The following is a 72089-nucleotide window of genomic DNA, read 5'->3' as shown; positions in this document are numbered from 1 at the left end:
TGTCCAGTTTCCATGAGTTTGTAGGCTTTCTGGGGGTAGCATTGTTGTTGAATTCTAACTTTAATCCATGGTGATCTGATAAGACACAGGTGGTTACTAAAATTTTTTTCTAACTGTGGATGTTTGCTTTGTTACTGACTATGTGGTCGATTTTTGAGAAGGTTCCATGAGCTGCAGAGAAGAAGGTATATTCTTTTTTATTTGGGTGAAAAGTTCTATAGATGTCTGTTAAGTCCATTTGATTCATTACCTCCATTAATTCTCTTATTTCTCTGTTAGGTTTCTGTCTGATTGACCTGTCCATTGGTGAGAGAGGAGTGTTGAAGTCTCCTACTATTAATGTGTGCGGTTTGATGGCTGCCTTGAGTTTTAGCAATGTTTCTTTTATGTATGTGGGTGCTTATATTACGGGCATAGATGTTCAGGATTGAGACTTCATCCTGATGAACTGTTCCTGTTATGAGTATAAAATGTCCCTCTCCATCTCTTCTGATTGATTTAAGTTTGAAGTCTACTTTGTTAGAGATTAGTATGGCCACACCTGCTTGTTTCTTAGGTCCATTTGCTTGATAAGCATTTTCCCAGCCCTTTACTCTGAGTAGGTGCCTGTCTTTGTGGTTGAGGTGTGTTTCTTGTAAACAGCAGAATGTTGGATCCTGGTTTCATATCCAATCCCGTAGCCTGTGCCTTTTAATAGGTGAGTTAAGTCCATTGACATTAAATGATATTAATGACCAGTGGTTGTTAACGCCGGTCATTTTTTTAGTCGTAGAGTTTGTGTGTTTCCCTTCTTTGATTTGTGTTTGTGAAGGGTCTCTAGATGTCTGAGTTATTGTGGTCATTGTTGAACTCCTTGGTTAGTGATTTTCCTTCTATTACTTTCTGTAAGGCTGGATTTGTGGCTGTGTATTGTTTAAATTTGTTTTTATCATGGAAAATTTTATTTTCTCCATTTATAGTGAACGAAAGCTTGGCTGGGTATAGTAATCTGGGCTTGAATCCATGGTCTGTTAGTTTCTGCAGTACATCTATCCAGGACCTTCTGGCTTTCATGGTTTCTATGGAGAAGTCAGGTGTAAGTCTGATAGGTTTACCTTTATAAGTAATTTGGCCTTTTTCCTTTGCAGCTCTTAATATTCTTTCCTTATTCTGTATGCTTTGTGTTTTGATAATTATATGGCGAGGGGATGTTTTTTTTTGATCCAGCCTATTCGGTGTTCTGTATGCTTCTTGTACCTTCATAGGTTTATCTTTCTTTAGGTTGGGAAAGTTTTCTTCTATAATTTTATTAAATATATTTTCTGGACCATTGAGCCGCACTTCTCCTTCTTCTACTCCTATTATTCTTAGGTTTGGGCTTTTTATTGTGTCCCATATTTCCTGAATATTTTGTGATGAGAGTTTGTTGGACTTGCTGTTTTCTTTGATCAGTGCATTTATTTTCTCTATGGTATCTTCAGAATCTGAGATTCTTTCTTCTAACTCTTGTTTTCTGTTGGTTATGCTTGTTTCTGTAGACTCTGTTTACTTAAATTTTCCATGTCCAGCCGGCCCTCTGTTTGTGTTTTCTTCTTTGCCTCCAGATCAGTTTTCAAGTCTTGAACTGTTTCCATTATCTGTTTGATTGTTTTTCCTTGGTTTTCTGGGGTATCATTCACTGATTTATTCAATTCTTCAAACTTTCTGTTATATTTCTCATCCATTTCTATAAGGGCGTTTTTTACATGCTGTTTAAGGGCATCAATCACTTTCATGAAGTCAATCTTTTCTACTTCTTCTTGATTAAGGTGTTCATGTCCTCCCGTTGTGAGGTCGCTGGTTTCTGGTGGCTTCATGTTGCTTTTCAGCTTGTTGGGCGAATTCTTGCCTTGGCGTCTGCCCATCTCTTCTTCCAAATGCTCCCTTATGAATCTTCTTTTACCAGATCAGGTCTCCTTGCCTACCCAACGCTGGCTCTCCCCAACGTTGGCTCTCCTGGTGCCAAGAGATCAGGTCTCCGTGCTGGTTGGGCAGCTTGCAGCCAAAAAGCCTACCTTCAATGCTGTCTCTCCTGGCACCGAGAGATCAGGCCTCCGTGCTGGTGGGCAGGTCGCAAACAAAGCACCTACCCTGCTTGGTGCAGGCAGGCGATAGAAACAAAGGGAGTCCTGCCCGCTTGAGTGGCCCGAGGATTCGGACCCAGTGCCCAGACAGGCTGGGCTGGGTGATGTTATTTGCAGAAAGAGGACAGTGGGGCCGAAGTGGGGAGGGTTCTGGATGGGAGCTGGGTGGCTAGGAAGAAAGAGGAGGTATGCAGGGAGTGGAGGCCCTGCAGAGAGCCCAAGAAGGATAGGGGACCAAGGAACCTCTGATCTCCCCTTCCGAGGCTGGCGCCCCGGGGCCAGACACTCACCCCAATGCTGTCTCTCCTGGCGCCGAGAGATCAGACCTCCGTGCTGTGGGCAGGTCGCAGACAAAGCGCCTACCCTGCTTGGTGCAGGCAGGCAATAGAAACAAAGGGAGTCCCGCCCGCTTGAGTGCCCCGAGGATTCGGACCCAGTGCCCAGACAGGTCTCTAAGGTTTTATGAACTCCTCATGGTCTTGAATTCGTTGCTAAGACTCTGACTCCTTCCACTCTTCAACTGGACCTTGGAAACTCAGTCCAGTGCTCCGATGAGGGTCATTGCCTCTGTTCCCATCTGTTGTTGGTGATATTTAAGATAATCATCAGTCTGACTACAGGGTAAGGCTAGTTCAGACACCCTCTCCTCTACTGCATAGCGTCTCAGCTGGGTTCATCCCTGTGGGTTCTTGGGCATTTTTCTAGAACCAGGTTTATTGCTAGCCCCATAATGGCTCCCTCAGTCAAGATATCTCTTTCCTTGCTCTCATATCTGTCCTTCCTCCATCTCAACTATCCCATTCCCTCAAGTTCTCCTCAACCCTCTCCTCCTTTCTACTCTTGTCCCAGTGCTTCCAAATTTTTGTCTGTCTCCATTTCCAGGAGGTTCTATATGTTTTTCTTTGGGTTCACCTTATCACTTAGTTTCTCTAGGATCATTAACTGTGGGCTCGATGCCCTTTGTTTATGACTAGAATCCACTTATGAGTGAGTACATACCATATCATTTTTCCGGGTCTGGGTTACCTCACTCAGGGTAGTGTTTTCTATTTCCATCCATTTGCATGCAAAATTCGAGAAGTCATTGTTTTTTACCACTGAGTAGGACTCTAAATTGTATATGTGCCACACTTTCTTTATCCATTCTTCAGTTCAGTTCTAGGTTGTTTCCAGGTTCTGGCTATTAAAAATAATGCTGCTATCAACATAGTCGAACAAATGCTTTTGTAGTATGATTGACCATTTTTTGGGTATGTTCCAAGAGTGGAATTGCTGGATCCTGAGGTAGGTTGACTCCCAATTTTCTGAGAAACCACCACACTGATTTCCAAAGTGGTCACACAAGTTTGCATTCCCACCAGCAATGGATGAGTGTTCCCCTTACTCCACATCCTCTCCAGCATAGGCTATCATTGTTTTTGATTTTAGCCATTCTGACAGTAGTAAGATGGTATCTCAGAGTTTGTTTTGATTTGCATTTCCCTGATAGCTAAGGAAGTTGAACATGTCCTTAAGTATCTTTTGGCCATTTGAAATTCTGTTGAGAGTCTCTGTTTAGTTCAGTACACCATTTTTAATTGAGTTATTTAGAATTTTAATGTCTCACTATATATACACATAAAATTATATATATAATGATATATATATATATATATACCTATTCTTGACAAAGAAGCAAAAATTATACAATGGAAAAAAGAAAGCATTTTCAACAGTTCTTACTTCTTATTGGATAGTTCTTGTATCTTAAATGAACCTATTTCTATTATTTTGTGTATTTCCACAAGGCTGTGGCTTACCAGATAAACTTCTGGCATCTGTCTCCTGAAGTAATAAGGGCGGCGGCAGGGCTGCGTCCCCAACACCCCATCTGCCTGCCCGGCTAGCTTATGCCCCGAAATAATTACACGGGCACTGTATTCTTTTAATCACTGCTTGGCCCTTTAGCTCTAGCCCTTACTGGCTAATTCTGATATCCCGATCAACCCATCTCTAATAATCTGTGAGAACCAGTCTTACCGGGAAGATTCTAGCCTAGTCCATCCTAGGTCGAGCTTCATGGCGTGTGTCTGCCCGGGAGCCGGAAGTATGGCATCTCTCTCAGGCGTCTGCTCCAGAGAGCAGAGCTGTCGAGACTCTGAGCTTACTTCCTCTTCCTCCCAGTGTTCTGTTCTGTTTACTCCTCCCACCTATCTTTGAACCAATAAAATGGGCCAAGGCAGTTCCTTTATTAGCCAATGACCTTCCTCCATCAGTCTCCTTCAGCAGCTACATGGCATTTCTCTGATTCCACTTTCTTTCTTCCAGCATTTTGTTCTATTCTGCTCTGCCACAGGTCAAAACAGTTTCTTTATTAATCAATGATAATAAAACATAGTTGCAGCATCCAGAAGGTAATCCTACATCATATCTCTCACTGATTCTATGTATTGCTTTTTTGTTTCTATTTTATTGATTTCATCACTCAATTAGATTATTTCTTGGCATCTAGTCCTCCTGAATGAGTTTGCTTCTTTTTGTTCTAGATCTTTCAGATATACTGTTAAGTTGCTTATGTGAGATTTCTCCATGTTCTTTATGTGGACCCTTAATGCTATGAACTTCCCTTTTGGCATTGATTTTAAAGTGTCTTAGAGGTTTGATTATATTGTGTATTCATTTTTATTAAATTTTAGGAAGTCTGTAATTTCTTTATTTTTTTCTAGACCCAGGGGCAGTAGATTTGAGCCTTGTTCATTTCCATGAGTTTGTGGGTTTTCTGCAATTAGTGTTTTTCTTGAATTCTAACTTTATGTCATATTGATCTAATGAGACACAGGGAACCCCCCTATTTCTCTTTCTTTCTTTCTCTTCTTTTCTTTTTTTGCATCTGCTGAGGTTTGCTTTGTTACTGAGTATATGGTCAATTTTGTAAAGGTTCCATGAGGTGGTGAGAAAAAGGTATATTCTTTTGTGTTTTTGTATAGATGTCTATTAAGTCCATTTGAGTCATGATATCTGTTATTTCCTTTATTTCTGTTTAGTTTCTGTAACAATACTGTTCAGTCATGAGAGTGGAGTGTTGAAGTCTCCTACTAACTATGTATAGGGTTTAATGTGCAATCTAAATTTTAGTAATTTTTTTTTTTTTACAAATGTGTGTTCCCTTATATTTGGGCGTAAATGTTCAGAATTGAGACTTCATCTTAATGGATGTTTCCTGTGATGATTATTCTTCTTTATCTCTTTTGATTAATTTTAGTTTGAAGTCATTTTGTTAGATATTAGGATAATACACCCACTTGTTTCTTACATACATTTCATTGCAAATCTTTCTCGAATGCTTTACTCTGAGCTTTCATCTGTCTTTGTGGTTGAGGTGTTTTTCTTCTATACAGCCTAAGAATGGATCCTGTTTTCATATCCATTGTTTTAGCCTGTGTCTTTTTATTGGTGAATTGAGACTGTTGATTTTAAGAGATTTAAGAACTAGTGATTGTTAGCACCTGTTATTTTTGGTTTTGTTGTTTGCACTGGTATTGTCTGTATTTTCTTTCTTTGGGGTTTTTTTGGTGTGGGTGTGTTTTTGTAGGTATAAATAACTTCCTTTGGTTGTTGTTTTACTTCTTATACTTTCTATAAGGCTGAATTTGTGAATAGATACTTTTTATATCTGGTTTTTTCATGGAATGACTTGTTCTCTCCATTTATCATAATTGAAAGCCTTTCTGGACATAGTAGTCTGGTCTGGCATTTGTGTTCTCTTAGTTTCTGCGGAAAATCTACCCAGGACCATCTTGCTTTCAGTTTCCATTGAGAAGTCACGTGTAGTTCTGATTGGTCTATCTTTATATGTTACTTGGCTATTTTCCTTTGCAACTATTAATATTATTTTTCTGTATGTTTAGTGTTTTGATTATTATTACTGAGGGGACATTTTTTTTGGTTCAGACTAATTAGTGTTTAGTAAGCTTCTTGTGCCTTCATAGGGATATACTTCTTTAGGTTGGGAAAGTTTTATTTCCTATTTATTTTGTTGATATATTTTCTGTGCCTTTGAACTGGAGTTTTTCTCCTTCTATCCCTATTATTCTGAGGTTCGATCTTCATGGTGTCCCAGATTTCCTTTGTGTTAAATATTTTTTGGATTTAACATTCTCTTTTACCAACTAATCTATTCCCTCTATCGTATCTTCAACAACTGCGATTCTCTCTTCCATCTTCTGTATTCTGTTGGTTAGGCTTGCATCTGTAGTTTCTGTTTTTTTTTTTTTTGTTGTTGTTGTTGTTTTTCGAGACAGGGTTTCTCTGTGGTTTTGGAGCCTGTCCTGGAACCAGCTCTTGTAGACCAGGCTGGTCTCGAACTCACAAAGATCCGCCTGCCTCTGCCTCCCGAGTGCTGGGATTAAAGGCGTGCGCCACCACCGCCCGGCCACATCTGTAGTTTCTGATCATTTACCCAGATCTTCCATTTCCAGAATTCTCTCAGTTTGTGTTTTCTTTATTGCCTCTATTTCAATTTTCAAGTCTTAAACCACTGTCTTCACCAGTTTAATTGCTTTCTCTTGGCTTTCAATGCTTTCCCTTAAGGGAATTTGTTGATTACTTCCAATTTTTTGTTTGTATTTTTCCCCATTTCTTTAAGGGAATTTTTTATTTCCTCTTTCAGGTTCTCTATCAAATTTATAAAGTTATTTTTAAAATTATTTCCTTCTGCTTCATGTGTATTTTGATATTCAGGTCTTGCTGGTATAGAATCACTAGTTTCTGGAAGTACCATACTGCTCCTTGTCAGAAATATTTTCTAACAGGAGTTCTCTGTCAATGCAAAAAACCCAGTCATGCTGAATCAAAACAAGCTGAATTAAAAGATATCCAGGTTTAACAGGACTGCTGTGCTCTTGGGTTCCAAGGCAAACCTGGAAGCTACTAACATGACCACCGGAGGGGGGTGGGAAGGAGAGAAAAGACCATGAGTTGACTTTCTGGGGAGAAGTTTAAATAGACTGGGGAAGTTTAAATAGACTCCTGACCTCTGGGGAGGAGTCAAGGTTTGGCAGGCTACCTTGACCCTCCTTTGGGAAGGAGTCAAGGCTTGGCAGGCTACCTTGACTCTCCATGGGGAAAGGGTCAACTCATGGTCAAGGTGCAAGGGGCACAGGGCAGGGCCTCCAAAGATGAAGGCCAGAGACTGGGATTTACATGCTTTATGTTGTTAAATGTGTTCTTTCATTGCCGTCTGCTCATATTTTCCTCTAGTGAGTGCAGTGGGACCTGTGCTTCAGGAAGGGGGCGTGTCCTACTCGAATTGGTGAAGGTGGGTCTCCTGCCTTGATACTGTTCTAGATGCAGAATTCTGAGGAGACTGTACCAGCGGCATTTTGAAATATTGGATCACCTGGACCACTAGTTTTTTTATTGGTGTCTGGTTTCCTAGCTCTGAAAATACACAATCTTTCAAAGGTAATATGCATATCTGTATTAATACAAATATAGACTGTGTGTTGTACAAAAGTCAGTCAAAGATGATTTTTATGTGTTTGAGCAGGTGAAATATGTGTTATGTTTTTGTAGTTTTTTATGTATGAACATAAGTTATGTCTTTAATCAGTATTTCAAAGTCTCTTTCTCAATTAAACCTGACTTGTCTTAATCTGGAATAAATCCATAGCCTCTCCTTTCTTGTGGAAACAAAAGCATAACCTCTCCCCAAAAGTAACATATCCTTTGATTTAAATTTTGAAATCAAGATAATTTAAAATATCTAGGTTGATTTAATCTGGAGGTTTCCACAATGCAAGCTCTCTTAGCAGTCAAAAATTTAAAGACAAGACAATAAAATGCACAGTCCAGACTCTCTGTGTATTTCCCATCTTTATGTGGCTTACTTACTTCATGTTACTTTACTCCCCCCTTTAAGGACTTTTTTATTACGTTAAAACTATATTTTTAATCTAAGACTGTATGTACTCTTTCTCTTCTCTCTCCAAATTCTCTCAAGCCCCCCCCCACACACACACATTGTAACCCATTTAGAGGTTTTTCCATCTGAATCTGTTCTTACTGTGTATCGGTATCTTTCTGTCTGCATGAACAAAAAAGCCTGCTGTGTAACTTAGATCATGGCATGCTGGTACTAGTGTTGATGACTCCCTCTTTGTTCCCTGAAATTCTAGTCTCATGACAGAGGTATGTTTACTGCCAGCTCTAAAAATCATATTTACCATCCCTACACTGGGGTCCACTTCTCCGCTGAGGAACATGCTGCCCTCTGCTCATAAACATTTTAAGTGTTTGGCAGCAGGACCTCTCAAAAGAACTGCCCATTTTTGTGACTAATAACAAGCCCATACAGAGGCTTAATATTATTTATAAATGCTTAACCAACATCCCAGGCATATACCTTGCCACCTTTTACATTTTAAGTTAACCTGTGTTTATTATTTATGCTCTGCCATATGGTGGTGATGGCGGAAGGTTAAAAAATAAAGAAACTGCCTTGGCCCATTTAATTGGTTAGAACATAGGTGGGTGGAGTTAACAGAACAGAATGCTGGGAGGAAGAGGAAGTGAGCTCAGAGATGCCATGCTCCTCTCTCCTGGGCAGATGCGATAGCTCTGCTCTCTGAGGCAGATGGCGATGCAGCCAGCCACCAGGTCAGACATGCTGAATCTTTCCCGGTAAGACCGGTGCTTCACAGTTTATGAGAGATGGGTTGATCGGGATATCAGAATTAGCCAGTAAGGGCTAGAGCTAATGGGCCAAGCAGTGTTTAAAAGAATACAGTTTGTGTGTTGTTATTTCGGGGCATAAGCTAGCAGGCAGCCGGGGAGCTGGGGATGCAGCCCCGCCGCTCCTTTTACTACATGGTGGTACCTTTATTAACATGCTAATTCATCTCCTGCTCCCTTTGCATCTGGCTTCACCCTTCTTCATCCCAGTATTCTCAAGTTTGATTGGCCTGCCTAATTTTAACCTGTCTTGCTATAGACCAATCAGCTTCCTTATAAACCAATGAGAATAATACATATTCACATTGAACAGAAGGATTATTCCACAGTATTATACATGATGATTTCAGTAAAGATAATAAATAATAGTAATGAACTCTTTTTGTAACTTTAAAAAATCATGTAAACTTCAAGAAGTCATAACTTGAACCCATATGTCACAGATCAAAATATCAGGCAAGCACTGCTATCGTATCAATTAACAGCTTAACCTTCCTTATTCTTGAGGGGAAGTTCTAAGAGTAAGATTATTCTTCAAGTTCCTTAAATTTAACTTTTGTCTCTAGTCTATAGCTTATCCCAGCAGATTTTTACTTAGTTTACAGACAACAAAGAATCACATGCAGATTACAAACTGCTTCAAAATTGCCATGAGTACTTGTTGCAGAAAGTTGATGATTTGATTTGGATGACTAGTAGGGAAGGTAATGGTTAAAAAAATAGCTCCATTTCAAACTGAGTTTCAAATTAAGTTACTGTCTAAAAAAGAAAAACTTAGAAGTCAACAGGACCTTCTTCTCATTCTAACGATTGTTAGTCACAGGATGCCTGGAGTATAATCTAAGTCATTCCGTCAGCAAGTGAATCTTGACAGCAATCTAGAAGACTCATTTCAGAACCTCTTCCACTTATGGTGTAATTGTTATCTAAAAATATTAACCAGATAATAATTATGCTTCTGTATTTCAGTGAGCCACTGATTGTACAGAAAAACAAATAAAAACATAATTCATCACATAGCAGAAAAATGCCGTGTTGAGACAACTTGGGTTTGTGCCTGTAAAACTCTAGTCTCTTTCTTCTCCCTTTGAAGTTGTTCTTACTGTGAATCGGGAATACTGTGAGTCTAGGATTGTACAAAGACTCACCAGTTTGACTCACATTTAGATTTCAGTCAACTAAAGATTTTATTAAATACTGGCACTGAAAAGCCATGGCACCAGGACTGCATTCAAGAGTGCTCCCAAGATGAAGCAGCATCTAGTCATATCAGTCTAGGGTTTAGAATGTGTAACCCACAAAATCACCTGTATTTTAATCTATGCTTAGGCATGCTCTAATTTGATCAAATGTCTTGCAGTTGTCCTAGTCATTGAGCAGAGTAAACAAGTTTGATTACGAAGTCAGAAAATAGCAATTAGTGGTATGACCTATTGTCTTGCTAGAAAAGCACATTTTACATGACCCATCTATTTAAGAATAGTCTTTAACATCAGGGAAGAAAAGGAAGTGTGCTGTTAGGGTATAGCTTCTACAAGTTATGGGTTTACATGTTAGAGTCAGTTTTGGTTTTGGTGTCTCATAGTAAGCCTAAATATAATGTTATATAATGTTAAACATCACAGTATCAGATTGGAAAGGAGGCTCTTTGTTGCAACATTTACATGAAAAATAAGCAAACAAAAGAGTTGTTTTTTATATTTCAATTGAAAACAGTCGTAGGAAGCCTAAATATAACATTAACTATCACACTATCAGATTGGGAAGGAGGCTGTTTGTTGCAACATTGTATGGAAAAACAAAGAAAAAAACTTGCTTTACATCTTTGAACTGAAAAATGTTTTGTCTTGTGTTTTCTTTCCTTGGTAGTCTCAAACTGTAAAAACTATCATTTAAATTTCAAAGAAGTTGAACAGTTTTTCTAGGGTAACATGCTTTTTGTTTTCATTTTCAAAAAGATTATTTATGAAATTAAAAAAAGGCAGAGCCTTACATAAATCTGCGGAAGCTTCGAGGAAATAAAAAGGTTTTATTGCTGGCAGGAGTCAGAGAATCTATAAATTTTGGCCTCAACCAGAACAGAAAGACCTCTAGATTTCCATGCCGAGTTCAGTGAACGGTCTAAGCCTCCAGAAAAACAGAAAAACTAGCTCCGAGGAAATCCCTTCAGTGAGATTCAAGACAGAGAACCCACTCTCGCGCTGTCACGCTCTGTACTTTGTTCTCGCGTGCACATGCTGTCTTGTTCTCGCGCATGCGTACACAGCCGTGCCTTCTCCGTTGCCGTTTGACGGAGAGGGGCGTGGAGGAAAGAACTGAAGGACCGGTAAGTGAACCTAATTTGGCCCTTAAACATTTTGCAGTGTTTGCATGACGCTGAGGTTCAGTGTTAACAGTAATGTCAGCATCCGGAAGTCCGGATTCTTTTTGTTGCTGAGGTTAGGTGTTGATAGTAATCGCCCAGGGTCCGGGAGTTCGGTCTCTTTTTGTCAGCTACTCTGTTAGGCCCCTCTTTCTTCCCTCAGCCTGCCACACCAGGTCCAGTAGCTACCCACCATCATTACCAGCACCAACAACACATTGTCCTCATGAGTCCTGGGTATGGCCTTTGCGTTGCGGCCTAGTGTGAATTTAGAAGCCTGTTTTTGAAGGCCACGGTTTTACCTAACTCTCTTGCTAGTTTATAAGGCACAATTCCTTCTTAGGTTTGTTGATTATTTGGCCCAGAGAGGACGGCATTAGCTGGGCTTATGGGAAGAGCAGTGCTGTTGGGCCTATTTTTATAGCAGCAATAGTGGGCCTAAGGGAATAACAGTATTGTTCAGGTCTAAGAGAATAGCAGCCTGGAATAACAGCGCAGCAGTTTTAGGCAATATCTGTGCAGTTTGGCTTTAGGGAATAGAAATACCTGTATTATTTAGCCTTATGGAATACTGTCTGGAAACCAGCTCAGCTGGGTTTTAGGAAATAACAATGCTATTTGGCCTTAGGAAATCGTGTCTGGAATAGAGGTGCAGCAGGTTTTAGGGAACAGTGCCTGGAATAGCAGTACAGCAGGATTTAGGGAATCCTAAACGTGGACTAGCAACACAGATGGGTATTACACAATAGAGATGCTATTGGGATTTAGGGAATAGTGCCTAGAATAGTGGTGCAGCAGATTTTATGGAATAGTGCCTTGAAATATGACACAGCTGGGTTTTAGAGAATAGCAGTGTTCTTGGGCCTTAGAAGTGCCAGGAATATCAGGGCAGCAGGTTTTACGATATATTGCCTGGAAGAGCTACTCAGCTGGCTTTTAGGAAATAAACGTGATGTTGGGTCTTAGGGGATAATGCCTGGAATAGTGGCTCAGATGAATTTAAGGCAATCGTCGTGCTATTGGGCCTTAGGGAAATAGTGCCTGGAATTGCACCTCACTAAGTTTTAGGAAATACTGCCTGGATTACTGGCTCTGCTGGGTTTTAGGCAATAATGGTGCTGTTGGGCCTTAGGGAATAGTGCCTGGAAGTGGTTCTGCTGGGCTTTAGGAGAAAGTGCCTGGAATACTGGCTCTGCTGGGTTTTAGGCAATAAAGGTATTATTGGCCCTAAGGAAATAGTGCCTGGAATACAAGCTCTGCTGGGTTCTAGGGAATAGTGGCACTGTTGGGCCTTAGGGGTAGTGCCTAGAATAAAGGCTTATGTGGGTTTTAGAGAAATAGATGTGCTTTTCGGCGTTAGGTAATAGTGCCTGCAATAGTGGCTAACATTGATTTTAGGGAATAGTGCCACTGTTGGGCTCTAGGGAAGAGAGTTTCACCTGTGTTTTAAGGAATAGCAGTACTGTTGGAGCTAGGGAATAGTATCTGGGATAGTGCCTCATCTGTGTTTTAGAGAATAGCGGGGCTGTTGGGCCTTAGTAAAGAGCATCCTTGAATAGCTGTGCACCTGCATTTTAGGTAATAGTGCCTGGAATACAGACTCAGCTTGGTATTAGGGAATAGTGGCACTATTGGGCCTTTGAGAATAGCCACTCACCCAGGTTTAAAGGGAATGATGGGTGCTTCTTGTTTTTAGAGAATAACAGTGCTGTTGGGCCTCGGGGCATAGTGCTTAGAATAGAGGTACAGCTGAGTCTTAGGACATAGTGCCTGGAATAGAGACTCAGTTGAATTTTAGGGAATAGGAGTGCTGTTGGACCTTAGGGAGTAATTCTTGGAATAGAGACTCACCTATGTTTTTGGGAAGGTAATGCCCTTAGACTTTAGGGAATAGTGCCTGGAATAATGGCACCAAATGTCCTGTGAGTCCCTGAGCAGCGCCAGGCACTGGGCAATGGGTCCTGAGAGAACACCACAGTTACTGCATGAGTAGCAGCAAGAAGTGGGTCCCAAGACAACACCACAGGTCCTGAAGGTCCCTGAGCGGTGGGGAGGCCGGGCGCAGTGGGTCACGGGACAATAGCACAGTTCCTTTGTATCCATGAGCAGCCTGCAGGGGGCATTGAGCAAAGGCAGGCAGTGAATCTCGAGACAGCACCCCAGGTTCTGCGTGTCCCTGAGCAGTGGCAGACAGGGTGTCCCGACATGACACCACAGGCCCTGGTGGTACGTGAGCAGGCTACAGGTTCAGGGAGTCCCGAGAGGAAACCACTGGTACAGTAGGTCCCTGAGCAGTGGCAGGCAGGGGGAGTGGGACCTGAGACCACAGCACAGCACTTAGGATCCCTGAGCTTTGTCTGACAGGGTTTCTAGAGAAGACAGCACAGGTCCTAGGGGTCTCTGAGCAGCCTACAGGGAGCAGGGAATCCCGAGATGACACCACAGGGCCTGTGGTTCACTGAGCAGAGGCAGGCAGGGGGTAGTAGGTTACAAAAGGACAGCACAGGTCCTGCATGTTCCTGAGCAGCAGCAGGTGGGGGGCCAATGGGTCCCGAGAGGACAACACTGGTCTTGCTGGTCCCTTACAGGCCTGCAGACTACACGGGGTCCTGAGACAACAACACAGGTCTTGTGGGTCCCCGAGCAGGGGCCAGTGGATCCAGAGACGACATGACAAGTCCTGAGGGTCCCTGAACAGTGGCAGGAAGGCGACAGTGGGTTCCGTGAGGACACTACAGGTTTTGCAGGTTCCTTAGAAGTCTGCAAGGGCAGGGGGTCCAGAGACAACACCACAGGTCCTGTGGGTTCCAGAGCAATGGCAGGCAAGGGACAGTGTGTCCTGAGATGACATGACAGGTCCTGCAGGTTCCTGGGCAGCGTGAGGCAGGAGGTAGTGGGTCAGCAATACACCACAGGTCCTGCAGGACCCTACGCAACCTGCAGAGGGCAGTGTGTCCTCAGACGATTACACAGGTCCTCCAAGTACTGAGGGTCCCTGAGTCTTGAACCTCCTGCCTCCGGCCTGCAACTGCTCTGGCACCCACTGGATATATGCTGTTGTCTTGGGTCCCACTGCCCTGGCAGGCTGCTCAGAAACCAGCAGGAGCTTTGGTGTTGTCTTGGGACCCACTTCCCCTTGCCTGCTGTTGCTCAGGAACCTGCGGGACCTGTGGTGTCAACTCGGGACTCTCTGCCCTCTGTCTGCTGCTGCTGAGGGGCCTGTAGGACTTGTGGTGTCGTCTCGGGATTCTTTGCCCCCTGTAGGCTGATCAGGGACCTGCAGGACCTGTGCTGTCGTCTAGGGTTCTACTGCCTCCTGCAGGCTGCTCAGGGACCCACAGGACTTTTGCTGTGTTCTCATGCCCTACTAAGCCTGCAGGCTGCTCAGGAATCCACATGTCCTGTGGTGTTGTCTCGGTGCCTTCTGGCCCCTGCAGTCTGCTCAGGGAACCAAAGGACCTGTGGTGATGTTCCATGACCCTCTTCCCTCAGCCTGCCATCTACCCAGAGACCCGAATGACCTGTGCTATTGCATCGTGACACACTGTACCCTGTCTGCTGCTGCTCAGGGACCTGCAGACCTTTGGTGTCATCTTGGTACCCTCTGCCTGGCTCACCTCAGGGACCTGAAGGACCTGCAGTGTTGTATTGGGACCTACTGCCCCCTGCCTGCTGCTGCTCAAGCATCTGCAGGACACATGGTGTCATTTTGCGACCCATGACTTCCTGCCTGCAGATGCTGAGGAACCTTTACAACCTGTGGTGTTGTCTTGAGACTCACTTCCCACTGTCTGCTGTTCTGGAACCCTCAGGACCTGTGTTGTTACCTTGGGACCCACTGTCCACTTCCTGCCACTGGTCAGGGAGCCATAGAACCTATTGTTTCGTCTTGGGACCCTTTGCCACCTTCCTGTCACTGCTCAGGGACCCACAGGACCTGTGGTGTTGTCTCGGGATTCACTGCTCCTTTTCTGCCACTGCTCAGGGACCAGCTGTACCTGTGGTGTCACCTCTAGACCACGTGCCCCATGCCTGCCGCCACTCAGGGAACCACAGGACCTTTGGTGTCGTCACAAAATCAACTGCCTCCTGCCTGCCACTGCGCAGGACCCACAGGACTTGTGATGTTGTCTCGGGACCCCCTGTCTGCCGCTGCTCAAAGACCAGCAGGACCTGTAGTTTTTTTCCTGGGACCCATTGCCTGCCGCTGCTCAGGGACAAGCAGGACCTGTGCTGTCATCTCAGGACTCTCTACCTGCCTCTGCTTAGGGCTCTGCAGGACCTGTGCTGTTGTCTCGGGACCTCCTGTTGCCTGCTTAGGGATCTGTAGAACCTGTGGTGTCCTCTTGGGAACCAGGGCCCCCTGACTGCAACTGCTCTGGAACCCGCAGGACCTGGCTGTTGTCTCGTGGCCCTCTACCTGCTGCTGCTCAGGGTCCTGAAGGTCCTGTGTTGTCATCTCAGGACTCAGGGCCCCCTGACTGTCGCTGCTCAGGGACCTGTAGGACCTACTGTGTCGTCTCTGGACCCACTGCCACCTGCCTGCCAGTGATCAGGGACCAGCAGAACGTGTGGTGTCATCTAAAGACCACCTGCCTCCTGCCTGCTGCTGCTCAGAAACCAATAGGAGCTTTGGTGTTGTCTTGGGACCCATTGCCACCTTCCTCTCACTGCTCAGGGACCCGCAGGACCTGTGGTGTTGTCTCAAGACTTCCTACCTCCTGCCTGCCGCTGCTCAGGGATTCCCTCCCCTTTACAGGCTGCTTAGGGACCCGTAGAAACTGTGTTGTCTTCTCGCGACCCACTGGCCCCTGCCTGCCACTGCTAAAGGACCACAAGGACCTGCGGTGTTTTCTCAGGTCGCTCTGCACCTGCAGGCTGCTCAGGACCTCAGGACTGTGATGTTGTCTCAGAACCCACTGGCTCTACCTGTCGCTGGTCAGGGACCAGCAACACCTTTGGTGTTGTCCCATGACCCACTGTCGCCTGCCTGCCGATTGTCAGGGACCTGCAGGACCTGTGATGTTTTCTTTGGACCCATTTCTTGCTGCTACTCAAGGACATGCAGTAACTGTGGTGTTCTCTCAGGCCCCAATGCCGAGTGCCTGCCGCTCCTCAGGGAAATGCAGGACCTGTGTTGTCAGAACTCACTACCCACTGCCTGCAGCCACTCAGTGAACTATAGGACCATGGTATTGTGTTGGAACCCACTTGCCCCTGCCTGCCGCTGTTGAGGGATCCGCAGGACCTGTGGTTTTCTTCTGGATGCAGTGCCCTCTGTCAGTGAACTGCAGGACCTGTGGTGTTGTTCTGGGACCCACTGACCCTTGCCTAACGCTGCTCAGGGACTCAAACATCTTGTGGTGTCTTCTAGGTACCCACTGCCTTCTGCAGGCAGGGGGAAGTGGGTCCCGAGAAGAAACCACAGGTCCTTCTGGTCTCTGAGATGCTGCTGGCAGGGGGCAATGATCCCCTAAATGATACCACAGTACCTGTGGTTCCCTGAGCATTGGCAGGCAGGGGGCAGTGGGTCCCGAGATGACTCCACAGGCTTGAGGCTCCCTGAGCAGTGGCAGACACGGGATCTTTAGACGAAAGCACAGGTCCCGTGGGTCCCTGAGCAATGGCAGACAGAGGGGCAATGGGTCCCATGACGACACCACTGGTCCTGCTGGTCATTTAGAAGCCTGCAGAGGGCAGGGATCCCGAGACAACAACACAGGTCTGGCAGGTCCCGGAACAACAGCAGACAGGATGCTGATGGCACCTAGCAGACATAGAAAGTCCTGCAGGTCCCTGTGCAGAGGCAGGCAGTGGTTAGGGGGTCCTGAGACAACAGCATAGGTCAGGCTGGTCCCTGGGCAGTGGCAGGCAGGGGCAGGGGATCCCAATGTGACACCTCTTGTCCTGCTTGTCCCTGAGCAGCTGCAGCCAGGTGGTCTTGAGGTGAAACCACAGGTACCGCATGTCCATGAACAGCAGCAGGCAGGGGGTCCTGAGACGACACCACAGGTCCAGCGGGTCCCTGAGCAGCAGCATCCGTAAGCACCCTCAGGGGGCACTGGATCCTGATACGACAGGACAGGTTTTGATCGGCCCTAGGCAGTTGCAGATAGGGGGTCCTGTGACAATACCATAGGTCCTGCTGGTCTCTGAACAAAAGCAGGCAGGAGACAGTGGACTGGAGATGACTACACAGGTTCTACGGGTCCCTGAGCAGCAGCTGTCTTGGGGCGGTTGGTCCCGAGATGACACCACAGGTCCAGCAGGTCGCTGAGCAGTGGCAGGTAGGGGGCAGTGACCCCAGATGATCGCACAGGTCCTGTGGGTCCCTGAGCAGGCAGCAGGGGGTTCAGAGACAACAGCACAGGTTCTGCAAGTCCCTGAGCAGCGGCAGGCAGTGCCATAGGCCCTGAGGGTCCATGAGCAGTGGCAGGCAGGGGGCTGTGGCTCCCAAGACAACACCTCAGATCTCAGAGGTCCCTGATCGGCTACAGACAGGGGACAGTGCATCCTGAGAAGACACCCCATTTTCAGCACATCTCTGAGCTGCAGCAGTCAGGGGCCAGAGTGTCTCAAGATGACACCACAGGTCCTGTGGGACCCAGAGCAGTGGCAGGCAGGGGGCAGTGTGTCCAGAGACAGCACCACAGGTCCTGCAGGTCCCAGAGCAGACTGCAAGGTGCAGTGGGTCCCCAGACGACTGCACAGGTCCTGCAGTTCCAAGAGCAGCCTGAAGAGGGTAGTGGGTCCCAAGACAACAGCACAATTCTTGTGGGTCCCTGAGCAGTGGCAGGCAGGATGTCCTGAGAGGACAGAACAGGTCCTGCGACTCCCTGAGCAGGCTGCAGGTGGCAGTGGTTCCAGAGCCTACATCGCAGGTCCTGCAGGTCCCTGAGAAGCCTGCAAGGAGGCAGTGGGACCCAAGCAGTGGTAGGCAGGGTGTCCCAAAATGACAAGAAAGATCCTGCGTGTCCCTGATCAACAGCAGTCAGGGAGTCTTGAGACGACACCACAGGTCCTGCTGGTTACAGAGCAGCAGCAGATCACAAGATGACACCGCATGTCCTGCAGGTCCCTGAGCAGAGGCAGGCAGGGGGCAGGGGGTTCAAGACTCAGGGACCCGCAGTACTTGGAGGACCTGTGGCATCATCTGGGGACACACTGCCCTCTGCAGGATGATCAGGGACCTGCAGGACCTGTGGTGTCCTCTAAGGACCCACTGCCTCCTCCCTGCCGCTGCTCAGGAACCCTCAGGACCTGTGTTGTTGTCTCGGGATGCACTGTCCCCTGCCTCACGCTGCCCAGGAACCAGCAGGACCTGTCATGTCATCTCAGGACACATTGTCCCTTGCCTGCCATTGCTCTGGAACCCACAGGACCTGTGGTGTTGTCTCGGGACCCCCTGCTCTTGCAGACTTCTAAAGAACCTGCAAAAGCTGTGGTGTCGTCACGGGACCCATTGCTCCTCAGCCAGCCTGCTGCTCAGGACCTGCAGGACCTGTGCTGTTGTCTAAGAATCCCCTGTCTGTCCCTGCTCAGGGACTCGCAGGAACTGTGTTGTTGTCTCGGGATTCACTGTCCATTACCTGCCACTGGTCAGGGACCCGTAGAACCTATTGTGTCGTCTCGGGACCCATTGCCAACTTCTTGCCACTGCGCAGGACCCACAGGACCTGTGCTGTTGTCTCGGGACCCCCTGTCTGCCACTGCTCAAAGACCAGCAGGACCTGTAGTTTTTTCCTGGGACCCATTGCCTGCTGTTGCTCAGGGACAAGCAGGACCTGTGCTGTTGTCTTGGGACCTCCTGTTGCCTGCTTAGGGATCTGTAGAACCTGTGGTGTCCTCACGGGACCCAGGGCTCCCTGACTGCCACTGCTCAGGGAGCCTGAGGACCTGTGTTGTTGTCTTGGGACCCACTGCCCCCTGCATGCACCTGCTCAGGGTCCTGTAGAACCTGTGTTGTCATCTTAAGAACACCTGCCTCCTGCCTGCTGCTGCTCAAGGACCCTAAGAGCTTTGGTGTCCTCTTGGGGACCACTGCCCACTTCCTGCCACCTGTTCAGGGACTTGCAGGACCTGTCTGTCATCTTGGTACTACTGTGATCTGCCTGCTTCTGTTCTGAGACACACAGGTCCTATGTTGTCATCTCGGGATCCATTACCCCCTGCCTACCACTGCTGAGGGACCCAAGGCACCTGTTTTGTTGTCTCGGGATTCCTTCCCCCTTACAGGCTGCTCAGGGACCCGCACAACCTGTGTTGCCTTCTCGCGACCCACTGGCCCCTGCTTGCCACTGCTAAAGGACCACAAGGACCTGTGGTGTTTTCTCAGGTCCCTCTGCACCTGCAGGCTGCTCAGGACCTCAGGAGTGTGGTGTTGTCTCAGAACCCATTGGCCTCTTCCTGTCGCTGCTCAGGGACCTGTAAGACCTGTGGTGTTGTCCTGTGACCCACTGACCCCTGCTTGCCGATGCTCAGGGACCTGCCGGACCTGTGATTTTTTTTCTTTGGACCCACTTCTTGCTGCTACTCAAGGTCATGCAGTAACTGTGGTGTTCTCTCAGGACCAAAAGCCCACCCACTTCCCACTGCCTGCCCCTGTTCAGGGACCCGCAGGACCTGTGGTTTTCTTCTGGACCCACTGCCCCTGCTCAGTAAACTGCAGGACCTAAGGTGTTGTCTTGGGACCCATTGCCCTCTGCCTCCCCTGCTCGGGGACCCAAAGGACTTGTGGTGTCTTCTCGGACCCACTGCCCCCGGTCTCTGAGACACTGCTGGCAGGGGGCAATGATCCCCAAAATGATACCACAGTACCTGTGGTTCCCTGAGCAGTGGCAGGCAGTGAGCAGTGTGTCCCGAGATGACAACCCAGATCCTGAGGCTCCCTGAGCAGCCGAAGTTGGGGGCAGTGTGTCCTGAGATGACACCCTAGGTCTGGATGGTCCCTGAGCACAGAAAGCAGAGGGCACTGTGTTCCAAGACGACACCACAGATCTTGCTGGTACCTGAGCATCTGGAGGCTGGAGGCAGTGGGTCCTGAGAAGACAACACAAGTCCTACGGGTCCCAGAGCAGCAGCATCCTTAAGTACCCTCAGGGGGCACAGGGTCCTGACAGGACAGCACAGGTTCTGTGGGAGCCAGAGCAGGGCAGGCTGGGGGTAGTGGGTCCAGAGACAGCACCACAGGTCCTGCAATTCCCTGAGCAGTCTGCAAGGGGCAGTGGGTCCTCAGACGACATCACAGGTCCTGTGGGTTCCTGAGCAGTACCGACACTGAATCCCAAGACAACCCTACAATTCCTGCAGATCCCTGATCAGCCTCAGGCAGGGGACAGGGGGTCCCAAGACGACAGTACAGGTCCTGAGGTTCCTTACACAGCTGCATGGAGGGGGTCCTGAAACGACACCATAAGTCCTGCTGGTCCCTGATCAGCATCATGGAGTGGGCTCGGAGTCCCTACATGACACCGCATGACCTGCAGGTCCCTGTGTAGAGGTAGGCAGGGGCAGATGTCCCGAGACAACATCAAAGTCATGCAGGTCCCTGAACAGCAGGAGGATGTGGGTCCCAATACAACACCACAGGTCCTGCTGGTCCCTGATCAGTGGAAGCCTGGGGGCAGTTGGTTCTTAGAGGATGCTACATGTCCTGAATGTCTCTGAGCAGCAGTAAGCAGTGGGGAGTAGGTTCCGAAACACACTACATTTCCTGAATATCCCTGAGTAGAGGCAGGAAGGAGGCAGTAGGTTCCGAGACGACACCACAGGTTATAGAAGTCCCAGAGCAGAGGTAGGCAGGGAGCTGGGGGTTCCGACACAGCACTACAAATACTTCGGGTCTCTGAGCTGTGACAGGCAGTAGGTCCCAAGACAATACCACAGGTCCTGGGGGTCCCTGATCAGAGGCAGATAGTGGAAAGTGTGTCCCGAGATGACACCACCTGCAGGTTCCTGATCAGGGGCAGGCAGTGGGCAGTGGTCACGAAAAGACACCTCAGGTCCTGCGATTCCCTGTTCAGACTGCAATGGGCAGAGGGGCTTGAAACAACCCAACAGAACCTTGGGGTCCCTGAGCATCGACAGGCAGTGGGCAGTGTGTCTAGAGATAGCACCACAGCTCCTTTGTGTCCCTGAGCAGCCTGCAGGTCCTGAGATGACAGCACAGGTCCTGAACAGCATGCAGGGGGCAGTGTGTCTCTTACAACACTACAGGTCCTGCAGGTCCCTGAGCAGCCTGCAGAGAACTGTGGGTCCTGAGAAGGCACAACAGGTCATGTGGGTCACTGAGCAGCAGCAGGCATGAGGCACTGGGTCACGAGAAAACAGCACATGTCCTGCAGGTCTTGAGCATGTGGCAGGCAGAGGGCAGTGGTTTCTTAGACAATAAGACAGGTCCTGCGGGTCCCTGAGCAGCAGCAGGCAGGAGTCAGTGGGTCCCTATAGAACATCAGAGGTCCAGCAGGTCCCTGAGCAGTGGAAGGCAGGGAGCAGGTGGTCCAGAGATGACACCCACAGGTTGCGCATCCCTGAGCAGCTGCAGGCAGGGGGCAGTGGTTCTGGAGACAACAACACAGGTCCCGCGGTTTTCTGAGCAGCTGCATCCAGAGGGTCCTGAGACGACACCACAGGTCCTGAGGGTCCCTGTGCAGAGGCAGGCAGAGGGTAGTGTGTCCTGAGAAGACATCCCAAGTCCTTTGGGTCCCACAGCTTTGGCAGGCAGTGGGAAGTGAGACCCAAGACGACACTACAGGTCCTGTGTGTTCTGTTGCAACAGATGGCAGTGTGTCCTGAGTTGACACCACAAGTCCTACACGTCCCTGAGCAGCGACCAGTATGGTCGAGTGGGTCCAGAGATGACGCTACAGGTCTTGCTGGTCCCTGAGCAGAGGCAGGCAGGGGGCAGTGGGTCAGGAGACAGTACCACAGGTCCTGCCGGACACTGAGCACCACCTGGCAAGGAGCAAGGGGTCCTGAGGTGACAACACAAGTCCTCTGTGTCCCTGAGCAGCGCAGGCAGCGGGCATTTGGTGCCGAGATGACTCCACAGGTCCTGCTGAGCAGAGGGCATTGAGTGCCGAGATGACTCCACAGGTCCTGCTGAGCAGAGGGCATTGAGTGCCAAGATGACTCCACAGGTCCTGCTGAGCAGCGACAGGTAGGGGCCAGGGGGTCCTAAGACAATAAGACATGTTTTCAGGTTCCCTGAGCAGCTGTAGGCAGGGGGCTATGGGACCTGTGACAACATCACATGTCTTGTGGTAAACTGAGCAGTGGCAGGCAGTGGGCAGAGGTCCCGAAAAAAGCACAGGTCTTGCGGGTTTATTTTCAGTGGGCAGTGGTTCCCAAGAAAAGAGCCCAGGTCCTGCGGATCCCTGAGCAGGCGGCAGAGAGGGGGCAGTGAGTCCCAAGATGACACCACAGGTCCTGAACCTCCCTGAGCTGGGGTAGGCAGGGGGCCATGGGTTCTGAAATGACATCACAGGTCCTGCGTGTCCCTGAACAGGCGGCAGGTGGTTTCATGAAAACAGCACATGTCCTGTGGGTGCCTGAGCAGCCTGCAGGGGGCAATGCGTACCGAGATGACACCCCTGACCCAGCTTTTCCCTCTTTCCCAGCTCCTCCCCTTCTTCCATATACTCCCTCTGTCCCAGCTTCTCCCCCTGTTCTTCAGCTTCTCACCCTATCCAAGCTTCTTCCCCTGTTCTTCAGCTCCAGCTTATCCCCGTCTCAGCTTCTCACCATGTCCTTCAGTTTCTCCCCCTGTCCCTCAGCCCCAGCTTATTCCCCTGTTCCAGCTTCTCCCCCTACTACAGCTTCTCTCTCTTTCCCAGCTTCTCCCTTTATTTATTTGTCTATTCATTTTTATTTATTTCATTTCTCCCCGAGACGCCGTCTCTCTGCAGCTCTGGAGCCGGTCTTGGAACCCGCTTTCGTCTCTTTTATAGGAAACTTTTCAGGACGACCAGGGTCTCACTGTGCATCCATGGCTGGAGGAGACAGAGTAGAGTCGGCACTGTATTCACAGTGATCTTCCTGCCTGGGCCTCTCAACTGCTATAATTAAACGCTCAGCTCTGCTCATCTTCGCTCGGTTCTGCTAGGCTCCCCTCGGTTTCGCTCGGCTCCCCTTAGCTCAGCTCAGCTCTCCTCGGCTCCTCTCGACTCCGCTCGGGTCCTGCAGAACCTGTGTTGTTGTCTCGGTAGCCCCTGATCACTGTAGGCTTCTCAGGGACCTGCAGGACCTGTGCTGTCGTCTCTGGTCACACTGCGTCCCGACTATTGCCTGATCAGGGGCCAGCAGGACCTGTCATGTCGTCTTGGGACCCACAGACCCCTGCCTGCCACTGCTAAAGAACCTGAAGGACCTGTGGTGATATCTCAGGTTCCCCTCCCCCTGCAGGCTGCTCAGGACTGCAGGACCTGTGGTGTTACATCAGAACCCATAGACCCTTGCCTGTCATGTCATCTCGGGACCCACTGCCAACTTCCTGCCACTGATCAGGGACCCACAAAACCTGTGGTGTGTCTCAGGACACACTGCCCTCTGCACGCTGCTCAGGCACTCACAAGACGTGAGGTGCCATCTCAGGACCCACTGCCCCCTGCCAGCAACTGCTCAGGGACCTGCAGGATCTGTGGTGTCTTCTCAAGACCACCTGCCCCCTGCCTGCCACTGCTCAAAGACCAATATGACCTTTGGAGTCATCTCGGGTCCCACTGCCCCCAGCCTGCCGCCTGTTCAGGGACCCAGAGGACTTGTGGTGTCTTCTAGGTACCCACTGGCTTCTGCAGTGTGTCCCAGAAACAATACCACAGTGCCTGTGGTTCCCTGAGCAGCAGTAGGCATTGTGTTCTGCAATGACATCCTAGGTCTGGATGGTACCTGAGCAGCGGCAGGCTGGAGGCAGTGGACCGGAGATGACTGCACAGGTCCTACACCTCTCTGAGCAGGCAGTCGAGGGCAGTGGGTCCCGAGATAATAGGACAGGTCGTGTGGGTCCCTGAGCAGAGACAGGCAGAGGACAGAGGTCCCGAGATGACACCACAGGTCCTGCGGATTCCTGAGAAGTGTCAGGTAGGGGGCAGTGAGTTCACAGAAAACAAGACAGGTCTTGCAGGTCCCTGAGCAGTGGCAGTCAGGGGGCAGTGGGAACCAAGAAAACACCACAGGTCCTGCAGGTCCCTGAGCATCTGCAGGCAAATGGAAATGGGTCCTGACACGACACTACAGGTCCTGGGGTTGGCTGAGCAGCCGCAGGCAGGGGACACTGGGTGCTGAGATGACACCACAGTTCCTGTGTGTTCGTGAGCAGCCGCAGGCAAGGGGGCAGTGGGTCTTGAGACAACAGCAAAGGTCCTGCGTGTCTCTGTGAGCGGCAAGCTGGGGGCAGGGGATCCCGAGGCCACACCACAGGTCCTACTAGTATCTGAGCATTGGTAGGCAGGGGTAGAATGTCTGGAGATATCAGCAAAGGTCCTGCGGGTCCCTGAGAAGCCTGCAGGGAGCAGGGAGTCAAGTGATGACTCCACAGGTCCCTCGGGTCCCTGAGCAGTGGCAGGCAGTGGGCAGTGGGTCTCAAAACACCAACCCAGATCTGTGGTTCCCTGATCAGCCTGCAGGGGGCAGTGTTTCCCGAGAAAACAGGACACTTCCTGCAGTTCCCTGATCAGCCTGCAGGGGGCAGTGTTTCCCGAGAAAACAGGACACTTCCTGCAGTTCCCCGAGCAGCCTGCAGGGGGCAGTGGGTCCCCAGATGACAGCAGAGTTACTGGTGGTCCCTAAGCAGAATGCAAGGGCCAGTGTTTCCAGAGAGGACAGAACAGGACCTTTGGGTCCCCGAGCAGCCTGCAAAGGGCAGTGGGACCCGAGACGACAGCACAGGTCCGGGTGTCCCTGAGCAGTGGCAGACAGGGTGTCCCTAGAAGAGAGCACAGGTCCCACGGGTCCCTGAGAATCCAGCAGAGGGTAGCTGTTCCCTAGAGGACACCATAGGTCATGCCGGTCCCTGAACATTCTACAAGGGGCAGTGGTGTCCAAGACAACACCACAGGTCATGCGGTTCCCTGAGCAGGAGCATGCAGGGGGAAGTGGGCCTTGAGACAACACCACAGGTCCTGGGGGTCCCTGAGAAGCGGCAGGCAGGGGGTCCATAGACAAAAGCCCAGGACCTGTAGGTCCCTGAGCAGCTGCAGACAGAATGGGTCCCATGACGACACCACTTGTCCTGCGGGTCACTTAGAAGCCTGCAGAGGGCGGGGGATCCCGAGATAACACCACAGGACCTGCGGGTCCATGAGCAACAGCAGACAGGAAGTCCTAGCTGACATCGGAAGTCCTGCAGGTCCCTGTGCAGAGGCAGGCAGTGGGTAGGGGGTCCCGAGACAACAGCATAGGTCAGGCGGGTCCCTGGGCAGTGGCAGGCAGGGGGCAGGGGATCCCAATGAGACACCTCATGTCCTGCCTGTCCCTGAGCAGCAGCAGGCAGGAGGCCTGAGGTCCGGAAAAACACCGCATGTCCTGCAGGTCCCTGAGCAGAGGCAAGAAGTGGGCAGTGGGTCACGATAAAACGGCACAGGTGGTTAGGGTCCCAGAGCAGGAGATAGGCAAGGGGCAGTGGGTCACTAAAAAACACCACAGGTCCTGTGGGTCCCTGTGCAGCCTCCAGTGGATCCTAAGATGTCAGCACAGGTCCTGCAGGTTTCTGAGCAGCAGCTGGCATGTGGCAGTGGGTCCTGAGGCAACATCAGAGGTCCAACCGGTCCCTGAGCTGCCTGCAGGGGGCAGTGGTTGCCTAGACGATATCACAGGTCATGTGGGTCCCTGAACAGTGGCAGGCTGTGGGTCCCGAGACAACACCACAGAACCTGCAGCTCGCTGAGCAGAGGCAGGCAGGGTGTAGTGCGTCAAGATGCAACAGCACAGGTCCTTCGGTTCCCTGAGCAGACTGCAGGAGGGAGAGGGCACCGAGACAACACCACAGGACATGTGGGTCCCTGAGCAGCCTGCAGGCTTAGTGGGGCCTGAGAACACAGCAAAGGTCCTGCGGGTCCCTGAGCAGCCTGCAGGAGACAGTAGAACCCTAGATGGCAGTACAGGTCCTTACATGGGGCAGGGAGTCCTGAGATGACACCACTGGTCCTGTGGGACTCTGAGCTCCTGCAGGCAGGGGGCAGTGGGACCCTTGGAGACAGCAAGGGTTTCCCTGAGCAGTGGCACACAGGGATCCCCAGACTAGAGCACAGGTCCTGCAGGTGCCTGAGCACTGGCAGCCAGGGTGTCCTGAGAAGATAGCTCAGGTCCTGCAGGCCCCCGAGCAGAGTGAGGGAGGGGGCAGTGGGCCCTGAGACAACACCACAGAAGAGAAGTGGCAGGCAGGGTGAGGGGGTACCAAAGCAACACCACAGGTCCTGCAATTCCTTAGGCAGCCTTTGTGGGCAGAGGGCTCCGAGACAACACCACAAGTATTGCGGGGGCCTGAGCTGCCTGTAGGAGACAGGGAGTTCAGACAACATCACAGGTCCTGCAGGTGGCTGACCAGCGGCAGGCAGGTTATCCTGAGACGGCAGCACAGGCAGGGGACAGTGGGTCACGGGACAACACCACAGGTTTTGATGGTCCCTGAGCAGCTACAGGAAGAGGTCAGTGGGTTCTGAGACAACACCACAGTCCTGAGGTCCTAGGCAGTCTGCAGGGGCAGGGGGACCTGTGAAAACACCACAGGTCCTTGTGGTCCTTTAGCAGTGGCAGGCAGGGGCCAGTGGGTCGCCAGAAGACAACACAGGTTTGCGAGTCCCCGAGCAGCCTATAAGTGGGAGGGAATCCCGAGACAACAAAACAGGTGCCTTGGGTCCCCCAGCAGTGGTAGGCAGTGGGTAATGGATCCTGAGATGACAACACAGGTCCTGTGTGTCTCAGCAGTAGCAGGCAGGTCACAGTAGGTACCAAGATGACAGACAGATCCTGCAAGTCCCTGAACAGGTGGCAGGAAGGGGGCAGTAGTCCCCGAGAGGACCCCAATGCTCTTAGGGTCCTTGAGCAGCGGCAGGCAGTGGGCAGTTGGTCTTAAGATGACACCACAGGTTCTGCTGGTCCCTGATCAAGGTAGGCAGGTGGTAGTGGGTCCAGAGACGACACAGTAGGTCCTACAGGTCCCTGAGCAGAGGCAGTCAGTGCACAGTGGGTCCTGAGATGACAACACAGGTTCTTCCGGACCTTTAGCAGGAGCATGCAGGGGACTGTGGGTCCGAAGACAACATCACAGGTCCTTCCGGACCCTGAGCAGCAGGAGGCAGAGGGCCACGAGACAACAGCACAGGTCCTTCGGGTCCATGAGCAGTGACAGGCAGGGGGCAGTTGATTCCGCGATGACACCATAGGTCCTGTGGTTCCCTGAGCAGTGGTAGAAAATGAGCAGTGAATCCCGAGACAACAACACAGGTCCTGCGGGTCTCTGGGCAGCCTTCAGGGGGCAGTGGGTCCCTAGACTACAGTACAGGACTGCGGGTACCAGAGCAGTGGCAGGCAGGGGCCAGGGGTTCCGGAGATGACATGACAGGTCCTGAGTGTCCCTGAGCAGCCTGCAGGGAGCAGTGGGTCCCTAGACGACAGCACATGCCCTGCTGTTCCCTGAGCAGGGGCAGACAGGGGATTCTTAGACAACAGCACAGGTCCTGCAGGTCCTGAGCAGCAGGCTGGCTGAGGAGCAATGGGTCCTGTGACAACATCACAGGTTTTGCAGGTTCCTTAGAAGTCTGCAGTGGGCAGGAGGTCCAGAGACAATACCACTGGTCCTGTGGGTTCCAGAGCAATGGCAGGCAAGGGACAGTGTGTCCTGAGATGACATGACAGGTGTGAGGGTTCCTGGGCAGCGTGAGGCAAGAGACAGTGTGTCCTGAGACTACAACACAGGTCCTGAGGGTTCCTGAGCAGTGGCAGGCAGGAGGCAGTGGGTCCTGAGACACCACAGACATAACATCACAGGTCCTGCAGGTGGCTTGTGCTCCAGGGGTGCCTGTGCTCTCCTGGATCTCGTCCCGCCTGCCCCGTTTTTCCTTTTGTCCCGGATCGTTGGGCTACCATGCGGCCCTGTTTAGGTGCTGAGGAGTTCCATCTGGACGGGTGAGTGTGTGCTATCCAGGGGCGGATTGTCCCAGAAGAGAGCACAGCCCCCCTCCCCCAGCTCCTTCTGCAGGGCTGTCTTTCTTGCACACAACCCCCCCCCCCAAAGCCTGCGTTTTCTGCTGGGTCCTTTGCTTGGGAACAGTTTTCTGCTCCTACACTAAGGCTACCCACCCAGAGCGGTGAGTGCCTGCCTACTGGGCAGGCCTCAAGGACCCCCGAAAGGGAGCATGCGCACCTTCAGCTTTAGTTGCAGGGTGTCCTGTGTTCTACTCGTCCCCGCCCTGTCCCCCAAGTTCTCCCTTTTGTCCACAGGTCATTGGACTACCAGGCGTCTATGTTTTGGTGCTGAGGAGTTCATCTGGACGGGACGGTTCCTGCTTCTACACTGAAGAGATATAGCCAGGGAGTCAGTCACAGCAAACTGAACCAAGATACCAGGCCTCTCCTGTCTCCATTTGAAGGAAGAGATGGGAAGGCGCCAATGCAAGAATTCCTCCAACAACCTGAAAGGCAACATGACATCACCAGAAACCAGGGATCCCGAAATAAGAATTGTACACCCTACTCCAGGAGAATTAGAAGAAATCGACTCAAAAGTGAACTGTATGAAAATAATAGAAGACATTAAACAGGAGGTGAAAAACTGCCATAAACAATTAGAGATCAAAAAAAAAAAATAGAAGAAAACCAAGAGAAACAAGAAAAAGCAATCAAACAGGTAAGGGAAGCGGTTCAAGACATGAAGAATGAAATGGAAGTAATGAAGAAAACACAAACCAAGGGAAGGATGGAGATGGAAAATCTGGGTAAATGAACAGGAACTACAGAGACAAGTACTAACAACAGATTACAAGAGATAGAAAAAAGAATTTCAGACACTGAAGATACCATAGAGAAAATAAACACACTGATCAAAGAAAATAGCAAAAACAACAAATTCTCATCACAAAACATTCAGGAAATCTGGGACACAATAAAAAGACCAAACCTAAGAATAATTGGGATAGAAGAAGGAGAGAAGTACAGCTCAACGGTCCAGAAAATATATTTAATAAAATTATAGAAGAGAACCTTTCTCAACCTAAAGAAAGATATTCCTTTGAAGGTTCAAGAAACTTACAGAACACTGAATAGAGTGGACCAAAAAAAAAAAAAACCATCTCCTTGCCGTATAATAATCAAAGCACTAAACATACAGAATAAAGAAAGATATTAAGAGCTGCAAAGAAAAAAGGCCAAGTTACTTATAAAGGTAAACATATCAGACTTACTCCTGTCTTCTCTATGGAAACCATGAAAGCCAGAAGGTCCTGGATAGATGTACTGCAGAAACTAAGAGACCATGGATGCAAGCCCAGATTACTATACCCAGCCAAGCTTTCATTCACTATAAATGAAGAAAACAAAATTTTCCAGGATAAAAACAAATTTAAACAATACGTAGCCACAAATCCAGCCTTACAGAAAGTAATAGAAGGAAAATCACTAACCAAGGAGTCCAACAATGACCACAATAACTCACACATCTAGAGACCCTTCACCAGAGCAATTCAAAGAAGGGAAACACACAAACTCTACTGCTAAAAAAGTGACCGGAGTTAACAACCACTGGTCATTAATATCGCTTAATGTCAATGGACTCAACTCACCTATAAAAAAGCACAGGCTAAGAGATTGGATAAGAAAACAGGATCCAACATTCTGATGTTTACAAGAAACACACCTCAACCACAAAGACAGGCACCTACTCAGAGTAAAGGGCTGGGAAAAGGCTTATCAATCAATGGACCTAAGAAACAAGCAGTGGTGGCCATATTAATCTCTAACAAAGTTGACTTCAAACTTAAATCAACCAGAAGAAATGGAGAGGGACATTTTATACTCATTACAGGAACAGTTCATCAGGATGAAGTCTCAATCCTGAATATCTATGCCCCTAATATAAAAGCACCCACGTACATAAAAGAAACATTACTAAAACTCAAGGCTGCCATCAAACCGCACACACTAATAGTAGGAGACTTCAACACTCCTCTCTCACGAATGGACAGGTCAATCAGACAGAAACCTAACAGAGAAATAAGAGAAGTAATGGAGGTAATGAATCAAATGGACTTAACAGACATCTATAGAATATTCCACCCAAATAGGAAAGAATATACCTTCTGCTCTGCAGCTCATGGAACCTTCTTGAAAATTGACCACATACTCGGTAACAAAGCAAACATCCACAGTTACAAAAAAATATTGGTAACCTCCTGTGTCTTATCAGATCACCATGGATTAAAGTTAGAATTCAACAACAATGCTACCCCCAGAAAGCCTACAAACTCATGGAAACTGAACAGTCAACTACTGAACCATACCTGGATTAAGGAAGAAATAAAGAAAGAACTTAAAGTCTTCCTCAAATTCAATGAAAATAAAGAAACAACCTACTCAAACTTATGGGACACTATGAAGGCAGTCCTGAGAGGAAAGTTCATAGCTCTAAGTGCCCACTTAAAGAAAACAGAAAAAGCACACATTGGAGACTTAACAACACACCTGAAAGCTCTAGAAAAAAGAAGTAGACTCACCTAGGAGGAGTAGAAGACTGGAAATAATCAAACTGAGGGCTGAAATCAACAAAATAGAAACACAGAAAACAATCCAAAGAATCAATGAAACAAAAAGCTGGTTCCTGGAGAAAATCAACAAGATTGATAAACCCCTATCCAAACTAATCAAACGGCAGAGAGAGTATATGCAAATTAATAGGATCAGAAATGAAAAGGGGGGCATAACCACAGACACAGAGGAAATTCAGAGAATCGTTAGATCTTACTACAAAAGCCTGTATGCCACAAAACTCAAAAATGTAAAAGAAATGGACAGTTTTTTAGATAAATACCATATACCAAAGTTAAACCAGACCAGGTGAACAATCTAAATAGACCTGTTAGTCGCAAAGAATTAGAAGAGGTTATCAAAAACCTGCCTACCAAAAAAAGCCCAGGACCAGATGGTTTCAATGCAGAATTCTACCAGAACTTCCAAGAAGACCTAATACCTATACTCCTTAATGTATTTCACAATATAGAAACAGAAGAATCATTGCCAAATTCCTTTTATGAAGCTACAGTTACCCTGATGCCAAAACCACACATACACTCAACCAAGAAACAGAATCTCACTCATGAATATCGATGCAAAAATCCTCAACAAAATACTGGCAAACTGTATGCAAGAACACATTAAAAAATTATCCATTATGATCAAGTAGGCTTCATCCCAGAGATGCAGGGCTGGTTCAACATACGCAAATCTATCAATGTAATCCAGCATATAAATAAACTGAAAGAAAAAACCATAAAATCATTTTTTTAGATGCTGAAAAAGCATTTGACGAAATTCAACATCCCTTTATGATAAAAGTATTGGAGAGATTAGGGATACAAGGGTCATACCTAAATATAATAAAAGCTATATACAGCAAGCCGACAGCTAACATCAAATTAAACGGAGAGAAACTCAGAGCCATCCCACTAAACTCAGGAACACGACAAGGCTGTCCACTCTCTCCATACCTCTTCAATACAGTGCTTGAAGTTCTAGCAATAGCAATAAGACAACATAATGGGACCAAGGGGATTCGAATTGGAAAGGAAGAAGTTAAACTTTCGATATTTGTAGGTGTTTTTAAAAGGAGCTGAACAATAGGGCATATGGGACATGAAGACAGAAAGGTAGTGGTGGGAGGGCATACGAAAAGGGAGAAGAGCAGGTAGAGAAATAAGAAAAAAATTGTTTGAAAAAAATGTAATGATTAAATACTTATTTGTATGCTAACGAATATGAATGTCAAAAAAGAAAAATAAATTTATAAATTTCTAGTTCTAAAACAACGTAAATATTTAGGCACCAGAAATGAGAGATTAAATAAAATAGTAGGTGATTTTTAAACCTATTTTTACTTTTAGTGTTTTATATATTTATAATTAAGAATAGTTCATTACAAATAATCTTATAGTTAAAATGTTTATACTTAAGTAGCAATATCAACAGAAGGACTTTGAATATTCAAAGTGTGCATGAGAATTTTGAGGTTAATTTTGTAGGACTTCTTTTTTTTCTGAATCTCAGGTTTTATGATCCTTAGTGCTTCATCAATACTAATTAAATTAAGCTGGGTTTTTGCTGAATTTCTGATCTATTTGTGATGACTACAAAATACTAAACAAAAGTAATCAGTTTATACGAGCTGATCCAATTGATCAATTCAATGAAACAAGCCAAAGTGGTAATTGTGCGTTATATTGCCTCAAGAAAGCTAAGCAGATCTTGGTTTCTTAGGGATTTTTTTACAGTTTGATTAGGCGTCTTTTGATTAAAGAGATGAGGTATAGCACTGAGGAGGAACTGGCTGTTATAAAAGGTTCAAAATGAACTTGTCCGGTCTTTGGAGTCAGCTTTATTGTAAATCGCACTGATTACTAATCCCACTAAAATAATGGAAGGCTCAGTGGAGAGCACTATAAGATCTCTGCATAGTTTGTTTTTTTATCGCTCTGAGGGTTTTCTTAACCATCATTTCCAAAGTACCTGTTGTACAGAAAATGCACATTTCATGACATATTGTATGAAATTATCCTATACAAATTTCACACTTTTATTTATCATCATTACTCATGGTATGACAGATATCACAGAGAAATATTGAAAAGCCGAAAACTCCTGTGTTGAGAATATCGCTTAAGTACATAAATGATGTTTAATTCTTCATTGGTGAATGAATGGATGAATGAATATAATACCAGTAATAACAAGAACCAGCTATCACAAGGACAAAACTTATCATTGGAGACAAAATGAGGGATAGGACAGACTCACCATAGACCAGAGATGGGGACCAGAGAAGTCAAATGGAGAGAACAACAGAGGATGGCAACACTATGGTATCAGCACGATGGTCTTGTACCTAATTAGAAGTCTATACTATACTGTAACTAAGGACCTGTGATTAAGGCATAAGATGCAGGGGTGAAAAACTGATTGTCACAGTTCATATGCTCATATTGAAGATAAATGTACAGAGATAGGCCAAGTTGGCACATATACTCCACAACTTTATAGAATTTAGTCAAATATTGTTAAATAGCAGGCATTTATAAACAGGATTTCAAGAAGAGCTATATGATTCCAAAGAACAGAAATATTTCTTTGCTAGTACTTGCATAAAGTGTTTACTTAAAACAAAATAATATTATTATAGTGGTAGACTTTGACAAACCACCAACTATAGAAATATGATCAAGAATATTCTGAACATCTCTGTTCTGAATTAGCAGTTAAATAGAATGTGAAAAACCTAATGGAAAAATACAAAAAGCTTTTTACATTTTCCTACTTATTTAAAGATTGGTTGTGACTTGCTAGTACCTTAGCCAATAAATACATTTGGAATACCACTAACTTCATCTATATCAGCCACTTGTAACTTTTCCTACCCTGATTACCAAGCTACAATTTCACCAATATAAATCCATTTCTATTAATTATACTAATTAGTAAAGTTTTAGTGTTGATGAAAGGGAAAGATAGTAGATATATATGTAGACACCATCTCCAGTGTGATTTTTCTTATTTATTGTTCCTCATCATTCCTCGAATATGGATTACTGATTACAGTCACTGTTTTCTCCTAAGGCTTGAGTAAAAGCAATAGATTTATATAATAAAGTCTTTGTTAATTTTTTTTGCAAATGCCTGAATCTCGGTGTATTTTTATTTTGCATTTTTCCCAATGACTAATGATTTTGGACAGTTTTTATCATATATTTATTGGCCATTTGAGAGCCATCTTTTCATTTCATTGACCCAAGTATTGATTGGTTTGTTGGTTGGGATTTTTGTTATTTCTTGATGTTGTTTCCTGAGTTACCAGAAGGGAAAGCCTTTAAAAAATGAAAATTTAAACTACTATGGCCCAACTATAACACTTCAGGGTATATATGTGGAATCAACTTAAGTATCCATCAACAGATTAAGGGATAAAGAAAATGTTATATATAGGCATGAGTGAGTTTTATTAAAGTATAAAAAGTAGGGAATTGCATTATTTTCTGTAAGATGGATGTATCTGGAGATATAATATTAACAAAAGTAAGACAGATCAGAAAGACAAAAGACACCAATTATTTGTTGAACCTATAGATCTATATAATTATATGGATATATGGATAATACACATATACATACCTATTCACATATGGTTTGAAACAAAAGGAAGATTAGGAAAAGGAGGTGCTAGAGGGATAAAGATGGTGAAAAAGGGAGGATATGAATGGTGAATGTGATCAAAGTAAGTGATAAACTTGAGAGGCATTGTCTTTATAATGTTCATACTATATACAATCAATAAATATCAGTGTAAGAAAACTATTATAGGCATCATTATAGATACTGTGTTCATAAGAGGGAAGGCTTTAGGCAGTGAACCTTAGGTGTGATGAGGCAGACTGAAGAAAATATTGAAAAAGATTGAAATCACAGTAAACAAGGATAGAATAAATCTTATATCTGTCCAGGAAATATCTGACACAAGTTGAGGAGAACATTTCTATGCACAAAATGGGTGAAATGAAGAAATACATAAAAAGAGAACAGCTATGAGTCCCATAATGATTCCCCCTATTAACACAGAATCTTTACTCTTATTTTGGTACTGAGAAGCCTGAAGAACTCTGGAATCTGCAGTTGGGTAAAAATCATGATTTACTTACAAGTCTCACTGCCTCCTAGGGGAAGTAAAGTAAGAACAGAACTATCTTGAATCTTTACACAAGTACATAGAAATATATGCTTATATAAAATCCATGTTTCCAAATATAGTTCATTGCAACTCTTTTCCTTAGAGAACCCCCCATAGTTTATTCTGTGAATTTAGGAGCCATTGATACATCATTGATACATGTTCACAATATTCCAAAGGAGTATATAGCATACAAATCTTAAGATCTCTCTGTCTTTCTGTCTCTGAGGATTCAGGAGCTGATTGTGGCTAAATCGGTGTGTAGGGTAGATAGAGTAAAGGAATTGAGCAAGGGCTGTACAGAAAAGTGATGTGGGATTCCCATCTGTATGCTGTGAATACCATTGGTTAATAAAGAAACTATCTTGAGCCAATGATAGAGAAGAATAGAGCAGGAGAACTAAACTGAATGCTGGGAGAAAGAAGGTGGAGTCATGGAGAAGCCATGGAGCTGCTTCCAGAGATAGACACATTGAAACCTTGCCAGTAGGCCATGAGCCTCCTGGTAAAATATAAAATACTGGAGATGGGTTAATTCTAGATGTAAGAGCTAGCAATATGCAAAGTAATTGGTCAAGCAGTGATTTAATTAATACAGTTTTTGTGTGGTTATTTTGGGAGTCTGGGCTGCCAGGAAAAGAACAAGTTGGCCTCTTTACAACAGAAAAGGGTAGAATTTGTTTGTGAGCCTCATTGAGCAAAATGTCTTGTCTTAAACCACATGTTCCCAAATAGTGTGTCTTCAAAGTAGACCAATAAACACAGATTCAAGGCCACTATAGGGTGCTAGCTAAGGAGACACAAGTTTAAGAATAGGGACGTGAAATGATAAAAGGAATCCAGCAAATAAAGGCTGTGTTATTAGTACTGGAGCTGAAGTCCACAAAGTACACCAGAGTAGGTTATTGCACCCTAATAGCAAAAGTGCTGAACTTTTATATACCAAATTCATTGACCAAAAAATGTTGTGGGAGACATTGATTTTGGTGGTTTTGAGCTCCTGTATATATAAGGAAGTTAAATTTGAACTTCCAAAGAGCCCAAGACTAGAGAAGATCCAAATTAAAAGGGTTGGCAGTTGGCAGGTTACCAAGATGGAAAGGCCTAATTGGGATATGAGTAGAGATGAGGGCTATTCATTATATTTGATAAAAAAGTTCACTGTTAACAACATGAAAATTTGTATGAAATCAAATGAAGGAGGAATCCAGACCTTCTGCACGCTTTTATTTTGTTCCCTCTTTCCTAACTATTAAATACTATTAATTATGTAATATTCCCTAAATATTCCCTGTAGTAGAATAAAAAGATGTAAGGCATAAAACATCCTTCAAAATTATTTTTATACTTTCTGAAATAAATTATTTTTTTTATTTTCCGAGACAGGGTTTCTCTGTAGCTTTGGATCCTGTCGTGGAACTAGCTCTTGTAGACCAGGCTGGTCTCGAACTCACAGAGATCCTCCTGCCTCTGCCTCCCGAGTGTTGGGATTAAAGGCGTGTGCCACCACCGCCCAGCTCTGAAATAAAAATTTATATCTTTGACCATTACCAGAAGTAAATACTGAGGCTACACCCAAAGAGCCAGTGCTATTTGTCTATATAACAAGTGGGGTACGATGTGGGTGGGTGTAATCGAAGGTTGGACATATGAGACTTTTAGAGAACATCCTTCCATTCAGATTGGGCAGAATCTATCCTAGAGCTCACACACTTCTTCCTTCTCTTGAGTGACTTTGGGGAACGGCTCTTTTTAAAGACATTAAATGGGAAGGAAAAATGGTTTTAAGGTACGGTGAAAGCACAAATGAAAGAGAAAAAAAGCTCCTGGCATCTATGCCCTACAGCATTATCCAAATCCTATGAAACCAGTGTCATGTTCAGCATTTCAAATGATACAACTTGTGGTCCTGGCATTCTTCCCTCCCTGAAATGACAGGGAAAGATTTCTAAACCCAGGTCATTGAATAATTCAGTTTTCACTGACCATAAACTGCTGTGGGAAAAAGCCAGATTTCTGTGGCATGTCACAAAGACTTGAATTTCAGAAGGTGAAATAATTTTTGGCTTAGAATCATACCTTATTGCTCCTCAAAGGAATCTTCTTCAGAACCACTGTATGATGTCTTGAAAACATTTCAAAGCTATGAAAACAGGAGGCATGTTCTTGGTAAAAATAAATGTGATGAGCCTTTGTAGATGGTACTGGCACATTTAATTTGTCTAGAAAAGAAGGAAACAACCCATGGCAGCTGAAATTGAGGTTTTCAGGTTGGTTTCTGCCTTTTTAAAAGAAAAATTTCTTAAGGTTTATCCAGAAGTGTCTTTGGAACACATATTATTTCTCAAGTAAGGTTTCTGTTTAATGTGTGTCTGAGCATTTCCATTGATGCCTTTTCTATTGAGAATTACTAGAGACAAAATATCTTAACAAGAAATGGTAGTGGTGTTTTTCAAATGCCAAGTTTATTTTTAATCATTAAGAAGTAGAAAATATTTTTATAGGGATCATGGAACCTCTTAAGCCAGAAAAAAATCCCCATGAATCAGTGGGAATTAGACCACTTTATATGGGTGGTGATGTGGACAGAATTGGGGAAATGACAGCTAGGTTTATTTCCCTAAGAATGGCCTTTGATACTTTTCATGAAAGTTGATTTTCTGTCATTCTGGTGGAAAATCTAAAAAAGTGCAATGTTTATAGTTAATTCCTTTGTGATTGTATTGGGTCTGATTAGATTTGACCCAATTGAAAAGGTGACTCAACTTGATAGCAGAAAGAAGACTAGCCTTTAAAATGATGAACCTTAAATACAGTTAATATATAATATGTGCTTTATACACATATTCTTTCAAGTATACCAGTTACTTAGGTCAGGAAGAAGTAAGAACATTGGACAGAAAGAATAGAATTCAATAATAGCTTACTCCTTTTGGAAATCACATTCATCACTTCAATTTTTTATTTTCAGAGGGAGAGAGAGAGAGAGAGAGAGAGAGAGAGAAAGAGAGAATTTATCCTATTCCTTCTGCACCTAACAAGAGTGTATTAGCGAGATTGTTTCTCAGACCCATAAAGGAAAATGAAGAGAAAAGTGCTTTTGTAGAATCTTCTTATTAAACAGCTAAGACACTCTTCTTTATGAAACCAGGACTGGAATAAGAGAGGAAGATTGAGTGCTATATTCAGACTTCCCACCTCTTTCACGCCTAATTGATGAAACTGCTCTTTACAACAGAGTTGTGGAGAACAGTTCAAGCACTTGTATTTACAAAGCACTCAGGTACCTAAGGATCAGGGAACATTGTAGAAAGGGTGTAGAGGTTGCAAGAGCCAGAGGATTTGGACATTTTCTGTGATATTGCACTGTAGAAAAGAAAGGAAAAGGAAGAAAGAAAGGAAGAAATAAAAAAACCAGAAAAGGAATGAGAGGGGGACAGAGAGATTGAGAAGGAGATAAATTTAGAGTGTAATGGCACCAACTTTACTACATTACTACTGTATTTCCTGACCATTATTTCTCCAAAATCTTATGCTGAATATTTGAGACCACATCATTAATGCATTGATTGCATCAGCATGGTAATTTTCCAGTTGATAAGATCAGCACTTTTTCTTTCACAACTTCTTGCTAACTGCTTTTTTAAAATACATAATTCTGTGCCTGAAGGATCTATACAAAGGTCCTTCCCCCTAGGTTTTTTGTTTTCAAGATATGGTTTCTCTGTGTAGTTCAGGTTTTCCTGGAACTCACTTTGTAGATTAGGCTGACCTTGAAATCACAGAGATCTTCCTGCCTCTGCCTCCCTAGTGCTGGGATTAAAGGCGTGTGCTACCACTGCCAGGTGGCAAATCCCGTTTTAATATTAATTTCTTTTGCATAAAGTATTAAAAGTTAATAGCCTATAGATTGTTGTCTTTTAATTACATATGCAGAGTTGGACAAAGTTGAAGGTATCTCATTATTTCAAAATAGCCCAAACTGTCCTATTTTAAGAACACTCTGACAAATATAAATCAAAATATTGGGTCCTACCGTCATGTACCTCAATGCAGCTATACCACTTAGGAAAAAGTGGCACACTACAGAATGAGAAAAAGATCTTTACCAGTTGTGCATCCAATAGAAGCCTCGTATCTAAAATATACTAAAAAACCTAAAAATAAAATCTTGAAGTGGGAAAAACAAACAGCATAATTAAAATTATTGTTGAACTGAACAGAGTTTTCATAAGATAATACACAAATGGCTGAGAAACGCTTAAATGTTCAACATCCATAATCATCAGGGTAATTCAAATCATCATTGCTTTTAGATTTCATCTTACAACAGCCAGAATGACAAAGTTCAATAAAATAAATTACAAAACATGTTGATAAGGATGTGGAAAAGGGGAAACATTTATCCATTGCTGGTGGGAGTGTAGATTTGTATAACTTCTGTGCAAATCAATGTAGGAGTTTCAGAAAACTGAAAATTGTTGTGCCTCAAGATCCAGATATACAACCCTGAGGCATCTACCCAAAGGACTCCATATATTTGACCACAGAAACACATGCTTTACCATGTAAATTGCTGTTTTCTTCATAATACCCAGAAATTGGAAACAATCTACTTGTCTATCAGTTGATGAATGGATAGTGAAAAGTATGACACATTTATATAATGAAATATTATTCAGCTTTTAAAAATGAAATTATGAAATTTGCAGGTAAATGGATGGAGATGGAAAAAAGTCATCCTGAGTAAGGTAACTCAGATTCCAAGAGACACATATTGTGTTTTTTCTTTTACGTGGATGCTAACTTTTAAGCCTTCCATATGTGTGTTATAATCCATGTATCTTCTCAGGTTAAGTATCCAGTAAGGGACTACTGGGGAGGGGAGGATTCTCAATGAAGGGGAAATATATAGTCTAGAGAGACAGAGAGAAAATTGGAGTAGGGGGATTAAATGGGGAGGGATGACAGGACAGGGCTAAGGCTGTGGATATGGGGAAGAAAAAACAACATTAAGGGCCATTTGAGAGGCCATGTCTAAACTTTCTACTGTTGAAGCTTCCTAAAATTCATACGTAAGTAAAAGACATCTAAATGGAGTCACCAATTAATAGGGAGATGATGCCTCAACTAGACATCTTACACTGCTAAATGAAGCCTCCAGTGCCAGGAACAGTTTACATCTAGTTGTGTTGTTGGCCAAGGGTACTCTGTGGAAATTCCCAATATCTCAACCTATTGTCAAGGCTTTTGGTTGCTCTTCACAGTCCAGTGGTAAAACTCTATTGCTAAAGATACCAATTAGTTATCTCGTTGAACACCATTAAGTTGAGCTTAAGTATCTACCTAAGCTTAAGCTTAAGCTTAAGTATCAGCCACTAATGTTTCAGTTCCTACAGAAAGGGACTGAAGCTTACCATCCAAATCAGCTGTTCCCTCTTCCATAGTAATGAATTTCTCCTTAACATCACCCTGTACCTTTTTAAAATTTTGCTCAGTTGATCGAGTCATGTTAAACAAAGATCTGTTCTCTTCCATTAAGTATCTACCTAGAGGCTTCACTCCTATTGACTAATGTTCATGGTACTTGAAGGTACTCTGCATGCTACCAGAGGAAACAGGTAATTATCAACCCAGCTACAAAGGCTGCAAGCTATAGCTGTAACTTCCCTATAAGATATGCTGGTCCAATCGTGGCACAAACATTATGGGAGTGAAAAACCACTCTGATTAGATTTAAGGACCATTCAGGAAGATGGTACTCATACTTGAGAGTGCTTGGTGGCCAGGATTATAACATTGGATAGGCCATGGGACCAGGGGAAAACCAAATACTACTATTAAATAATTCCTAACATTCTCTTATACGGTAAATCATTGCCACTCAGTCATCATCATAGAAACTTCTTGTTGTAGATGGGATATAACACAAAGACCCACAATTTGACAATGGCACAGAGTGAGAGATTTCTGAAATCAGTCTTAAATAGGAGGTGTTCATCTACCTGCTCCTCTAAGGGATCAACAAGCTATGCTGAAGAGGATGGAGAAAGATTTTGAAGAGGCAGTGTTGATGGATGACTTCCAGGAAACAGTGTCTACCAGACACAATTGGACTGTGGGACATATGAACTCACTCAGACTGTGGCAGCAAGCACAGGGCTTGCTGTAGGTCCAAGCAAGGTGGTCTTACAGCATTGAAAAAGTTGGAAGTGGAAATGGGTTCCCATTCCTAACCAAGAAACTATTTGAAAATGACAACCAATTGGAAAGAAAAAATCAATTTTACGCAATGGGGTCCCATTGGGCACATTAACCACACAACCACATGTAAAGGAAAGTCCCATGTCTGGCAGTAGATGGCCAACACAACACAACCTCAGTGGTATTTTTTGTAGAGTTTTTGTTTCATATTGGTTTGCTTTTGTTTTACTGGTCTTTTGCTTGTATGTTATGGTTTTGATTTTGTGTTTTTGTGGGGATCATGTGTATGGTTCTTTTTTACCCTTCCATTCTTTCTTTTTTCTAAAGTGAGAGAGAAAGAGAGAAGAGTTGAATGGATAGGGAAGTGGGGAGGATCTTGGAGGGAGGTAGGGAAAGGGAAATGAATTAGAATATATTATATGAAAAAAGTTTTCAGCAAAACATATTGGGGACTGAGGGAAAACCAAGTTATTCAGTATTAACATTAACACAATTGGAAATAGTGTCTCAGAAGGTTTTAAAACTGTCAGTCTTGATTCCTTTATATTTGAACTGTGTTTATTTTAGTATTTTAGCTAATATAATATTCAGACAACTGTGCCATTAAAATTCCCTCACCCCAATGTAATGTATCTAGATGCTATTGGAGAAGTGGAACACCAAATCCCCTGAACTAAGAAAGCAGTCCTTAATGAGTTCACAACTCCACTGGAGAGAAAATGTAAACCTATCTGACATGGTCTTGGCACATACAGGAAAATTTATTAATTGGCCCTACAAAGAAAGGCAAAGGATCATACTTCTCTGCATTGATGGAAATCATAGAGATTTTGTTTTTTTAAACCGAGGCTTTAAGAGTCAGAGATGAATAGGATCATACTTTGTAAATGTCTATACATTGGAGACAGGATTGATAGTCTTATTATCCTGTGTATTTAAAACATCCCAAGTCTCTGGTGCTAAAAGATTTATACACCATTTTATATTTATTACTCATTTCCATTCATTACTCTTCAGGGTGGCTACAAGAAGGTTGTTATGAGAGTGGCCCCTGGTTACAAAGAGGGCAAAGGCACTGAAAAATGATGTGAAGAGCTAGAAGTTGGCAAGTGGGAACAGCAAGGTTCTAAGTGAGTTTTTGTTTTCTTTTTGACTATGTGATCAAAGTGACTGTTTGGAAATTGAGAAGTTTTTTGTTGTTTGTTTCTTCAGGTTAGATAAGCTACTCAAAGCTTCACTTACCATTGTGGATTCTTAGAAGTCTATACTTGTCTACAGTGTTCTCCACGGGCCTGTTTTTTTTTTTGTACTGAGACAACTTAATTGGGGTAATAGGCAGAGCAAGACTCCTCTTGAACAGTCTTGAGTTGTTTTTCCATGACAACATTCTCTAGCCCCATTTATGTAGAAAGCCGAGAACAGAACAATGCTGTGGTAAATGGCATCCAGAAAACCAAATTTTAATGAATGGTTTCACCAACTCTTGAGTAAGGCATGACAAGTAGAGACTATAATATATTATTATGTTTATCTTTATGACTTGCTATGCTGAAAACTGTACAGAAAATAAAACCTAACAATTATTCTTTCTTTAATAATTTGTGGCTCTGCTCCTAGGTCGGGGCTTCTAAGAAACATGGCAGCATGGAAATAGCATGATTCTGTTTCTATATGTTCTTTTTCTGAAGATTCTGTTCAATGAAGCTGAACTTTCTTTAAAGTATAGAGAAAGTCTGCTTTCAGTCTGCTAAGTCCCTCCTACCGTGTGTGTGTGTGTATGTGTGTGTAGGCAGGTCATGAAACAGAAATGGAGACTGCAAAGGGAAAGAAATACATGTTAAGGAAAGGGAGAGGGAGGAAGAAAAGAGAGAGTGATGGGATGCACCTGCAATGCAAGCAGAAGGTAGTTATTTGGAGGAACATGGGACCAGCAAGGGAAGGCAGGGATTTGGGGGAGAGCAGTGAGGAATGGCAACTAAACCATCCTGAACTCATACCTGCCATACATGCAAATGACATTGACTGAGCAGGTTATATTTAGGAAAATTAATGTAAATTTTTATATATAAATTTTATATATATCTTATATATAAATTTTATATATATCTTTTTTCTCTAAGCATATATATATATATATGCTTAGAGAAAAAAGAGGCATAAATTTGAAGAGGAGAGGAGAGGTATATTGGAGGCTTTGGATGAGAAAAAGGAAGAGGAAATAGTTTAATTATAATTTCAAAAAGAAAAAAGTATATGTGAAAATGTTTCAATGAAACCCATTTCCTTATATTCTAAACTTAAACTTAATTTTAAAAATAAATTACCCATGAGTGCAGGGGGAAATCACTCTCATAGTCCCCAAATGATAGCTACTGTATATAATTTATAGAAAATATAATGAGTTGCTCCAATGTAATGTTTTTAAACTGCTGACTAAATTTATGTAAATGAAGAACTAGCACAAGGCATTATTTAATGTAAAGAAAAAGAGAAATTTCTTGTTTCTCTCTTACCTAGCATGCTGAGTTTAAGTGTACAGCTCAATATTGAGTACATTTATGTTACTGTTATCTCCAGAAGAATTTTCACCTTAAAAATATGAAATTTTGTCTCTGTCTCCTTTCATCTCTTGCTGAAGGTTAATATTCAGGAGGATGCCTATATGTTTTTCTTTGGGTTCTCCTTATTTAGCTTCTCTAGCATCACGAATTATAGGCTCAATGTCCTTGGTTTATGGCTAGAAACCAAATATGAGTGAGTACATCCCATTTTCCTCTTTTTGGGTCTGGCTTACCTCACTCAGGATAGTGTTTTCTATTTCCATCCATTTGCATGCAAAATTCAAGAAGGAGACAGAGACCCACATTGGAGCACAGGACTGAAATCTCAAGGTCCAAATCAGGAGCAGAAGGAGAGAGAGCACGAGCAAGGAACTCAGGACCGCGAGGGGTGCACCCACACACTGAGACAATGGGGATGTTCTACTGGGAACTCACCAAGACCAGCTGGCCTGGGTCTGGAAAAGCCTGGGATAAAACCAGACTAGCTGAACATAGTGAACAATGAGGACTACTGAGAACTCAAGAACAATGGCAATGGGTTTCTGATCCTACTGCACGCACTGGCTTTGTGGGAGCCTAGGCAGTTTGGATGCTCACCTTACTAGACCTGGATGGAGGTGGGGGTTCCTTGGACTTCCCACAGGACAGGGAACCCTGATTGCTTTTCGGGCTGGGGGGAGGGACTTAATTGGTGGAGGGGGAGGGAAATGGGAGGCGGTGGCGGGGAAGAGACAGAAATCTTTAATAAATAAATACATTAAAAAAATAAAAAAATATGAAATTTTGTATCTATTAGACAACTCTCCAAGTCCCCTTTCCCTCAGTTGTTTACTGCCTTTAGTCCATATTCTTTTTGTGAATATGACTATTCTAGATACCTCATACAGATTGGAACATAATAATATTACTCATTTTGTGTCTGGATCTTTTCACTTAGTATAATGTTCTTAAATCTTATAAACTGTGTCAGACTTTCCTCCTTGTTTAAGAATGAAGAATGTTGCATTGTGTACACATACACACATATTATATATACTAGTTTTTATCCATAGATAAAATGCTGAGTTGGTTTTATCCTTTATGACCAAAGCTGTTATGAATGTTATGAAAACCAGAGTGCACATTTTGTCAAGAATTTGCTATAGATTATCTTGGGCATATATCTCCAAATGGGATCTCTCATTTAAAAATTCTCATATGACAATTTGATGTTTTATGGACAGTCACCATATTTCTGTTCTACAACGGCTGTGCTATTTTCCAATCAGATTGATAATACCTGAGAGTTCTAATTTTTCCATATTTTCACCAATATTGGTTACTTATTAAATAGTTACCATTCTAGTGGATGGTAGACCCAAATATGACTGTCCAAAATAATCAATGAAATGATTCCTAATGATGTTCTGCTATATTCATAGATCAGTGCCTTGTCCAGTCATCAGAAGCAGTCCTTCAGAAGCAGATGGGACAGGTGCAGAGAACCACAGCCAGACATTATGCAGAGAAAGTGTCTAAATTGGAGGTATCTTTTTTTTATTAATTTTATTGAGCTATACATTTTTTTCTGCTCCTCCCTTCTTCTCCCCTCCGCTTTGACCATCTCCCATGGTTTCCATGCTCCCAATTTACTCAGAGATCTTGTCTTTTTCTACTTCTCATGTAGAATAGATTTATGTATGTCTGTCTTAGGGAACTCATTGTTATCTAGGTTTTTTGGGATTGTGAATTGTAGGCTGTTTTTTATTTTTTTTGTTTTGTTTTATATCTAAAAACCACTGATGAGTGAATATATATATGATAATTGTTTTTCTAGGTCTGGGTTACCTCACTCAATATGATGTTTTCTAGACTCATCCATTTGCCTGCAAATTTCAAGATGTCGTTATTTATTTATTTATTTTTTTGCTGTGTAGTACTCCATTTCGTAAATGCACCACATTTTCCCTATTTATTATTTGGTTGAAGGGCTTTTAGGTTGTTTCCCAGGTTCTGGCTATGACAAACAAAGCTGCTATGAACATAGTTGAACACATGTCCTTGTGGCACGATTGAACATCCTTTGGATATATATTCCCAAAAGTGGTATTACTGGGTCTTGAGGAAGGTTGTTTCCTAATTTTCTGAGAAATTGCCATACTGATATCCAAAAAGGCTGTATCAGCTTGCACTCCTACCAGTAATGCAGGAGTGTTCCCTTTACCTCACAACCTCTCCAGCATAAGTTGTCATCAGTGTTTTTGATCTTGGCCATTCTACAGGTGTAAGATGAAATTTCAGAGATGTTTGATTTGCATTTCTCTGATGACTAAGGATGTTGACCATTTCATTAAGTGTCTTTCAGCCATTTTAGATTCCTCTGTTGAGAGTTCTGTGTTTAGGTCTATACTCCTTTTTTTTTTATTGGATTATTTGTTCTTTTGATGACCAATTTCTTGAGTTCTTTGTATATTTTGGAGATCACTCCTCTGTCTGATGTGGGGTTATTGAAGATCTTTTCCCATTGTGTAGGCTGCCATTTTGTCTTTTGATTGTGTCCTTTGCTTTACAGAAGCTCTTCAGTTTCAGGAAGTCCCATTTGTTAGTTGTTTCTCTCAGTGTCTGTGCTACTGGTGTTATATTTAGGTCTCGATCAGGTCCCTCTTTTCAGAGCTTGGGATACTCTGTGGAAGAGGGGAAGAAAAGATTGCGGAAATCAGGCTGGAGTCAGAGGGGATGGAAGGCACTAGGAGAAGATGGCCAACTAAACCAACTAAGCAGGGCTAACATGGGTTCACAGAGACTGAAACAGCAAGCATGGGTCCTGCATGGGTCTGTACCAGGTACTCTGTATATCTTTCATGACTGTTAGCTTGGTGTTATTGTTAGTCTCCTAATAGTGGAGTGGGTAAATCTCTGACTCTTTGGTCTGCTCTTAGGACTCTTTTCATCCTACTGGGTTGCCCTGCTCAGCCTGTAAAAGAAGGTTTTTGTCTTGTTTTATTGAATCTTGTTTTTTCGAGTTTGCATGTTGTGTCTTGGAGGCCTGCTCTTTTCTGAAGAGAAATATAGGGGCAGTAAATCTGGGGGGTGGGGGTGGGGAGAGAAGTGGAGGGAGCTGTGAGAAATGGAAGGAGGAGAAACTGTGGTTAGAATGTATTGTATAAGAGAAGAGTTCAATTGAAAAAAGCAGTCACACCTATTTGTCCTCTTTTTCCCTCTCAGGGTCAACTATCTAAATCTCCTATTCACAACAATAACTCAAAATAACTACAATAAAACTCTTTGGTTTACATATTACAATTTTATGAACTTGAAAATGATAATTTATCTTTTCCAGTTCTAATTCTAAATTCCCAGGAAAAGTGTGGTTGACGAAGCATGTATCTAGTCATAGAGTTAACTATGACCAAGGAGATAAACTCACATATTCAAATGTGTCTATATTCTCCAATCTTATCCCTTGTCATTTTCTGCATACTTTCCATATCCTTCTGATACTAAATAATGATTGTCTACTGAAGATATAGGGAAAAAGGTAGAAGCTGTTGTTCTTGGTAAGAAACATCTGAATAAGCATTTGAAACCTTACCTTCATTAGAAGACATAAAAAATTATCGCATGTAGAGGAAAAGTTCAACACATCCAGGCTAATTAATAAGATGACATAATTTAAATCAATATTGTGCTTAACAATAATATCCAATCCTAATAAGTCAAAATTTTAATGACATTGGATAAAAGGAAATCCATTTAATTTATTTGTTATGTGTGTGCTATGTGCACATGTTCATATGAGTGAATGTGCAGATGTGTGTATGTGCAAGTGAAGGACAGAGGTCTATATTGGGTAACTTATTCATTCTCTGTGTTATTTTTCTTCATGGCAGAGTCTTTTCTGAACTTCGAGCTCATTGATTTGGAAAGACCTCCAAAAATCTGCCACATCTTCCACACCTTCAACATATTGACCAGCACTGAGATTACAGATGTGTAATAATTTGCATGTCTGTTTCTGTTTTTCTTATTTGAATACGGTGGTTCAGAACTAAGGTATTCACACTAGTACAGCAGACACTTTTGTGACTGTCATCTCCCTTCCAGTAATCTAGATCTTTTAGACATCGAATTCTGAAACTGTTATGGCTATTGTATGTGCATCTCTCTTCTTTACTTTAACATGGATAAAATGTGACAGTAGTCATTGAAGTCACTCTGCCTCAACTAGACAGATAGTAGAGATTCATTTGCAAATATAGCACTTGTCATCTACCTTTATATTTTTTATCGACTAGAACTAATTGTTGAGGTAATGAATAAGTAATACAGGATTTAGGTAATGTCAGGAAAGATAGATTAGCTCCCAGAAGTTAAAGAGCAATAAATCAAAGTGGAATCCAGGTCTGTGGAGTTGGAAGAGAGCAAATTCATTGCATACATAAAATATTTTAATTCAATACTATTCAACAGTGGGGATCATTTTTTTTGTGTGTTTGCAATTTGCAATATTAGGTATGGTAAGGATTTTAGATACAGAGAGAACTGTTTGTGAATGTTTCATGTGTTTCACAGTGAAACATCTATGAGTATTTAGAAAAGTTGTTCTATGGATGATTTCTTAAAATATTATGTTTTTACTCTAGGCACTGAATAATTGTAATATGTATAATGAAAATTATAAATTGATTACCTCATTGTTAAAACATATATACTATTGTAGTCAGCTAAAAATTATACATTTGCTTGTGTTCTTTAGTTTAATTTATGGAAATAAATACATAGTTTCAACTTCAAATCAGTGAAGACCTCTTATTTTGTAAAGATGCTGACTTATTTTTATTATTTCCTTTATTTTAAGGTTATAATAAAAATTACATCCTTTCCCCCTTCCCTTTGAACTCTTCCATATACCCCTACTTGCTGTCTTTCAGATTCATAGTATCTTTATTATTAGTAGTCATTGTTAATGTATGCATACATCCCTAAATACAGCCTGATGAGTCTAAGTAAGGTTAACTGTATGTGTATTTTCAAGACTAACCACTTTGTATTGAATAATACATTGATTTGTTATTCACAGGAGAAGACAACTTCTCCAACTCTTAGAATTTCTTAGTTTCTTGCAGTTAATTGCACAGGATTGAGACCTCATGGCTTCCTCCCCACCCCTGTCCACTTTTGCATATCTATTGTTGTTGCTCTTGTTCAGCTCTTGTTTATTTAGGAAGTTATGGTGTTGAGACTTAATGGGTATGGCTTCTGGAATCTCAAGGTGTTTCACAGCAAACACCTGATCCTCTGGTTCTTAGTAAGCTTTCTATCCTATCTTCTGAAATGTTACCAAACTGTGGCTATGGGAGGGTTTTGTGGATGGACTCACTAGGAATGGTTCTGTAGGTCTGCTTTTGTTTGGGTGTGGTTTCTATGATATTCCTTTTTGCAAAGAAAAGCCTCCTTGATGAAGGGTGTAGACTACATTTATTTGTGAATATAAAAATAAATATTTAGTTAGGTGTTATGCTGGATTAATAAAGTGGTAGTTGTAGGTTTTCTTTGAAAATCCATCATTTTACGAGTACTGAGCAGTCCACTAGGTTTTCAGAACCAGGAGTGATTTTCCTCTTGTTGAGAAGGTCTTAAGCCCAATCATGAGCTGTTGTTAACCAACAGCACTGATACATTCTCAGGATTATCATGACATGTTGGTTGTTGTGGTTCATACTCATCATAGTTGAGTAAGAATGTCAGTTGCTTCCCTCCTTTCAAAGCCTGCATGTAATCTTCTGATACCATGAAATATAGTCTTCAGGGAGAAGGCTTTCAGTTCAGTTCCAGCTCATGGACCTCTAGGTTCTGTGTCTGAAATGCATTGTGTCTACAGCTGTAGCAACTCACTTTCCACCTCTGGGAGACAACCAAGGAAATAGCAAGTACTGGGATTCTCTTTGCCAGCTCTAACACACCAACAGCCAAAACTAAGAGAAGGTTTGATTAGTATGGTGTTGAGGGATTTGTTGTATGTCTTTGGCTCTTCAAGGGAGCATTTTCAGTCCAGGTTAGAACCTGGAAAAGGGTGTAGAAAATCTGACTGCATGGGGAGGTTGGATACAGCTCAGAGGGGACTTGGAGGTGGTGGAAGATCTTCTAATTTCTTTAAGAGTACAATTTTTGAATCCCAAGTGCTTGTGATTTTTTTATAATTCTTACTGAAAGCATTAGATATGATCATTTTTGAATTGTAATTAAGGAAAATAGCTCATTGCTTCCTTGATTTCATATGTCTCACAAAGCTGAAAATATATACTGTATAAGCCCTTACAAGGAAACTTGGTGAATAATTATAGATTTAACTCTAAAATACAAAGATTTTGGAGATTATCTTTTATTATAGTGTGGATACAAAGTGTTCCTGCATGCACAGAAAGACTCATGTGTTGGGAGATTAATTGGAAGCTAACACATTTGTGGAAAGTATCTGGATCTTTAACTTTCTGATATAATCAATGGATTAACCTCTTGGTAAATTCATCATATAATGGCTTTAAGTGTAAATTGTGCCCAGTTGGAGGAAGTATACCTAGAAAACTATATGTTGTCCCTGGGCTCTTCTTATGTTTCTTTTTGTCATCTATAAGATGAACACACTTTACCACATATGCTGCCATGATATTTGCTACCATATTTTGTCTTGCTTTGGGCCTAAAGAAATCAGTCCAGCTCCCAATGGATTGAAACTTTGGAAGCTTTCCTGTTTTTACATGTATTTGCTAACATAGTGAAAAACTGAGAGCCACAACTCCTATTCTGAACAGATGAAAGTTACCAACACTTTCATGACTTAACAAAGAACTGAAATGAAAAGGCCAATTACTACCCCAAATCTAGTTATAGTCACAATCTGTATATGTAGAGAGTAGGTCCTGGTAGAGTAGCCTGTGCTAAAACAAAACAAAACAAATTTTTATCAGTGAATAAAAATAAGTCAGCATTTTACATTGGTCAATGAGAGAATAGTATAAACACTGATACAAATAGTAATTATAATGAGGAAAAAAAGGTGAGGTTGTCTATATGGCTAGTTTGCAGAAGGGTTTTGTTTATGGGACAGAGAACTGTAAGTTAATGGGGCCCCTAACGTTTTAAAAATATGGCAGTGGTTGCACTTGTTCTGGTCTTATCTAGGCAGCCATATTTTTCCGGTATAATGGATGAAACTTCCCTCAGCTCCTTGTCAGATGTGTTGTCAGTTGTTTTCTGGGTCTTAGTCATTCTGACTCGGGTAAGACAAGAGCTCAAAGTAGATTTAACTTCCCTTTCTCTAATTGCTGAGGATGTTTTTAAACTATTTCTTGGTCATTTTTTATGTGTTTGTGTATTTTGCCTGCATGCATAGCTGTGGGCAGTGTGTGTGTGTGTGTGTGTGTGTGTGTGTGTGTGTGTGTGTGTGTGCAATGCTCATGGAAGCCAGAAGAGGGCATTGGAACTGTGAGCTGCTATGTGGGTGCTAGGAAGAGGTCCCAGGTCCTCTGCAAGACCAGGCAATGATCGTAGCCAGCGAGTCATTTCTACAAGCACTTCTTTGTTGTTATTTTATTTCTTCATTTGAGAATTTTGTATTCAGATTGTCAGTGCAAACACCACAGATCTTATCTTAAAAGAAATAAAATAGTTTATTCGGGAGCCATTTTGAGGGACTGTGTCTGGGAAACCATCTTGACATTGCCCCAAATTCCATGTTCCAATGTGGAATCAGCTTCATGAAGTTTACATAACAAATATAGTCATAAGTCAAGACAAGTTTAAAGCACATTTGAGGGCACATCAAAGAGGCAGGTACATTAAAATAGGGGAAGCTTTTCTATAGACCCATGATGCTACCTGAGCTTTTGGGTTGATGAAAGTCAATGGTCTGAGATGTTAATAGATTCCAAGAGGTTTTTATCATTAGTCACAGGGTGTTAATTCTAACAGAGAAGTAGACAAGGAATGGTTGTTCTGGAGGACCAGACCCAGTCCAAAGTAAAGTCACTAGCCTTTGGGCAGGCAACATTCCAATCTACCCGCAGTATTGAAATTCCAGTCATTAGTGGAGCTGATCTATTGGGAGCTCACCAAGGCTAGCTGGACTGGGACTGAAAAAGCATGGGATAAAACTGGACTCTCTGAACATGGCGAACAATGAGGGCTGATGAGAAGCCAAGAACAATGGCACGGGATTTTGAACCTACGTAATGTGCTGGCTTTGTGGGAGCCTAGCCATTTTGGATGTTCACCTTCTTAGAAATGGACGGAGAGGGGAGGACCTAGGACTTACCACAGGGCAGGGAATCCTGACTGCTCTTTGGACTGGAGAGGGAGGGGGAGAGGAGTGGGAAGAGGGGGAGAAGGGTGGGAGGAGGGGGAGAAGGGTGGGAGGAGGGAGAGGGAAATGGGAGGCTGGGAGGAGGTGGAAACTTGTTTTTTTTTTCTCTCCTTTTCTCAATAAAAAAATGGAAAAAAAAAAGAAAGTCCAGTCATTAATTAGTCTCTGAAGAGACAGATTCTTTTCAAGAGCTTTTCATTCACAGTTTCTCCTATTGCCCAAGCATCATATTTTGTGCCTTCAGAGTTCACATATCAAATATTGCAAGGTTCCTCATAGCTAAGAAGGCTGTTTCAAAGATCTGTAATAAATGAGATGAGAGAGAGAGAGTCTCAGGAGAGAGACAGCTGGATCATATTAAAACAATTTAGCATCATGATCTAGATCTAAATTGATTATTATTTTTTTTGGTTTTGGTTTTTTGAGATAGGGTTACTCTGTAGCTTTTGGGGCCCGTTCTAGAAGTAGCTCTTGTAGACCCCTCTGTAGCTGAGATATCATTTACATGTAACATAGATTACTATATCTAAAATTAAGTAATCAAGAATATAGTTTGACTTAATGGAGTGAAGGTACATAATGAAAAATATCTCTAATATAACCAAAACCTACCTAATTTAAACCAGATTGACTATATAGTTCCTGTATGTTTATACATACTTGTAGTCTATGTGCTATCATATTTAAATGGTTAGAAACGAGACTTTGGAAGGAGTCCCTGTAGCATTGTCTCTCTTTTTTATTAGTAAAATACACATATTGTTTAATTAAATTTTTAATCCTCAATAGTTGCATTTTATGACATTTTAGGTACTAATTAAATATAAAACTCAGTACTTAAGGGATAAATTATCATGGCTGTTGTTATTATTAGATAACTTTTATATAATTTGGGTGATAATTAACTCAAATCATTGTGTATCTCTAGCTGGAGGAAATTGTATTAAAATTTAATTTAAAAGCTACATTTTGTTTAATTCAAATTATACTGAACAATGAAAATAAATTATTGTATATTTATAAAGATAATGAAAAAAGTTAATCTTTAAAAATCTTAGTTTTGAATAAGCATGGGTTTGAGGTAAGTGAATTTTCACAATGAAAAGGTATGATGAAATGAGAGACATAGTATGTTTATTTGTAAGTTCATTAAATCCAAGATTACTATCATTCACAAATATACCAGATAGAGCATTAGCTTTCCTAAACATTTAAAAAAAATCTAAAAGCCAAAATATTTAAGAAACATAAACAGTGAGAGAAATTTTTAGTTACTCTGGGTATTCAATTTTCAATGGCATTGATGATGTATATCATTTAATATTTTCAAAGTCCATAGAAATCATGAATGTGCTCTCAGTTGATGTGAGACAGTTCATCTCCTGCTAGGAGTGAATAAGACATACCTAGATACAGTCCTGATCTTTAAATAGGAATGGACTCTTTGATGTGATGTCTTTTTTTATCTTTTAGTTGAAGAATCATTCTTTTTATCCTTTGGAGAAATTCTGTAACTAATTTTAATTTAATTTTAACTCAAAAATCTTTTACAATATTACACATTATTTGGAAAACATCCCACATTGGTTTATTTGTTTTGTTTCAAAGATGTAGTGGTCATTAAACATTACCTAATGGACCATGTTGTTGAACCAGAATAGGGATGAAGATGAAGGACATAGCATTGTGACTAGAATTGTATAATTATGTATGTCTTGTCCTTGAAAGCTGATTGTTATATATTTTAATTTAAAAAGCTCATATTAAGTGTACCAAGGAAGATCTAAGATCATTACCCATTTCTTTTTTTTTTTTTGCCTATGTGGTGACATTGATTAAATATATTATTTTGTCTTTTTCTTTTTGTTCCTTAAAATTTGAGTTTACTATGAGCCAAAATGAAGATGAGCCAGGTTACCTAGAGTTTACATAAGCACTTACTTATAAGCCAATTGGGCAATAAGCACATTATGTAAAAACAAACAAACATAGCCACATATAGAAGGATAGTTTATATACACAATCATACATAAATAAATTCTAGCAAACCAATATCTTGTTTGTATTATATTTTCTATCATCCTCATTGTAAAAAGGAAGCTTAGCATACAGATCTTGAATAAACATATGTATATTCATTTATATGTAACACAATCTTAAAAAAAACTTATATTTAACAGTTTTGTAGTAAAATATTTTGAAGAAAGTATATGAATTTTATGTTACCCATAACATAAAGAAGTATTCAGCAGTATATTTAGAATTTGTTTTGAAAGGAAATTCTTAACAAAATCTATATATTTAACATCATAAGATTATGAAATATTTGATGTTTCCAAAAATAATAGGTTTTATGATGTTTAGAATATTCAAATTGATAAAATAGTATGTATTCATCTGGCCTTCATATAAGATAACAATATAAAACTTGAATCTTCCATGTGTATTTTAATTGGGAATGCCAAAAATAATTTCAACATATAGCAAAATTCAATTTAAAATGAGAACTGAAGTGGCCATTATTTGTTAAAAATATTTCAACACAATGTATAAAAGTAGTTAAAAATATACAAATAAACAATTATAGACACATGACATGATTACATGAAATTAGGTGTACCCAGTTTATACCAAAAAGTAGAAAATTTATTTCTTTAAATGCCAGGGTGACTTAATAACAAAAAAAATCAAAAGATGAAGATTTTCATATAGACTTAACATACTTTAACCCTCACTCACTTCCCCTCTCCTTCTTGCTCTCCCTATTTTCCTTCCTCTTCTCCTTCTCCCTCTCTTTTATTTGAAGTTTCCAGGAAGAAGATGGGGCCCCCCAACAACAACTCTACCTGGCTGATACGACATCATGATACTGATAGCACTAGTACAAGACCTGTTTTGGATACCACCTGCACAAGACAATCCCAACTTGGTCAGCTGAAATGGTGCACATCTTGTACAACATTCTGGCCAGACCAGCACAAAATACTCAGAGACTATTTGCAATTTTAAAAGACATTGATCTTGAAATTTAACCATCATTTTACTTTCACAGGATCCCCCAGAGAGAACGTCGCCCCCAGGACAGCTGGAAGTAATTCTAGAGGACAACGCCCCTCTCCCAGTAAAGTTTACCCCTGGGTTTAGGGACATCATTTAGGGGTTGGGAGGTTGGGGGAGGAATTTTATAAGCTCAGTGATCATTTTGAAAAAAAAAAAGAGGGAAATGATGGGATAATAGATTTATAATTGTGAGTTACTGCTTTTAGACAAATACATTGGTATCGATTCTTGTATATTGAAACAAAGTTAAATTATATTGACTATTATATGCATGCATGTTTCTATCTCTGTTTAAAACAATTTTTATGTATTGACATATATTGTATTGATAAATATATATTGTATATATGTACCATATTGCAGTGTACATTTCTACCTCTGATTAAGATACTTATATAATGTTTGTGTATTGATATATATTTACCATATTGCAATGTATATTTGTACAGTGTTTATATTTGGAGGTCATTATCCTCATTTGTTACACAGTTGCTTATTGTCTTAGTCTTTAAGTTAGATAGATATTGAGAATTATATAGATAAATAGTCATCTAAGTTTGTCATTTATAATTAGACTAATCAGGTTCTCTAGATATATAGAGATTATACTCAGTATAGATAGATAATCTTCGACCTCTTCAAAGAGGTGTAGAAAATGCCCTTTAATCTAACTCAGAGTTTCGTGATAGTGAGAAACCATTGCTCCTGGCAACACCGCTCTATTCCCGAGAGAATGTTGAGCACCAAAGACTCTCCACCTGGAGCCTTTCTATTTGGCTGAACTGGCCTTTGGGCAAAGAAATGCCCATACCTCAACCACTGAGAGAGATGCAGAGCGTGCATCAATGGATAAAACAGGACTGTCATATCCTGACAAGACAGGGTAAGATAGTTTTGAAAAGTTCCTTGCCTTTGAAAATGGTATGTCAGTTATGTTAGGCCTTAGCCAAAATTGGTTGACTCAACATTGCAAACGAGACTTTGGGTGATTGCCCAGGTAGTCAGTTGTCTCTGTCAATTGTTGCACATTTTGGATATATCTCGTTTGTTGAGTAGTGTTTATTCCCTTCTCAGATCTTTGACGGAGTTGAAGATTATATAATTGTAGCTACTCTCTACATTATTTGGACTCCTTGAGATAGAATGTTTAGCAAAGCTTTTGTTCTCAATATTGTTATATTTATTATTTGTTGTTATTGTATATAGTTGTATTTGGTTTGGTTCTGTCTTATTTAGACAAAAAGGGGAGATGTAGGGATAAGTCCTGCCCCTTGGGGGCGTGTTCGCCTCGGGCTAATGTCTGCCTATAAATTTGGTGAGCTTGCTCCCAGCCATCACTTCTGCTTTCCTGGTCTCCGCGGGAACGGTGGTTCTGTAAGTCTATTTCTACATTAAAGATATATATATTTTACAATCGGTCTGCATTCGTTTACGCCGTTACAGACAATGGCACTGAGTTTTGATTCTACTGCATGGACTGGCCTTGTGGGAGACTAGTCTGTATGGATGCTCACCTTCCTAGACCTGGATGGACCTTGGACTTCCCACAGAGCAGGGAACCCTGACTGCTCTTAGGACTGGAGAGGGACGGGGAAGAGGGAGTGGGGGCAGTGGGAGGGAAAAGGCGGAGGGGAGGAGGTGGAAATTTTTAATGAATAAATTTTAAAAAAGAAAAAATATCAGGGCAGGGGCCATGCATTTAAAAAGACAAAGCAGGTATTAGAATAGTTGGGAGGGATTTGAAGGACGAAAGGCAAGAGAGAAATGGCGTAGCTGCATTTGTCTTTTTGAAAAATATAATAATTATATAATGATTTGTAAAAGACAGTACAGACTCTATGGCTCATACCTCGGGGAGACAGTTGTGTTCCGAGTAGTCATTAAGTTTAATTCTCTACTGAAAACAGGGTGACGACAGCAACCTCCACATGGACTTCCATCATGGCAGCTTCCAACCTCAGGGCAGAAAATTATGGCGTTTCCCCTGCAGACCGGCATAAGGTAATAGGAGTTTTACCTACCATTGGCGTTTGCTGAAGCTGTTTTTCCTTCATTTGGGTCTTCTGTAGATGACCACCACCCCTCAAGCAGTAATCTCTGGTGTTCGCTGTCTGTTGCAGAGCAAGCTGGTTGTGGGGGAAGATGATCACAGCCATTGCAACCACCACAGCAGCTGTAGTTGGCCTTGTGTGTCTGGAGTTGTACAAGGTGGTTCAGGGACACCAACAACTGGAGTCTTACAAAAACAGGTTTATCAACTTGGCTTTGCCATTTTTCAGCTCCTCTGCACCTCTGTCACCAGCCTATCACCAGGTACGGGGCCTACAGGTGTAGGATATGTTGGGGTTCCCATTCAGAGAAGCTGAGTACCTGGGTTGACTGTCTGTCCATCTGTCCCCATTAAGGCAAACATTTAGTGGACAGATGTGAGGGACGGTAAATGGGGGAAGGAGAAAGCCAGGTCTTCGTGGTGTGTGTCCTTTTCTTTGCAAAGTTTCCACCTGCTGCCTGATCATCATTTAGATGAGGCCACAAGAATGTTTTTGACAAAAGAGCTGTGGTTAATACATGGTAAGACTGTTTGGGGTAGCCCCTTTCTTAGCACTTATCTTTGTCCTCCAGTATTATGATCAAGAGTGGGCATTGTGGGATCGCTTTAATGTACAGGGACTGCAACCTAGTAGTGAGGAGATGACCCTCAAGCAGTTCCTAGGTGACTTTAAGGTAGGGATCCTTCCTTCTTGATCTCCCTGTATGCGGGGACTTGTACATTTGATTTAGAACTGTCCATCTCAGAGTCACCACTCCCTTGTCTCCTGACCTCTGTAGACTGAGGCTGGAGATCAACATGCTGTCCCGGGGTGTGTCCTTGCTCTATTTCTTCTTTATGCCAGCCTCCAAGCTCAAGGAATGGTTGGATCAGCTGTGAGTTACTCTCTCTGGGCTGGTGGGAGCGGAAGCCTTGTGTGGGATTCTCAGTTTCCCACTGTGCTACTCATAGTTCACTTTCTTTTTCTGTAATCTGCCACCAGCTTTGCCTTCATATTTGCTTTCTTCCCACCTAACTCTTTATTCCCTGATTTCAGGATGACAGAGATTGTGAGCCATGTATCAAAGCGAAAACTGAGCCATCATGTAAAGACCCTAGTGTTTGAGCTGTGCTGCAACAATGAGCGTGGAGAGGACGTCGAGGTTCCTTATATACGATGCATCATCCACTGACCACTGACTGTTTTTTCAATTCCCTTATTCCCTATGTCAGAACGCTTCCAGCTATGATGAATCCTGAGTCCAGACCTCCCTGTTTCTAAGACCATTTTGATGCAGCTTTTTACATTGTTTAGAACTGAAATTCTTACTGATAAATTTTCAGTCTCTAAGTAGTGTCTCCTCCTCTCCTGTCAAGGGCGTGCGTGCTGGAGTCCTGGGAAGGAGTGGAATCCTCATTGTAAACTGCCTAAGTTATGGTGACAGTGTCTGGCTGCACAGAAGCAGCATGGACATTGTCCAGCATTCAGATCCAATACTGAGGATTAAGCTTCAACTGTTCTCATAAATTGTGTTATGCTTGTAGCAATAAGGGCGGCCGGGCTGCATCCCTGGTACCCGACCGCCCGCACGGCTAGCTTTACCCGAAATAATTACATGGAAACTGTATTCTTTTAAACCCTGTCTGGCCCATTAGTTCCAGCCTCTTATTGGCTAGCTCTTATATATTGATCTAACCCATTTCTGATAATTTGTGTAGCCCACGAAGTGGCTTACCAGGAAAGATCTTAACCAGCATCTGTGTCTGGTGGGAGAATCATGGCGACTCTCTGACTCAGCTTCTTTCTCCCAGCATTCTGTTCTGTTTACTCTGCCTATCTAAATTCTACCCTATCAGAGAGCCAAGCAGTTTCTTTATTAATTAACCAATGAAAGCAATAGATAGACAGATGACCCACCTCCATCATATGCTGACATTCCTTTTGGTGTTTCTGCTTAGGGAGAAGTGAGGGCTGGGACAGGAAGACCATAGTGAGGTCAGTCCCCACCCAACATTAGTACCCTTTCTTTTCCCCGACCCCGCACCAGGCACAGTGATGTTCAAAGGAAGCAAGACTGTAGGCCTGGCTGCTCTGCGTTGGGACCTTATGTCCTATCTTTATCCTGTACCTGAACTCTTGTTTTCCTGCCCATTGATCATCTGAAATAAAGGGATATAGGGTTGTTATTAGGAATAAGGGCATAAGGTTGATTGCAGCTTGACACACATATTATTATTGAATATGTATTTGCCTGGCTGAGGTTTTGTCAGTTTGTTCTTGTCTGTGCCTAGGAAGTCCTCTAATGTGCCTCTTTTAGTTGGGAGAGCACTTGACAGTTAGGGTACTCGATGGACCATGGGTGTGTCTCTTGTAAGCCACACATTAACCCCAACCCTGGCAATTGCTGTTTCCTACTTGAATCAGAACAGTTAATGTGCATTTCTTTATCTCTATTCTCCTTGTGACTCGGGGTTATTGAGTTGGGATGTTTGATGCTCTTCTAGTGTCCACTTTGGTGAAAAGCGTCCGTTCCCAACCTGCTGTGATTTCAGGTGCCTTGCTTCCTCATCTGTATATTGCATTCCTTTTTCTTCTTGCAGTGCTGGCCTCTTCCTGTTCCTGGATGGCTGTTGTCTATATTTATCTTGGAATATGTTATGAAGACTTACATTGATTGAAAAGACAGCTTTGCTCAGTGCAGTTATATGGTTGGCAGTTAGGTCCTCTTGGTGTGGAACCATACCATTGGTTGCATCTTTTCCAGGCTGTTAGGAGTTTAGTCTTGAAGCAATTCTGAAGAAAATACCTGTGTGAGTTACCTCTGGCAACTTTCAGTACTCTCTCTTCATCCAGTAGTCCCCACATTTTTCAGTTTTTCTCTTTAATTAAAAATTTCCCTACAATCCATTTCAATTGTGTGTCCTCCTCCTGCAAACACCTCCCTACCTCATAGCTTTTAAAACGGTTACTTCTCTGTGAGATAATAGTATAGGGGTATCATTCCCTTCCCCCTTCCCCTGCCTTCCTCTAAACCCTCCAGTAAATTCCTCCTTGTTCTCTGAAATTCACAGCCATGTTTTTCATTAAATATTGTTATAGACACATGTTTATGTGTATGCATATATATGTGTCTATATATATAAATAAAATCATATGTCTATGTTTGTATATATTCATGTATACAGCCTGCTCGGTCTGTGTAATATTACATGTATGTTTTCTTCAGATTAAAATTGTTTATCCACTTAATATTGGATAAACAATTGGTATGCTCAGCCTAGGGAAGGACTATCTCTCCTATTCTCAAGCATTCCTCAGTTGCCTGTAGTTCTTTGTCTAGGGTTAAGGACTCTTCTGTCCACATTGGCATGTCTCTTATTCTTGTTCATCCATGTTGTCGAGATGGCTCTGCAGTTAAGAGCATGAGAGCACACCATTCTAGTAAAGAACCCAAATTTGATGCCTAGTTTCCTTTGTCTTGTCACTTCCCTACAAGTGTATGCTTTTGTTAAAGTGTTGTGAATACCACATCGAGTTATCCTTTGCGGTCCTTCTTAACTGCTTTAGATTGTATATGGTCCTGATCTTGTTTAATCAAACACAATGCACAGCAGAAAGGTGTAAACTGGGACAAACAGCAGTGAAAGGGAAAACACAATATATAGAAGAAAGGCTAGGCAGCTGGCTCAGTTCTTCAAGTGTTTGCCACACCAGTGTGAAGACAGGTTCAGATCCCCAGCACACACGTAAATGCCAGTGTCTCAATTCCAGCATTGGGTATAAGGGATCTTTGGGGCAAGGTGGGTAGGCAGACAGGCTGAGTCTGCCACGTTCATATGGGACACCCTGCACCATGTTAGAAAGTGAATCATGAATGAGGAAGATACCCAGTGTCAATCTTTTGGAGTTTTCCTTCAAGCTCCTTTAGGACTGATTTTATAGATAAACATTGCTTAAACTTGGTCTTTATTTCTGAATGTTTCATTTTCTCTAAAAATTATGATTGAAAGGATTGTTGGGTATAGTAGTCTGGGCTGGCACCACACCTCTGGTCTCTTACAGTCTCAGCGCATGCGTCCAGGTCCATCTGGCTTTTAGAGTCTCTGTTGAGAAGCCGGCTGTAGCCCTAATAGGTCTGCTTTTGTGTTTTCTCCTTGCAGCTTTAATATTCTTTCTCTGTTACCTACATGTACTGTTTTTGACTGTTAACGTAGCATGAGGACTTTCCTTTCGGGTCCAGTGTCTTTGGTGTTCTGAATGCTTCTCGCGCCTTTAATGGGCGACTCTCCCTATGGGTCAGGGCAAATTTCTTCTATGCTTTTGTTGAAATTACTTTCTGTGCCTTTGAGTTGTGATTCTTCCCCTTCCTCTATTCATATTTTTCTTAGGTTTGGTCCTTTCATAGTGTGCCAGATGTCCTGCCTATTTTGTGCCTGTTTTTTTTTTTTCTCCTTTCTCTTTTTTTTCCTCTTTTTTCTATTACTTTATAAATAATACCAATCAAAATTCCCACTTCCTCCCCTCCTCCTACTTCCTTCCTACTCCCCCCCCCACACCCTCCCCCTCCACACCTCTCCAGTCCTAAGAGAGGGCAAGGCACCCTGCCCTGTGGGAAGTCCAAGGCCCTCCCCCGCTCCATCCAGGCTTAGGAAGGTGTGCATCCAAAAAGAATAGGATCCCAAGAAACAGTACATTCAGTAGAGACAAATCTCAGTGCCATTATCATTGGCCCCCTCAGTCTACCCCAGTTGTCAACCACATTCGGAGGGTCCAGTTCGATTCCATGCTCGTTCATTCCCAATCCAGCTGGAGTTGGTGAGCTCCCATTAGTTCAGGCACACTGTCTCAGTGGGTGGACCAACAACTACTTCGTGATCCTGACTTCCTTGCTCATATTCTCCCTCCTTCCGTTCTTCAACTGGGCCTTGGGAGCTCAGTCCAGTGCTCCGATGTGGGTCTCTATCTCTCTCTCCATCCGTCGCCGGAGGAAGGTTCTAGGGTGATATTCCAGATAGTCACCAGCCTGACTACGGGACAAGGCCAGTTCAGGCACCGTCTCCTCCACTGCCCAGGGTCTTTTCTGAAACTGATTTGTCCATTTCTTAGGTCTTCTCTGTACCCAAGATGCTCCTCTATCTCCCGTATTCTGTTGGCAAGGCCTACCTCTGAATTTCCTGTTCAGGTTCCTAAATTTTTTGTTCCAGTTTTACCTCAAGATGGGTTTTCTTAGTGATTCTATTTCTACTTTCACATCTTGAATATTTTTCCTCTCTCGTGTCTCTCTGTGTTTGTGGTTTTATAGGCTTGATGTGTGGATCTTTTTTCATATCCTCTTTAAGGGCCTTAAGCATATTCCGTTATGTATTGGTAGTCTTGTCTTCTTTTTTTTTTCCTTCACCCAGACTGCATTTTTCGGCAACTCATGCAGATCTGTTTCTGGGTTCTAATGGAGAGGTACTGACTGTCCTGTCTTACATTGATTGCTTTTATTATGGCGTCTAGGCCTCTGAGTTTCAGATACTTCCAGATTTACAAGTCTATTCTTGTCTTTGTTAGAATGTCTTTTTCTTTTGTTGCTTTTGCCATATCTCAATCTTACGAGGGGGAGGTAGCTGTGGTCACCTTTAGGAATGCCTCCGATTCCTTACAGGAGTGACCACTGACAGTATCCAGTAGGATGTATTTCTAGGATTTGGAGACTGACACCAAGGAATGGGTATGGGCTGGCGGGTGAGTGGTCTGCAGTAATGGGTACATTTGTGATGGTAAAAGATTTCACTCTATACAGGAACTTCCAGAGAGTGCTGGCCCAGGCAAGGAGGAGTAGTAGCCTTTTCACTGTTGAATGGGAGTCCTCCACACAATGAAGTTTCCTTCTGGGTATGACTCAGAGATGCCCTGGCTAGACTCCAGAAACTGCAGGAGCTTCTCAGTTTTTCTCTGGATCACAAAGTCTTGGAGGTTCTCAGAACCTTCCACTTTTTGACTGACTCCCCCCAAGTTGTAAGAGCATTGGGACTGCCCATTGGGCTAATTTAGACACCTCGGGCAGTAGGATACTACAGTCTACCAGTCCTGCCTATCGTTCCAAATTTAGACGAAATGTTTTAAAGGGACTCTAAAAGCTCTCTCTTATTGAGTTGTAAGCCCTCCAAACTCATTCAGTTATTCACCCAAATCTGACCAAAGTACTCAGATAATCGCCACCCTTATCCTTAGTTTCAAACTTCCCATTTTGAGGTTGATGCAGAACTAGACAACTTTCTTAAAGGTACAGCTGCTGTAAGGACAAGCCTTTAGAAGCTCAGGCATTGAGGGAGGAAGACACAGAGTAGGCAATGTCATCACACATTTGACTTTTCAATCTGAGGAAATAAAACAATTCTTTAGGGCATGCCAAAGGGGACAAAACTAAACCCTCTGGTGCTGGCATAACAGGGAAAAACCCACACCTACCATTAGGGTCTTTCTGTCATCCCTCTCTAGAGAGGGATGCTTTATTTCCCTTTTTACCTGACCCCAGATGTATTGCTTCTGTCTCTCTCTGATGTCTACCAACTAACTTTATTTTTCCCCTACAGCTTATACATGCAGGAAATGTTTCAAGCAGTATTAAAAGTATAATGTAGTTGCAGTCTGTTTTACAAGTCAATGACTACGCTGAATACAAATAATAGCAGCATGTTTTCCTTATCCTTTAGACTCTTTAATATAATAGGGAAAAAACAAGTTGTCTCAAGAACCCGCATACATTCATACCCAAGTAACTTGATACAGATTAACAGTGTAAGCAAGCAAACTATTTTGTTTTCAGTTCCCTAACCACCCTGAGGCTACAAAGAAAGTACCAATTACCTTATTTTTTATCTCAAAGGAAATGTTACAAAGAAGTCCTTAAAGGTTCGAAGTCTGAGCTTTTATTAATGGAAAATGATGGGTCATCTCCACCTTGGCCCCTCAGGTTACCCACTCATCAGAACAGGGAACAAGGAATTCATCATCTCCCTTTTGGTCACCAAGCCATCCTAGCAAGAAAGGCACATTAGCCATCAGTAGCTAGGTTGCCATTATCCCTTCCTGTTCCCTAATCTAGAGGGACCTTAAAATCCTCAGTAAGCTATCAAAGTATGCTTTAAATTATTTTCCAAGACTTTGTTTTTTAACATCAAAGCCATTAACAAAAAATGTTAACCTTAAGTCCTTCTTTATAGCTATATTTCAGCTATGATGCACTGCAAAACCTGTGAAGACATCTTCCAACATTAAGATTAAAAGAACCCGAGCTCGCTGGGCTTCTGGGACTCATTTGATTTTCTTAATCAGTAACCTAAGCCACAGTCTGTATGGCTTCCCAGGAATACTAGCTGTGTGTCATTTTTTTGTTCTAATTTTGTATCCTCTCAGCCCCTGTTTTATCAAGAATGGGAACGACATCCCATCTTGCTTTTACCTCTCTTAGTTTTCCTAGTTAGCGAACCTCCCATCACTGTCCCTCGCTGTATTTACTAAGGACTGTCAATCATCAAAATCCTATTTAAACTATCATTATTATTGTATAAGAGTCATTGCTTCAGCTAAACAGTACAGCTCAGGAGGAAATCATCTCTATGATAATCCATGGGTAAAAATGCCCAGTAAAATGGGGTATTTCCATGAGATAATCATGCCACATTTAAGGCAGTGGGAATCTTTCCACACCCATTCACGCCATGCTAGATAGGAGAGAAAAAAGGTAGCAACAAACGTAAACATACATCAGATGCAAGAGATGGCCTGACCAAAATTCACCCTTCAGAGATTTGCTTCCTGGGAGGCTGATGTCCTGAAGTCAGTTGCAACCTGCTTCTCCTCTGACATGGCCACCTGCCAAAAGGCAAAGAGTCTGAGGACCCTCCCTATGTTAGCTCCCTACTTTTACCCCCACCCACTCTCCTTTCATTTTAATCATTTTAAATCATTTAATCTCCAGGTCGTTTTAAGCCTTCTCTCCTTTTCCACTGAGCTCCAGGTTAAAAGTTTACAAGCAGGCCCAGAGCCCAAACTTAACACAGCTCACAGCTGGGAAGGAAGGAGATAAAATCTGAAGAGTCCTAATGCTGCTGTTTCTACTGGATCTCCAAGCCTGCATCCCTAACTGAGATAGGATCATCATTTTGTTCTTGGGACATCTTCCCTTAACCCTTTGGTCTGCCTTTATTATTAGTGCTGCACCAAGTCTGCGTACTCATTTTGACATCTACTGTCTACTCTTTAGTTACTTGTTAGGCTTTTCAGGCCATCTGCCTCCATCTTTCCCTCCAAAGCCTTTGCCCTGGGTCAGGATGGCCCTCTAACTCTGTGTCATGGAGAAGGAGAGCAATAAAACACTGGGCAGGAGTGGGGAATGGAGGATGGGGGCTGGGGGCTTTAGACATAATTTACTTGAAAACTGCTGAGAGGGTAAACGGGAGTTCTGAGATATCCTCAGATGGAAGAACATGGATTCCAGGAGTCTCAAACTTCATAACATGCTGGGTGTGCCTTGAAGTTAGAGAGGCAGGGGACTGATGTACCTGTCACTGATTTCATTAGTATGTGGAAAACATGAGCTTTTCCTAAGGTAAGGGATGCCGGGTGGGGCTGGAGTTGGGGCAGCACAGCTGGGATGCTGAACCTTACAAAAGCATGGTATGGGACTGCCTCCTGCTAGTGCTCTTGAGTGTGGCCAAGATTTAGTGTCCTTCCTTTCAGCTGAGCAAAGGAGGGAGGGAGTTAGTTTCCTCCTCCTGCAGGGCAGTCTGTCACCCACTTATGACCGACCCCTGGAAATATGGATGGCTACCAGTGTTATTCATGTGAAAAATCTCAGGACAGTGGAACTGCTAACAGGCAATGCTGCTTGTGGGGCCTTGGCTCCTGCTTCAGAGATCTTGTCCACTCTCCCCTTGGGTTCCTCGAGGCCCACCTACCAACCCTATCCCTTCCACTCAAAGCTCCTGACAGAAGGTCTGGGTAAGCACCACAAGCCTTCATCTCTCGGGAATGATACCATTCTCAATTCCAGACTACTTCACCACTAACCCTACAAAGACTTCGGGGAATTAGCTAGAAAAAACTCCCATACGGTGTGAGATACTTCCAGTGGGTTGGTTCCATAAGGTTGCAGCCTCTGTGTCAGCATACATACAGGGATCCTTCCCCTTCCCTCATTACATATGCACAGACACACAGACTCACAAACACACACACACACACACACACACACTCTCTCTCTCTCACTTCTCTATTCTCTCCCATGTGTGTCTGTGTCTGTGTCTGTGGTGTCTGTGTGTCTCCGTCTCCCTTTACTGCTCTCTCTCTCACACACACACATAAACACACAGATTTTGAGGCAGGATCAAGACATTCAATTTACACATGAAACACACACACACACACACACACACACACACACTAGAGAGAGAAAGAGAGAGAGAGAGAGAGAGAGAGAGAGAGAGAGAGAAAGATCTACCACCCTTCTTAACTCTTCCTGTTGTTGAGACTTTGAAATGTAAATATCAAGGAACAAAGGATCTCAGAGTCCCCAGGTCAGTAGGAAGTGCCCAGTAAACAACACCTGCTAATTTCACAGATGAAGAGACAACTCCTTTACTTAAATTAATAAGATTATCGTGGTTTCATGTTTTGTTACTATGATAACATATTCTGATATACTGGTCCATTTTCTTTCAAATGGAAAAAAATAATATTGATATTGTTTGAGAGTTTAAATATATTCTTTTTGGAAATTATTTACAGTGTAGTTTTATCCTATCTAGCTTGCATTTTCATTGAAATCTCATGCAGTTTGCTCCCAACTCCCTTCCATAACACAAATTGTTCCTGTACAAATCTCTTTGTTTCGCTATAACCTCAAGAGTTAGGCAGCGGAACAAAAGAGAGTTGCAGGTGCTTTTGAGCTGTCCCTGTTCTGTGGGCCCCTTTTACATCGTTGGTCTGAAAGTTTCTCCCAGATATTGGCACTGTAGTCAGTTGCCAGGTTTGTACTTCTTGGTATAACCCAGAAAAAGTTCAGAGCAGGAAGTATCAATGAAGAGATGCCCAAAAAAAAGGAGCAAAATCTCTCCAACTCCAAAAATTTAGCTGCCAATTCCACTTTTCACTGCAAAGAGGACAGTGTGATAGGCTGTCTGGAGAAAAGGCCTGAAATTCTAGACAGAGAGCTGCCTCCAAAGTTCACGCCAGGATTAACTGGAAAGATTCCATGGCAACAGGTCCACAAGGGAGGAGGAGGAAGATAATTCCTAAGTAGGTCCAGGTGAGAAAGAGGAAATCTTTGGATAGCTAGAGGAATCATTGAGATCATTGCCCTTTATCTACATCTCTTTGTGAAAGGGTTTCTGATCAAGGAGTACCTTGGTGATGGGGGTCCCAGGAATGCCACAATGATCACACCATGCAACAGACCTCACACAACTGAGAAATGGCTAACTCTGAGTCGGGGTAGAGACAGTGGAAGACCAGAGAGCAAGCCTTATGGGGGTGTTGGGATATGGAGCATGCACCCAGGGAAAATTCAGGTAAGGCGGGGACAGTGGAAATGTGTCACATTGGCCCTCAGTGATGGGAAGGCATTGTTGCTGAGTCATTGAAGGCAGGGTAACGGGGTGGGTAACACCTGATTCTGGAATGTGGACAGTTCTCTAGTTAGCTAACACTTAGCATATATAATTCACACAAAGGAGAGAAGTCACAAAAAGTGATGGAGAATTCATGCAGAAACTTTCCAGAGAAAGATACACAGGTATCCCCTAGGAGAGATATATTTTCACTCATTTGAGTTAAAAATCTATTCAAAGACTTATGGAACCTTATTTGAGTTCATAGACATTGAAACAGTGCTGGAACACACCCATCAAACCCAATTACCAGGTGGTGGTGGCAGAGGCAGGTGGATCTCTGAGTTCCAGGCCAGCCTGCCCTACAAAAGACATTCCAGGACAGTAAAGGCTACACAGAGAAACCTGTCTCACAAGACCAAACCAAACGAACAGAACCCCATGAGTTAGAAGCATAGTAGTGCCACTGACTGTTTCATTGAATTCTAGAGAGCAATCTAATAATTTATGTACACAATCAGTGCCAATAATTTAGTGTTTACACTAGATGCTTTGAAAGTGGAGTAAAGCTCACAGGTTTTAAGACCATTTCAAACACTCTTTTCGATTCAAAGTGCTCAAAATATCCCAAGGTTCTCTGGATAATATTCCATGTTGTATTATAGCTAGTGTTACAGCAGGTCACCGCATAGGCTCAGTGTCTGTTGTTTTCTTCCAACCAATGCTTTGGAGGTATGTCTGACTTACAGTCAGTCATTCAAATGTGATTGGGCAAGACTGTATTGTGCAACATAAATTATAATGAGGAAAGCATTCTGCGGGATTACGCTGATGAAAATGGAAGAGCTAATTTAAGTTCTGGGTATAAACCTTTAGAAGCCTGGAGTTAACCACAACCTATGGTTCCTGGAGGTTCCCAGAGGAAACATTTGCAGGGGATCCTGTGCACAGAGTCTTCATTTTTGTTTTAAGCTTGTTTATTATAACCAGACAGGGGTACTTCAAACCTCCTTAGCTTAAAATCTGCCAGTTGAGTGAATGGGCAAATGTCATGCACCACTCACTCCCCTCAGCACATCCCGGTCCCCTCGTTACACCTTTTGTATCAGTCCAGTCACTTTATATGCATGGAGTCTTGAAGTGTTAGTACATTCAACTACTTGGCCTGTATAGCTTGTTCCCGTGCCCATTCCATTTCTGATGCTTAACCGGACCCTGAAAATACAGCTTTGGTCTGCAATGCTTTTGTACAAAACCTTTCATTTTATAAAACAATTTGATGTTTAAAGACAGATAATATTCAAAAGAGAAGCAGAATGTGACTTCACATGAATGAACAGACGTAAAAGCTTTATTTTGTCAAAAGGTGTTATAAAGCTCTCACGGCGTAGTTCGTAGGCGTGGAGTAAGATGATGAAAAGAAGGAAGTCTCAGCTTTCCACAGTGGGGAGGAGAACTGAAAAAGAGACTCGAAAGACAGCTTTACATTATCACACTTTACTTATGTATGATATACAGGGACCCTGCAAAACAGTTAGATGCATTTGGTCTACAAAGGAGTGCTTAGCATGCTCAAAGAGGCACAAGCTGGGTTTTTGTTTGTTTGTTTGTTTGTTTGTTTCTTTCTTTCTTTCTTTCTTTCTTTCGTTTCATTTTACCACAGGTGTAAGTTGTATGTGTTTCTCATAGATGTACCCATGGAAGAGCGATAGGTAAAACATAGTTTCCGCAGTGATGAAACTCTTGTCTGTTTAACAGTCTTAAAGATAGGCGCAAGCTGTTCTAAGCATTCTCCTTCATTACACACGACACATCTTTACACACCTCGTTTGCGGACCCAAATAGAAAGGAGCAGGGCCTTTATTATGAGAGGAGGGAAATCCTTATCTCAGGCTGTAAATTATAGCAAGAGGGAGTATTGACATGCATCCCAGCAGAAGCCAGTGTCATGAGATTGCCACAGGTCTTACCGAGATGCTGTAGCTATGCTGTTTTGTTCACTGGTGATGTCAGTTGGTAGTAAGTAGCTGTGGCTACTGTTGCTGCTGCTGTTGCTGCTGCTGCTGCTGCTGCTACAGCTGCACTTCCTCCTGCTGCTGCTGCACAGGTGCGGTGCTGAAAGGGGATGTCCCCAGGCTGTAAATAGCTTAGCTGGCTCTTGGAGGACAGCTGTGCAGCCCTAGTCCAGTCCTCTCTGTATATGAATGTGCACTGGTACTTGTTCCCTGGCATCAAGTTGTATAGTTTTCTTGAAGAGGCATCTGCAGGCAACAAAGTGCCCAATCTCTGAGGCACTTTAGCTCTCCGGTGAGGCCGATACTTATAGTTCGGGTATTTCTTTCTGTGTAGGGTCTTCAGTCTCTGTGCCTCTTGGAAAAATGGCGTTTTTTCGGCTTCTGTAAGGCGTTTCCACTGGTATCCCAGTTGCTTGCTGATCTCTGTGTTTTGCATGCTGGGGTTCTCCAGGGCCAACTTGCGCCTCTGACCACGAGACCACAGCATAAATGCATTCATGGGGCGCTTGACATGGCCTTCTATGCCCTCTTTATGACTGCCATCCGTGCCAAAGGATATCTTTTCTCCAGAGCCGATGATATCCTGAGGCTGTAAGCGAGGACTGCAGTAATCATGATTCAACATGCTGAACATTGTGGATGAGTTATATTGTAACAAGAGAGAAAGAGAGAGAGAGAGAGAACACTAGGTGTAGGAGCAGTAGGGGTGGGGAGAAAAAAGCCAAAAGTTAAAGTGTAAGAGCTGAAAGTTACTATCCAATATGTGTTTGTCACAAAGATTTTGTTATTTAAAGTCTGTAACAAAATATCCATGTCTCCACCCTCAGCAGCTCCCTTAGACTAGCCCCACCTATTGTGCCATGTCAGCACCTGTAGAACCACCCATTATCGAGCAAACCACTCCAATATGGGGACTGTTAGATGCTGTACTTCTACACTCCCACACAAACACCCCCCACCCACACACATACCAGGTGCACTGTTCTCCTATAAAGCTGGCTTAGCACCTGGGTTTCAAACATCAATCACCTTCTTATTACAAAGATAAGGTAAAAGTACTCTAAATCAGAGCCCCCATTTTCTTATTAGGTCATTTTTAGTTATCCATCTTTAGTAATATAATTCAAATGTGTTTTTGGTAAAAGATTCCTTAACTGTTAGTGATGGTTAACTTTTTATTTCCAAAGTGGTTAGAAAAGTGTGATTCTGAAAGGCTTTTATTTGGAAAGGGAAAGAAGTTCTCTATTGAGGTGATAGCCAGAAAGCACGAAAGTTGGAAACAGAAAGCATTTGGAGAGGTCAAAAAGCTCGAGAAAAGGTTTTTTCCAGGAGAAAGATCTATATGTAACTTGTGGCCACTCAAATAAGATTATGGGAGGCCCTGACTGCCTGGCTCCACTGTGAGCCAGGATACACTCTTGTGACCTTCTGTCTGTTTTCTCTGTGCACAGCTCTGAAGGAACAGCACTTGTCTAGAGTCAACAAAGCAATTTCAGGTGTGGCTGTTGTAATCTTAAGCATTAATCTTGCACACTCTGCTCTGAGGGCTTCTGTGTCAACACAAGGCAAGGAGGAGACAAAACCTGGTAACCAAGTGATGACTGCCACTTTCTCCCCTGAAAAGCCAATGAGATTCCAGAGATTCCCACCTAAAATGCAGGAAGGCTGTCATCCAGAGAATCCCAGGCTTTTGGGGGCACTACAGTAATCTTTTCAGTGTTTATTGACTAGAGGTAATGATGTTGCGGTAGTCACAGTGGAAGAAAGTGCAGTGGGTCTGTGCTGCCAAAGGAGTGAGACTGTGGCACAGGCCAAATGAAGAGTTTCCTTGGCCATGGCTTCCATAGGTGTTCTCCAGTGAGTGAATGAGTGAGTGTGTGAATGAATGAGTGATTCTCTCAGACTCTCTTTCTTCTTCCCCTCTGTGTGTGTTTGTATGTGTGAACACAGTATCTTTGAGTCTGCCCACAGTGTCTATCTCTGTGTGTATATGTGTGTGTGTGTGTGTGTTTGCATATGTGTGTTTGATGTCTTTGTGTCATATAGCATTACAACTTGTTCACAGTGAAATCATACCTGTCCAGTGGGCACTGGATGCCTCTACTGACATAAAGAATCAAGACTTTAGGTATTGATGTCATGTTGGTGTAGGGATGGAGGTTCCTGCCTTAAGTGTGTGCTCACACAC

General features: G+C 43.1%; 1 protein-coding gene and 1 pseudogene across 1 annotated transcript; one reads left to right on the top strand and one right to left on the bottom strand.

The window, feature by feature from the left end:
- The first annotated feature begins 51040 nt into the window (after positions 1-51040).
- On the top strand, positions 51041-58480 carry LOC121443796 (annotated as a pseudogene).
- Positions 58481-69869: 11389 nt separating this feature from the next.
- LOC121443825 (sex-determining region Y protein-like) lies at positions 69870-70535 on the bottom strand. The gene has a single exon (XM_041645599.1). The coding sequence runs from the start codon at positions 70533-70535 to the stop codon at positions 69870-69872; it is 666 nt and encodes a 221-aa protein (XP_041501533.1).
- Between the last annotated feature and the right edge of the window lie 1554 nt (positions 70536-72089).

The sequence above is a fragment of the Microtus oregoni genome, unplaced genomic scaffold, assembly GCF_018167655.1.
Source record: "Microtus oregoni isolate MIOR12 unplaced genomic scaffold, Mior012 000113F_000, whole genome shotgun sequence".
Taxonomy (NCBI): domain Eukaryota; kingdom Metazoa; phylum Chordata; class Mammalia; order Rodentia; family Cricetidae; genus Microtus; species Microtus oregoni.
The sequence above is the reverse complement of the archived record's forward strand: the minus strand, read 5'-3'. Positions and strand labels throughout refer to the sequence as shown.

What these genes read in the sequence shown, in the direction of transcription:
- LOC121443825 (XM_041645599.1), bottom strand. Translation starts at nt 70,535, where the DNA reads ATGTTCAGCATGTTGAATCATGATTACTGCAGTCCTCGCTTACAGCCT.